This window comes from Coenobita brevimanus, chromosome 46, assembly GCF_032717465.1.
Source record: "Coenobita brevimanus isolate Jiangsu-jjx chromosome 46, ASM3271746v2, whole genome shotgun sequence".
NCBI lineage: Eukaryota > Metazoa > Arthropoda > Malacostraca > Decapoda > Coenobitidae > Coenobita > Coenobita brevimanus.
In genome coordinates this window covers 55,201,771-55,273,859 of record NC_136999.1, presented here as the reverse complement: position 1 = coordinate 55,273,859, position 72,089 = coordinate 55,201,771, and the positions used below count along the sequence as shown (strand labels likewise).

Sequence of the window (72,089 nt, the reverse complement as noted above, 5' to 3'; positions counted from 1 at the left end):
GTCGGCGTGTCAGCGGCACAGCCTCTACCTCCTCTAATAAGCTGCAACAAGTAAGAGCTATGGCAGAACTTCGTGAACATCATGAACTTTGGTGAGTTTTGGATATTTAACTATTTACATCTGATTAAATAGACACACCTTTAGTGTATTTTAAGAAATTTAGTCAGTGTCAAATGTCATGCCCAAATCCCCATGAGGCGGGTAACAGTGGAGGTGTAGCTCAGCAGTGCTATAGCCATACGTCACTATAAACGGCAGGACTAAGATGGGACCAAACCTTAGGGAGACTAACCCCATCAGGTGTGTTAACTTATTTTCATTTCAATTTCACAGCTGTGCTGACAGTACTACATGGTCTTAACGTGCTCAACACTCGGAATTGTACACAATTTTTAAAGTAGTGAATATATATATATATATATATATATATATATATATATATATATATATATATATATATATATATATATATATATATGTATACTAATAATTTACTAGAGCAGATTTACCGGTATATTGTATCCCCAACTAACCTGCATCCCTGCCTTGCCCTCTTGATATTGAATTTATTAGAAGCAGAATGCTCAGAATCAGACATAAGGTGTGTATTATCTTATACATGATAAGTTTCTACCAAATCCAAGGCATACTGCAACACTGTGCACCCAATTGTGTAAATTTGGGGGTTAAGGAGCTGATGAGCGGGGGGGGGGGGCATGCTGTACGCCACTCACTAGGCAGCCTCAGTGACTCACTGCTGCACACTTTTAAGCACAAGTTCCTGATAACAACCAGTGCTCCACCCTGCCACTACATACAGCCTCAAGATGGATTACTATATACAGTATATTCTGTATTCTGTTTACCAAAGGATGGCTTGGTACTCTAACCTACGTGGTGTATTGTTGATGTAGTCTTCTTTTGGTCTTTACTGGGGAATGGCATTGTTTTCTATCTACCTATTGCCAGACGTTCGGGTTGGCCACAAACGAATCTCCTCCACGTCACCCTGTCCTCTGACATATGGCTGCCCTCCCTCCAGCTCACACACACACACCCTCTCTCATCTCTCTCCGCTCCGTCCCTCCATCTCATCTTTGGTCTCAACCTCACTTTATACACTCTTCTCGTCAATCTCTCATTCTCCATCCTCTGCACATGGCTCAACCATCTCAAAGTATTTCTCAGTACTTTCAGTCACGTCCCTATCAACATCACAGCACTCCATACTTCTTCATTTGTCTGTCCGCTTCTCCATGTAACTCCACTGGCTCCTCCCAGATCATTCCTTTTCACTGGCCACACTTGATTTGTCCGTCCAGCAGGATCCAAGCTTCGCTGCCCTGTGCTAGTCATGGGGATCACAAGACTGTCTTTTGGCATTTTTTTTTTTTTTTTACTTCCATGCTAACTTCATTATTCATTATCGCTGCTTTTCGTTTATTTTCGTAAATCCCCTGAATCTCGGATATAGTGGGTAAACCATCAGTGGTGCAGCCAGAGGGGTGGCAGGGCTGGTCCTGGCACAGTACCATCCCTGCCATGGTACTTTCCCCCCTGATATATGCCCAACCTTTCCAGTGGCCAACCCAAATATCCCGAGAAATACCCCCCCCCCCCGCCTCTCCCGAAGGTCTGCTTGGGCCACCCCGCACTTAGCCCAGGCTAGAAATCGTTAGACCTTGTCTTTTAACATATGCGTAGTAGTTTTCATGACTGTTTGTAGACTATTTTTTTGTGCTGAATCCATATATGATGAGTGCCAGACATAAAACTTTGAGCGTTTTTTTTTTTTTTTAACAAAAATCCAAAATTACTGTCAAGAATCCTATGAAACGCTGAGAATGAACCTTAATGGTTATTAAAGGTGGAAATTGTTATATTTTATATTTCTGTTGACAAAACAATCAGATAATATTAGTAGATATATGGCAGTAATGATTTATCCATACATGAAAAAAGTACACAAAGACTTTATATCGTAATGGTATCATATGATGGGTTATGAGTGTTCAGTTCTATAAATCAATTCAAAGAATTAATTCTGACAAATTATAATGTTTATAATAATATATTCATACAATATATAAGCAGACTCATCGCCACTGTCATCACTCATGTTCAGTTTGAACAGGTTTTGACAGCTTGCGAAGTCTGAGCACAGAAGTGTAATTTTTGTGCATGGATAGTGTGTCAGTTTGCAGCCGCAGTTGACGAGATTAAGCACTTCCTCTGGTGCAGCTAACTGTCCAGACAGAGCATACTGTACTTTGGTCGCAGTTCTTGTCCATTCTTTTCTCAGCCATGCCTGCCGATTTCCACAGAGCTGTTTGGAAATGGGCTCGCTCACAGCGTAGCTTAATTGCACCTTGAGTAGGTGGGAGGCTGCTCAACTTTGGTGGTACATGTTGTTTACCAGCAAGTTTTCTTTAGAAAATATTAGCACTCATGTGGCCTAGTCATATCTCTGGCTTCTGCCCATATAACATGGCTACAAATTTCAAACAAAAGCTAGTGACGTCATCTGGTGATGCTGCAACATCACCTAGATGAAGCAAACCAGTGAACTTTTCAAGTGTTTTGAACACAGTTGCCTCGCCAATACCGGCAAATGAAGAGACTACATCACATCCAGTTAGGGCATGAGCACCAAGAAGGTTACGGATGACTGCAGTATGCTTATTGACCGCCTCGTTGACACTGATGACAGTGTGCTTTCAGAGCATGACTCCATGGTTACCTCAACGGTAGTTGGCAAGTCGTTGGTTCGTGCATGCACGTGATGGGCAAGGATAAGAAACACATCAGTGTCATCAGATACAACCCGAATTGGTGAAAATCCTGCAGAAGCTTCGTGAATCATGTGATATGCCATGATAACATCTGCCTCCTCATGTGTTATTGCTGTCTGCTGTGGACCAACCCCAACTTCTATTGGATGTGGATCAGGGCCAGTCACAATAAGACATTTTCCTTGTGGGACGTGGATGGAGCACAACTTTTTTACAATCATATGGATGACCTGTTCTTTGTTTGCACGTATATTCAACACGATGGCCTGTTAAGGGAAAGGTGATTCTTCTGTCAGCTTGAACACGCGACTCAATCCTTTTTGTCGTGAGGTTCGACAGGATGACTTTGTACCCAGCTTATAGTATCTGTCAAACACCACATGAAGGACTTAATCTGTCTCAGTATATTGCATGGTTCTGGACACTGCAGTGCTGATGAACGCTGAAAGCTTTGCAGGTAATGCTGACCAAAGAATTGCCCATAACAAAGCACGGCCATGTAGGATTATCGCCATTGGATGTTGACAGTGCCGTATTCCACATACCATCTGAAGTTTATTCTTGAGTACAGACTTGCTGCTTGTCCTCATTTCACCATTCTCCTTAAAGAGAGACGTTGGGTGTGGAGCCAGTTCATGAGAGAATAGTCTTTCTATGGAAATGGTCTCTGTTGATGATGCCATTACTGCAATGACGCGTGCATAGATAAATTCAGTATCAACAATGATGGGACTTTGGCCAGCCTTAGCAGTACGTGTCGTTGCAGCTGCTATGGTCTTGGCATTTCTTTTCAGCTTGTTGTGGAAGCCTGGTGGCCATTGGCTCTCATCTTCTAACCACTGGGCAGTTCCGATTTCGAGGCAACAGTGAACATTAACTGTAGGATCATCAACAACTCGCCCAGAAAATATATCAACAAGACCAGAGACTGGATGCTTATCACTGCCAAATATGTCAGTGCATGTTGAAAGAGCATCATGTATGTTCATTCTATCAGTCACATCTGCCGTGATGCGTGTCGGTTGCTCCTCCTTGTGGGAGGTGACAACGTGTTGAGCTTCATCTTTCATTGCTTCCAGGTTATTCATCAGCTGTGCACATGTGCTGTGAGAAGCTTCGGCATCTTGCTACCACATATTATGCAATCCATCACTGCAAGAAAGACAGACAAATATTTACCAACCTTATAATCAGAATTCAATTTGAATGCAACTATCAATTATAGCGTCTTCAGTTTTTTAAATAATATACAATAATGATTTATTTTGTAATAATAAGTAATAATGAAGTGTAAAATTAAATTAACTTTACAGAACTCCATACGGATTTGTCAGTCTTGGCAGAGTTCTTGCTCTAGACAGGTATACAAGGAGAAATAGCCAATGCCTTTTACCATTATTTTATATACCTACTTTAAAGAAATGTCTACAAAAACGCTCAACTTTTATCGTCTGGTACTCATCACACTTGAAATCAGCAGGTCGAAATTGTCAAAAACCAGTGTAAATAAATAAATAAGTATATATATATATATATATATATATATATATATATATATATATATATATCCAAGTGCAAGGTTCATTCAAAAATCGTACTTTCTAGCCGGGACTAACTTGGCCATCTCATTTTTTTATAATCGTAGCTATGCACCTGTATACAGACGATATATTTAATCATTTTGAGAAAATTCATACATCGCAAATGTATAACATTATTTTAACCCTGGAGAGTTAACCATTTCCTGAGGTCTCTAACCCGGTGAGGGAAAAAAAAATGAAAGAATTCATACTGTACTTCAGTTTCATTTACCGAAAACAATTTCCAACACAAGTTTTCGTCCATGTTCATTAGTTAAAAAAAAAGAAGAAAGCATATAAAAATGGTAAAACACACACACACACACACACACACACACACACACACACACACACACACACAACTGGTACCTTTTTCTATATTGCTTTAGTTCGACCATTCGCCAGGAAAACGAAGTAATATTCTTTGAATTTTGTCATATCTTTGACAACCACTGTACCCACTTTTTGTAAACAAAAGGGGGAACACAGGAAATAAAAGTACACAACTTGCAGGAGGATGAAAAATGATTTTTTTTTTTTTTTTTTTTCATGCAGGCCACATGGCCGACCTGGCCTAGTTCCACACTGCCAGTGGGTTTGGTTTAATTCTTGGGAGGTATAGCTGAGACATTTTCACACCTTTTTTTTAGTGTTACCTGAATAGAGAATTGATATTTGTTTACATTTTGTTTTCAGCAAAGACATAGAGAGGGATGATGTGAAGCAAGGGTGCAAACTACCCTCACGTGGATTAATTCAAAAGCAGCCACGAGGACGGAGGATTACGGTGTGGTCGTATTATTACTTGGCCAATGTGGAGAAAGCTGAGGTGTGTGTGGAGGCTTTGGATGAGGCGTGCCCTATGGAGAAGACCGGCTGTCCCAGACTTCACGCCACCGTCCCTTGGCACTGGCAGGTGAAGAACCACGCTGGCAACTGGTGCAACATTCTTGTCATTCAGGCAAAGGAACTGGAGAGAGCTTACCAAGACCCTGCCATTGACAAGATTAAAGTCAGTCCAATGCAGAGGAAACATGTAACAAATTATGGATGTGAAATTATTAAGCTGTTAGGAAAAGGATGGTGTGAGGCCAACTTCACGGCAATGACCATGAAAAGTTCTGATGGCTCCCAAACCTTTGAACTCAGACGTTTGTCCACTCCATCATCATCTGTCTCTGACTCAGAACATGCAACGCCTTATGAATGGTTTTTCCAAGATAGAAAGAAATGGATTCCAATGGAAAATTCTCAAGATATTGAGACATTCTATCAGGTAGAGTCCAGTGTTTTCATGACCTTTAAGCAGAACAAATACGAGTACACACTTGACTTTGAGTCCATGACTCGCCAGAATCTTGACACTGAGAAACAAACTGCTATTCGCCGCAGACCCAAGAAAAGACCAGAACTACAGCCCAGAGAACTGAAAATGCGGTCATCTCGCAAAGCTAAACTGCCGCCATCGTGGGAGGCAACCGACAACACACAAGTATCTCTTCTTGCGCCTCTTTCTTCAGGGTGCACAGAGTTTTTGGAAATAGGGAAACGCATGGCAGACTTTTTCCACAAAGTTAAAGATGTGGAGATCGTTCGGGTGCAGAATCCAACACTGTTCTTGCCCTTAAAGAACAAAGTAACTGAGATAACCAAAAGACGAAAAAGGAAGCCATTGGTGCTGCGACTGTTCCACTGGCCGCGACAGGACCAGGTGGACACCATATGCCGAGACAACTTCAGTCCTCGCCTCCAGCATCCTGCCATTACATATGAGTATGGAAGGGGAACCTACTTTGTCAGAAGGTCAGTTGCAAGTCTCGCAGATTTAACTCTGATATCGATGACACACTTTTTTACCTATTCCTGCAATCACCAGACCCTTTCATTTACATTGTAGGACAAGGGTGATCAAACTGGAAAGGTTAGATATGGCCTTCATTAACTTCATCATCTATTGGTGGCTTTGAATATCGTTTGGTAATTTTAGGAATGAAGTAAAAAAAAAAAAATTGTCGGAAAGAAGGGATCAACGTATCGAGCCTGGGTGGTGTAGTTGTTAGAATGTCCCAGTCGAAGTAACGGCCTTCCATTGATTCGTTCCCCAGAGGTGACTAAAGGCTTCTTAGTGATGCTGTTGTTGTTTCTTAACCCCCAGTCTGTCTGACCGAACAGACCCCACCGACCGCAGGTAAGCAGTTGCACCTATGGGGTTGTCTCATAGGTTCCCCATACTCTTGATGCGTCTTTATCTTAGTGTGGCATGTGCTGTGCAGTATTCGGTTATGATGCGTGGGTCTGTGATACAAGCCGGGCACGAGTCATCTGTAATTCCACTCAGCCCAAATCGAAGCTGGTAGATGAGGAGGGCTGGGTGGTGTCCTGATGTAGGCCCAGCAAGATGAAGTCTGCCATATTTTCTTAAGGACACCTCCGGTGGGTGGATGTCAGCGAGGAGGGGGGGACTTGTAATATGGTGTTGTGATGGAGGTGTTGTGTGACCCTGCTCGTGAAGTATGTAGGTGATTTGTCATTGCTAGTGTGGTAATGTCTGGAGGTGGGGTGTTGTGGAACAGGGTGTGCTAATGTTTGTATGGGGATTGTTTTATGTGCCTATACCTTTTTATTCTAACTTGAACCAAACTTGCCATCTCTTCACCTTGAATGCCGAGTTGTAACAATAGATGAACACTAAAATACGAAGCTAGTCACGAAGAAATGCTGTGGAAAGGTTAGAGAGCCGTAGTATTGCCTTTTCCTGCCACTGAGCTATGTGAAAAAGCTGCAAAAGGACAAAAATTTGAGCCAAGTTAGAGTAAAACGGCTATATTTGTACTGTGTTTCTGTGTCATGTAATGACAAGTGTGCTTTGTGTTGGCACAAATTACCATGTAGAATTGTGTGCCTCGTATCAAGATTTTCTGCAGTAGGGAGGACTTTGATTTCAAAATGTACGTGAACTGTGGTAGCAGTGGTATTGGTGCAGCTTGTGTTGAGGCGTAGAGAACTGTTCGGTATGATATGCAGGGTGTTGTAGTGGATGTTAGATAGACTGGAAGCCCTTGCCGAGGAAGCATAGGGCTTAACTGATCTGATTACAGTGGTTTTGAAGTAGGGAGTATTTCTTTTTGTAACCTACGATCTGTTCATGTGTTGTCTGGAGGTGCATCGCCTCTTGATGCCTTGTATTTGGTGCAGGGTTGTGGCACATGTATGTGGTCAAGTGTACTGTTAGGGGTGTAACTGTGCTCATAATTGCTGCTGGTGATGAATGTGGTGATGGATTTGGCTGGGGTGATCATCAGCAGCCCGTTATCCTCGCCCCGTACCCGAAGTGTTGAATGCGAGTTTTGGGCTACAAGGAAAGTGAAGATAGACATTAAAAATTTACATTAGCAGAAGTCGTGCTTGAAATACAAAAAATTAACATAATATCGAGTGTTTGTTGAGTAATGTTATGGTTCAGTTTTGCTGTAAATAAGAAAGGTACAATATCGAAGACCGTCCATCTTTTCAGTGTTTGATAAATCGCTTATTATTGTCCTTGCTCGCGGCTACGTCAAATCATAACATTGTTCAGCAAGTACTTGATGCCATGTCGAAGCTATTTTCACACATATATTTATTATCAAGGGGATTTATGTTGATTGCGAAAATTATCAGTGATGCTATTTTCAGCTTCCTCGTAGGCCAAACTTGCAATGACGGTAGCCTAGCCATGGGCCCCTACACCTGGCAGGGGGTACAGCGGGATTGGATGTTAACATTTACTGGGCGTGGGGGCATCTCTTCAAATTTTTTTCTGGTTATCTCTTGACAGGTTTAATCGTTGCAAATCCAGATTCATCTGGATGTGAACCCAATGGAGTACAGTCTGGAAATGTCCTTCGTTTAGTCACTTACAGTCCACCATCCTCCTTGGGGGACAGGGAGGGAGATGAGGGGCGTCTGTACTGTATAAGCAGGCAACTTCGGCGCTCACTTATATCAAGTATCACCGCTGGACGGCGTCTCTCTTCAGCACCTGACAATTATTTTCAACTTAGGATTTACTTTTTGAAAAGGAAGGGTTAGGTATAGCCCTAATAAACCTCTTCAGTAGAAAGGTATTTCATGAATTTATTAAATCGTCAGGAAACAGCAAGGCTTTGCAAAAAATTAACACGGATTCAGTGGGTTAAGCCTGTCCAGGCAGTTCTCAGTAGCTCTGTGCCAGGGATGTCTTGCTATGATAGCTGCATCACATTGCCACACAACTGATGCTGCACTGTTGGCCTACATGGCGGAAAACACATGACATTTTTAGAAAGACGTTTGACTTTCTCACCTTGTTGCTGATTGTTATGTAAAAAGGAATGTAGCATTTTCTATTCTGTCTATCTATCTATTGCCAGACGCCTCAATCATGTTTGGGATGGCCACAAACAAATCGCCTCCACGTCGCCCTGTCCCCCGCCATTTCACTGCCCCGCTCCCAACTCACACCCCCCTCTCCCATATACCTCTCCACCCCATCCCTCCATCTCATCCTCGGCCTCCCCCTCCTTCCCCCCTCCACCTCACTCACATACACTCTCTTCGTCAGTCTTTCACCCTTCATCCTCTCCGCATGGCCAAACCACCTCAGTGTATTCCTCCTAACGCTTCCTAACACATCCACATCCACACCACAACGCTCCTTTATATCCTCATTCATCAGCCTGTCTCCATGTGACTCCACAGGCTCCTCTTAAATAACTTATTTCCACTGCTCTCACTCTTGACTTGTGTCCTTCCAGCAACGTCCAAGCTTCACTTCCATACGTTAGGGTTGGTATCACAATACTGTCATGCAGTAACTTTTTCACTTCCATGCTCACTTCCCTGCTTCTTATCACTGCTTTCAAGGAACCAGCAACCTTTCTTCCCTGCTGTACCCTTTCAAGCACTTCACCCTCCAAACCTCCATCCTTACTCATCACGCTACCCAAGTACTTAAACGTACTCACATTTTCCAATTCCTCACCATCCAACCTCGATGTACATTCACTGACTTCACCTCTCTCAAAGACCATCACTTTACTCTTCCCTACATTCACCTTTAGATTCCGTTTCTTACACACTCTCCCAAACTTATCCACCAAGCCTTGCAGCTCTCCTTCGTCTTCACTCAACAACACAGTATCATCTGCAAACAACAGTACAGGGGGTTTCCAAACACTACCCTCTCTCACCAGGGCCACTCCAACATCCACTACCCTACCTTGTACCTCTTTTATTACCCCATCCATGTACAAATTGAACAACCATGGAGACATGACACATCCCTGTTTCAACCCAACCTTCAAAGAGAAAAATTCACTCAGTTCACCATCCACACTCACTGCAGCCTTAGCACCATCATACATACTCTTCACAGCATTCAACAACTTCCCATCTACTCCATATATTCTTAATACTTTCCACAATCCTTGTCTATCCACTCTGTCATATGCTTTCTCCAAATCCATGAAAGCCACATACAACTTCTTTCCCTTCTCTAGAAACTTTTCCACTAAAGATCTAAGAATGAATATCTGATCTACACAACCTCTTCCCTTCCTAAAGCCTCCCTGTTCTTCTCCAACTAATTCTTCTGTTCTTTCTCTAACTCTGTCAATAAGTATCCTACCATACACTTTTCCTATTATACTAAGAAGACAAATGCCCCTATGATTACCACACACTTCTTTTTCCCCTTTTCCTTTGTACAAGGGAATAGTTAAACCTGACTTCCAATCCTCCGGGACTCTACCTTCCTCCCAGGCCAATCTGCACATCTTCCACATCCATTCTACTACTATCTCACCCCCATACTTCAGCATTTCACCACACACTCCATCAATTCCTTGGGGCTTTCCCCAATTTAACTTTCTTCATTGCTTCCACAACTTCTGTCCTACTGATTTCTTCCTGTCTTCTCACCTCCCTCCTTCTCCCAGCCATTCCCCAGCCACTTATACTCGCATTACTTCCATCCTCTATGTTCAACAATTCCCTAAAGTGTTCTCTTCATCTGCTCACTTTTTCTCCCTGCTCCACTAGTAATCTACCATTTTTATCTTTCACTCCCCTGCTAACTTAACTTCCACCCTGTCTTACTCTTTTCACCTCTTTCCAGAACATTTTCTTACAGTCCCTCCACTTTACACTCAAGTTCCTTCCAAATTCCTTATCCGCCCTCTTCTCTCTCTTAATAATCTTTTCACCTCTCTCTTTCTTTTTACATATAACTCTCTCTTCCGCCTCTCAACTTCTTCCACGCCCCTATTTCTCATCCATTCATTGTATGCTTTCTTCTTTTGTGCCAGAGCCTGTCTCACCTCTTCATTCCACCACGCTGTTCCTTGCACACCCCTCCGTCTTCTCTTCATCCCACACACCACACCACATGCTGCACATATTTCTTCTGTAAATATCCTGCACACACCCTCCACGTCCCCCATCTGCTCCAATTCATAATTGCCCAATCGTTCCTCCACTTCTCTCTTATACTCTGCCTTTTTCTCATCCTCTTGTAACCTTTCCACTCTCCTTATAAATACTCCTTCTTCCCGTCCTTCCCTTCTTCTATTTCTCCTTCCTAATTGGATCTTGATTCTGGCCACCACCAAGTAGTGGTCAGAAAGTCCACTCCCCCAACCTCTATAAGCTCTTGCATCCATTACACATTTTCGCATCCTTTCATCCACACATACATAATCAATCATTGCCTTCCTTTCATTCAGTTCACCACCCACCCTTCTCATCACTCGCCATGTATACCTGTGGATCATTTTATGCCTGAAGAGGGTATTGGCTATCACCAACCCCCTCCCAGCACAAATGTCCACTAACGCACTCCCATTCTCATCTATCTCAGCAGGCACACCCCACTCACCAACAATTCCATCCACCTTCACATTCCCTACTTTACCATTCATATGACTGATCAAAAACACTCTCTCATTCCTTCCAAACTTTTCCATGCACACTTCCACATTTGTCCAGAACTCTTCTCTCACTCTGCTTGCACGATCTTGCGTTGGCGCATACACACACAATCGCCCACATTTGCATTTCAACTTTCAATCTTACCCACACAATCCTTGACCCAACTGATCCATACTCTCTTATGCTCTTCTTCCATCTGTTACTCACAACTATACATACTCCTTCTTTTACCCTCTCATTCTCACCTACTCCTGCACATATACCCCATCCATACTCCCATTCTCTCACACTCTCACCTCTCCATTTCGTTTCAGTTATTCCGCATACATCAACTTTCTCACCCTCAAGCACCTGGACAATCTCTCTCTCTTTCACCTCATCATTCGCTCCCCTTACATTCCATGTTCCGATTACCATGTCCTTTGTCCGGTCCTTGGTCGTCATCGTTTGGTCAGTCCTTGTCCGAGGCTTATTGTTTGTTTTTTTAGTTAGTTGTTTTCCGGGAAGGGGCACCAACCCTCCGCCAACCCTTTTAGTCGCCTTTTACGACAAGCAGGGATACTGGGGGAGTATTCTTGAACAAAACCCCCTTACCCCCAGGGGGATTTTTTGGTGTAAAAAAGCATATCTATCGCCAGACGCGGTAATTCGAAAGGGGTGGCTGCAAACGAGTCGCCTTCATGTCACCCTGTCCTTTGCCTTCTGGCTGCCATTTTTCCGGCTCATTCCCCTTCTATATTTCTCCACTCCATTCCTCCATCTCATCCTCTGTTTCCCCTTTCCACCCCACTCTAATACTGTACTGTCCTAGTTAACCTCAGCAGCGCCATTGGAGGGGGGAGTGGGGCTTGGGTACGTATCCTCCCGCACTCATTAGTCTTGGGGTGGTGAGAGGCAATTTTTAAAACCAGATATATAAAAACGTGTACTTTTTTTTTTTTTTTACGCTATATTTCAGGAACACAGTATTATTATTATTATTATTATTATTATTATTATTATTATTATTATTATTAGTGATTTCATTAACCGGCATTGAGTGATTAATATTGTCAACAGTTATTTTGACATGGATAGGGCGTATGTAATTATACAGCACTTTGACAAGATCAGCAAAGCTCTTACAGCAGGATTTAAAGAGTTTTAATTTTTACTTGAAGCTGTCAGGAAGACATTTATTTATTTTTTTTTACGAAATACTAGTGACCTTGCATAATTCGTAGGTAACTGTGTCACTGTAAAAAGTATGTAGTGTACGTATAATAATAATAAAAAAATAAGATTACGGGTGAAAAGTATAGTTTCAGTATATCTGTCTGGACGCTTTAATCGTTGACTGAGGAAGGGAGGGATCTTTATATCATACAGGAAATTACCCGCCTCCAGCTGATCAGCCTCTCACTCTTCATCCATTCCACATGGCCAAAGCGTATCACAGTAATTCTTATAATGTTTTGTAGCACATCATCATCAACACCACAGCACTCCTTTATTTCCTTTGGGGTCTGTCTATCCACGTAACTCAGTATGCTTCTCTCAGATAGGTCATTGCCACTGCCTTTTGATTCAGATTATAATTATTGGATTGCCAGCACCCAGCCCTCTCAGTCGTTTCTTAGTCTGTGCTGGGGTTAGTGCTGGCAAAATACTACCGGTACTTAACTCGAGGACTGCCAGGACTTCTTTCTTTTAATGTGCCACCACCAAGCGATTTTATTTATCTCCGGAGAGACTTTCCTTGTTGGGGGGGTTTTCCTTCATTGCACGAGGCCTCAAGGATATTCGTGAGTCCGCCATCGTGGAAGAGGGGTTAACTAAAACATTTGAGTGAAGCATACTTCTGGTTCATTACTGAGGGAATAATTGCATGAAAAAAAAAAAAAATCGGCAGTGACTCTAGGAAAAATTTATAATGAATCATGAGCATCTGTGGTGAGTGTCAAGGTTGAAATGAGATGAACGAATACAGTAGGAGAAAGGAAGGACAGGAGGAAGTAATTCTTACAAAGATGGTGGTAAGGTTACAAGAGAATGGAAAAGAGGCAGAAAATAAGAGAGAAGTGGAGGAGCGATTGGATAAATATGATTTGGAAAAGATGGGGGACGTGGAAGGTGTGTGCAAGATATTCACAGAAGAAATCTGTGCAGCATATGGGGTGGTGTGTGAGGTGAAGAGAAGACGAAAGTGGGTGCAAGGAACAGCATGGTGGAATGAAGAGGTGAGACAGGCTCTGGCACAAAAGAGGAAAGCATGTAGTGAGTGGATGAGAAACAGGTGTGGAGGAAGCTGAGAGACAGAAGAGAGAGTTATATGTAGAATGGAAGAGAGAGGTAAAAAGATTAGTAAGAGAGTAAGAAGAGGGTGGATGAGGAATTTGAAAGGAATTTGAGTGTAAAGTGGAGGGAATGTAAGAAAATGTTCTGGAAAGAGGTAAAGAAAGATAGACAGGATGTTAAAGAAGTTAGTTGGGGAGTGAAAGATAAAAATGGTACATTGCCAGTAGAGAAGGGAGAAAAGTGAGCAGATGGAGAGAACACTTTAAAGAATTGTTGAACATAGAGAATGAAAGTAGTGCGAGTATAAGTGACTGGGAATGGCTGAGAGACGGAGGAATATGAAATGAGAGGAAGAAGTCAGTAGGGTGGAAGTTGTGGAAGCAATGAAGAAAGTCAAAATGGGGAAAGCCCCAGGAATTGATTGTGTGGTGAAATGCTGAAGCATGGGGGAGAGATAGTAGTAGAATGGATGTGGAAGATGTACAGATTGGCCTGGGAGGAAGGTAGAGTCCCGGAGGATTGGAAGTCAGGTGTAATTATTCCCTTGTACAAAGGGAAAGGTGAATATGAAGTGTGTGTTAATTATAGGGGAATTTGTCTCTTTAGTGTAATAGAAAAGGTATACGGTAGGAGACTTACTGACAGAATTAAGGAAATAACAGAGGAATTAGTTGGAGAAGAACAGCGAGGTTTTAGGAAGGGAAGAGGTTGTGTAGATCAGATATTCATTCTTAGATCTTTAGTGGAAAAGCTTCTAGAGAAGGGAAAGAAATTGTATACAGCCTTCATGGATTTGGAGAAAGCATATGACACGGTGTATAGACAAGGATTGTGGAAAGTATTAAGAATATTATAGAGTAAATGGGAAGTTGCTGAATGAAATGAAGAGTGTGTATGAGGGGGCTAAGGCTGCAGTGCGTGTGGACAGTGAACTAAGTGAATTTTTCAATTTGAAGGTTGGATTGAAACAGGGATGTCATGTCTCTATGGTTATACAGTCTATATGGATGGGGTTATAAAAGAGATACAAGGTAGGGCAGTGGATGTTGAAGTGGCCCTAATGGGAGAGGGCAGTGTGTGAAAACTCCCTGTACTGTTGTTGGCGGATGATACCGTGTTGTTAAATGAAGACAATGGGGAGCTGCAAGATGAGTTTGGGAGAGTATGTAAGAAACGGAATCTAAAGGTGAATGTAGGGAAGAGTAAAGTGATGGTCTTCGAGAGGTGAGGTCGCTGAATGTTCAGTAAGGCTGGATGAGGAGGAAGTGGGAAATGTGAGGGCATTTAAGTACTTGGGTAGTGTGATAAAAAGTAAGGATGGAAGTTTAGAGGGTGAAGTGCTTGAAAGAGTACAAGGAAGAAAGGTAGCTGCTTCTTTGAAAGCAGTGATAAAAAAACAGGGAAGCGAGCATGCAAGTGAAAAAGTTACTGCGTGATAGTATTATGATACCAACTTTAACGTATGGAAGTGAAGCTTGGACCTTGTTGGAGGGACAGAAGTCAAGAGTGAGAGCAGTGGAAATGAGTTATTTGAGGACCATGTGGAGTTACAGGGTGAGACCGACTGACAAATGAGGAAGTGAAGGAGCGTTGTGGTGTGGATGTGGCTGTGATAGGAAGCGTTAGGAGAAACACATTCAGGTGGTTTGGCCATGTGCAGAGGATGGAGAGCGAGAGACTGACGAAGAGAGTGTATGTGAGAAGTGGAGGTGGGGGGAGAGGGAGGGGGAGACCTAGGATGATGTGGAGGGATGGAGTGGAGAGGTATATGAGAGAGGGGGGGTGTGAGATGAGAATGGCAGTGAAATGGCTGGGGACTGCGACATGGAGGCGATTTGGTTGTGGCCATCCCTTACGGGACTAAGGTATCTGGTAATAGATAGATATATAGATAATTCCACAGAAATCTGCAGGTTTTAATAACAAATTGGTTTTTAATGCCTGAGCAACTTAGTCATGAAGTAATTTTACGTGAAGCAACTTTAAACGAGGACTAGCTGTACACAGTAAAAAAAAAGAAGAAGAAGAAGAAGAAGAGGATAGAAAAAAGGAAAGAAAGCGGGGAGTTCGTACATTATGCCATCATGGACAAAACGTGTATTGGCCGTGTACCCTGGCGGAGGCTGCTTGAAATGTTAATAAAGGCATCGTTCCCCCCCCCCCCATTTTTTTTTTTTTTTTTTTTTTTTTTTTTTTTTTTTGAGGGGGTGGGCGGATGACTGATAGACCGAGGCTATGTAGGGATGGGATGGAGTGGTATGAGAGTGAATGAAGTTGGATGGAGAGCAGCCTGATAGTGGAGGCGATTTGTTTGTGGCCACTCATCCCGGGTGTAAGGCATATGGCTAAAGATAGATAGATAGACAGGTAGGTAGAGGGATAGGTAGGCAGATCGTGGGCATTACAGCACCACCTCCAAAGCGATTTATTTTTCATATTGTAAAAACTCGTTGTACGTTATTTATATATTTTAAATGTTTACATAGTTTGAACCAGTAACATACAAGAGGATACTGAGAAAAAAAAAATGCAGAATAAATCGCTAAGGAAGAGGTGTTGCGAAGAACCCAGACTCAGAGACACAGCTGGGCCGGTGAAGGAGCCGTGGGTCAACCATTGTGCCATAGCGTTATTGGTAGTGTAGATCTGTGTATCACTTTGTTGCAGCGTGTCCAGGTACAGCGATACATGCGGACCTGGGAAGGGCGAGAGGGGTGTGGTGTTTGTGGCAGACGTGCTTCTTGATGGGTACGTGGAAGGGGACAACACCATGAACTCACCACCCAAGATACCAGGCTCCACCAACACCTATGGCACCACTGTAGACTCCCAGCACATGCCTACCGTCTATGTCAAGTTTTCCAAGCGTGATTACTGCCCTAGATATGTTGTGCACTTCACCGCCTAATAGCTCTTGGATTTGAGACTGCAGCCTACAGAGAGAGGGGGGAGGGGAAGGACCCAACTGTCGTGGATATCCATTCAATCGATTATTGTCATGCGAGGAGGGGGGGATCGGGGGGACCCAACCGTCTTATTATTATTACAAGACGGACTATTGTCTTGTGGATAGAGAGAGATGGACGGATCTTGGATATGTTCACTAAGAAGGATTATTGTCTTTTGGAGAGAGAGAGAGAGGGGGGGGGACCAAACCGTCTCAGTTCTGTTCACCAAGCAGGTTTGTCTTGTGGAGTTTACAGCATTACTCCTGCGGTTCTGTTCTGATTAGTTCTTTCCTGTTAAATAGTCTGAATATTTACTGGATACAGTGAAGAAGAGCCAGTACAGGCACGGATTTAAAGAGGAGGATGTGGGGGTGTACGCCCCGCAATTTTTGCTGACCTGTGATTACGTAGGTAAGAGATGGGTGAGAGCTAGGAGAGTTAGGTGTGGCAGGGAGTTATTGAAAGTGAGTGAGTTGGATATATGAGAAAATGATAGAGTATCAGGAGAAATTGAAAGATGAGTGGAACGCAGTGAAAGATCAGGAGAATGGCAGTGTGGAGGAGGAATGGCAGTTGTTTAAGATTGCTGTGGTGGGGTATGCGGAAGAGGTGTGTGGTGTGAGACGAGTGGGTGGTGGTGCAAGAATGGGAAGTGAATGGTGGTGCGAGGAAGTAAGTATGGCTGTGCCTGAGAAGAGATGTACATATGAAGTGTGGCTGCAGAGGAGGGATGAGATGTCATATGAGAGGTATAAGGAAAAGAGGAATAGGGCGAGAAGGGCTGTGCGTGATACTAAAGTGGCAGCAGATGAGAGGTGGGGTAGGCGGTTGACTGAGAATTTTCAACAGAATAAGAAAATGTTTTGGAGGAGGTGAAAAGGGTGCGAAAGGGAGAGTCTGGGAAGGAAGAGTGAGTAAAAGCAGAGGATGGAAGGATGTTAACTGAGATGAATGCAGTAAGGAAGAGATGGGCGGAGTATTATGAAAGATTGTTAAATGTAGAGGAGGAAAGAGAGACTGAGATTGTAGCAGATGGAAGGGTGCAAGGAATAAATGTGTTGGGAGAGTTGAATGATTCTTTGATCACGATGGAGGAAGTGCACGAGGCAGTAAAGGAGATGAAAACAGGGAAAGCTGCAGGTATGGATGGTTGTGCTGTGGAATGACTGAAAGGTGATGGAGCGACTATTGTTGACTGGTTAGTAAGTTTGTTGAATGTGTGTTTTGTGAGAGGTATGGTGCCAGTTGACTGGGCAAGTGCTTGTGTGGTCCCGTTGTATAAAGGTAAGGGTGATAAGTATGAATGTACTAGCTTTAGGGGTATAAGTCTGTTGAGTGTTGTAGGTAATGTGTATGGTAGAGTGTTCATCAGGAGAGAGAGGGTACAGAGGGAGTGATTGGTGATGAGCAGTGTGGCTTTAGGAGAGGGAGGGGATGCGTGGATCAGGTGTTTGAAAAGTATTTAGCGAAGGGTAACGATGTGTTTTGGGCATTCATGGATTTGGAGAAAGCGTATGATAGCATTGATAGGGAGGCTTTGTGGACTGTTTTAAGATTGTATGGACTTGATGGTAGGTTACTAAAAGGAGTGAAAAGTTTTTATGTAAATAGTAGAGCGTGTGTAAGAGTGGGAAATGTTGTGAGTGATTGGTTTCCTGTGAGAGTGGGGCTGCGACAGGGATGTGTGATGTCCCCTTGGTTGTTTAATATTTACATGGATGGTGTTGTAAGGGAGGTGAATGCAAGAGTTTTAGGTGGAGGTCTGAGTCTGGTGAATGTTGATGGTGGAGAGTGGAATCTTAAGCAGCTGCTGTTTGCAGATGATACTGCAGTGGTGGCTGATTCAGAGGACAGATTGAGACAGTTGGTAGAGGAGTTTGGAAGGGTGTGTGAAAGGAGGAAATTGAAAGTAAATGAGAATAAGAGTAAAGTGATGAAGTATACGAGGTTGGTAGATGGTAGGGGGATGAATATAGTTTTGAATGGCGAGTTGCTTGAGGAGGTAGAGTGTTTTAAATATCTAGGGTCACATGTTGCTGTGGATGAAAGAATAGATGCAGAGGTGAAGTTTAGAATAAATGAAGTAGGAAAGGTGCTGGGAGGAATGAAAAAAGTGTTTAGATGTCGTTCGCTTAGAATGGATGTAAAGAGAAGGCTGTATGAGGGTGTTGTGGTACCGACTGCATTATATGGGGCTGAAACATGGAGTATGGGTGTAGCAGAGAGGAAAAGTTTGAATGTAATGGAGATGAGGTGTCTGAGGAGTATGTGTGGAGTGACGCGTATGGATTGAGTGTGAAATGATGAAGTGCGAAGGAGAACTGGAGTTGTTCGGGAGATGGCTGGTAGAGTTGAGCAGAGGGTGTTGCGATGGTTTGGGCATATGGAGAGAGTGGATAATGAGCAAATGGTGAAAAAAGATAACTAGATCAGATGTGGGAGGTGTAAGGCTGTGAGGAAGACCACAAATAGGATGGTTGGACAATGTGAAGAGAGCGCTGGATGCGAGAGGGATGTCAATTGAGCAAGGAAGAGTGGCTGTGCGTGATAGAAATGATTGGAGAGAAATTGTGAATGAATAAATGATGACACAGCCCTGAGGGGATATTCTCCCGATTTTGGTCTGATCAGCTGATCAGGTCAGGTGCGAGTAAGGGGATGGGTCCATTGTGGTAAACCAGCTCTGCTGTCGGGCCCAGCAGCGGATGTCACCGATTACACTGTGCAGTTGACCCTCGTGCTGTGAGGATGTCCTTTCTCCCCTTGGGGTAGGGGCTAAGATGTGAATGAATGTGTTTAAGTGGATGAGTAAATTGGGAGTGTGTCGTCCTGTCTCGGTTACCTCCCTTTCCTTGGGGGAAGCAGCCTAGGTGTTAAAGATAGAGTGATCCAAGTAAGATGGAGAAATAGAAGAAGGGAAAGGCGAGAGGAGGGAGTAGTTGCAAGCAGAGTGGAAAGGTTACAAGAGGATGGGAAATGGCAGAGTATAAGAGAGAAGTGGAGGAACGATTGGGCAAATATGAACTGGAGCAGATGGGGGACGTGGAAGGTGTGTGCAGGTTATTTACAGAAGAAATATGTGCAGCATGTGATGTGCTGTGTGGAAGGAAGAGAAGACGGAGGGGGGTGCAAGGAACAGCGTGGTGGAATGAAGAGACAGGCTGTGGCACAAAAGAAGAAAGCATACAATGAATGGATGAGAAATAGGGGCGTGGAAGAAGTTGAGAGACGGAAGAGAGAGTTATATGTAAAAAGAAAGAGAGAGGTGAAAAGATTAGTAAGAGAGAGTAAGAAGAGACTGGATGAGGAATTTGGAAGGAATTTGAGTGTAAAGTGGAGGGACTGTAAGAAAATGTTCTGGAAAGAGGTGAAGAGAGTAAGACAGGGTGGAAGTGAGGTTAGCAGGGGAGTGAAAGATAAAAATGATAGATTACTAGTGGAGAAGGGAGAAAAAGTGAGCAGATGGAGAGAACACTTTAAGGAATTGTTGAACATAGAGGATGGAAGTAATGCGAGTATAAGTGGCTGGGGAATGGCTGGGAGAAGGAGGGAGGTAGGAAGACAGGAAGAAATCAGTGGGATAGAAGTTGTGGAAGCAATGAAGAAAGTTAAATTGGGGAAAGCCCCAGGAATTGATGGAGTGTGTGGTGAAATGCTGAAGCATGGGGGAGGTTGTAGTAGAATGGATGTGGAAGATGTGCAGATTGGTCTGGGAGGAAGGTAGAGTCCCGGAGGATTGGAAGTCAGGTATAATTATTCCCTTGTACAAAGGGAAAGGGGAAAAAGACGTGTGTGGTAATCATAGGGGCATTTGTCTTCTTAGTAAAATAGGAAAAGTGTATGGTAGGATACTTATTGACAGAGTTAGAGAAAGAACAGAGAAATTAGCTGGAGAAGAACAGGGAGGCTTTAGGAAGGGAAGAGGTTGTGTTAATCAGATATTCATTCTTAGATCTTTAGTGGAAAAGTTTCTAGAGAAGGGAAAGAAGTTGTATGCGGCTTTCATGGATTTGGAGAAAGCATATGACAGGGTGGATAGACAAGATTGTGGAAAGTATTAAGAATATATGGAGTAGATGGGAAGTTGTTGAATGCTGTGAAGAGTATGTATGATGGTGCTAAGGCTGCAGTGCGTGTGGATGGTGAACTAAGTGAATTTTTCTCTTTGAAGGTTGGGTTGAAACAGGGATGTGTCATGTCTCCATGGTTGTTCAATCTGTACATGGATGGGGTAATAAAAGAGGTACAAGGTAGGGTAGTGGATGTTGGCGTGGCCCTGGTGAGAGAGGATAGTGTTTGGAAACTCCCTGTACTGTTGGTTTTAGATGATACTGTGTTGTTGAGTGAAGACGAAAGAAAGCTGCAAGGCTTGGTGGATGAGTTTGGGAGAGTGTGTAAGAAACGGAATCTAAAGGTGAATGTAGGAATGAGTAAAGTGATGGTCTTTGAGAGAGGTGAAGTCAGTGACTGTACAGCGAGGTTGGATGGTGAGGAATTGGAAAATGTGAGTACGTTTAAGTACTTGGGTAGTGTGATGAGTAAGGACGGAGGTTTGGAAGGTGAAGTGCTTGAAAGGGTACAGTAGGGAAGAAAGGTTGCTGGTTCTTTGAAAGCAGTGATAAGAAACAGGGAAGTGAGCATGGAAGTGAAAAAGTTGCTACATGACAGTATTGTGATACCAACTTTAACGTATGGAAGTGAAGCTTGGACGTTGTTGGAAAGACACAAGTCAAGAGTGAGAGCAGTGGAAATGAGTTATTTAAGAGGAGCCTGTGAAGTCACATGGAGAGACAGGCTGACGAATGAGGATATAAAGGAGCGTTGTGGTGTTGATGTGGATGTGATAGGAAGCGTTATGAGGAACACACTGAGGTGGTTCGGCCATGTGGAGAGGATGGAGGATGAAAGACTGACGAAGAGAGTGTATGTGAGGTGGAGGGGGGAAGAGGGAGAGGGAGGCCGAGGATGAGATGGAGGGATGGGGTGGAGAGGTATATGAGAGAGGGGTGTGTGAGTTGGGAGCAGGGCAGTGAAATGGCGGGGGACAGGGCGACGTGGCGTTTTGTTTGTGGTCACCCCAAACGGGATTGAGGCATCTGGCAATAGATAGATATAGATTACGTTTAAAAGAACAGTAATATTTATCAAAGTATATACATTAACTTCACTCTCATCTTAAATGTCGGGACCAACTGCCTTGCCCCGGGCTCTATACGCTCCTCATGGGGCAATGTAGGATTGGATTATGGATGGATGGATATACATTAACTGATGTCCTTGCATTTGTCTGTATTAATTGTACTCCCATGATTAAAAGAAGTACAGTGACAGTGTATTTAGTTTTTTTTTTTTTTTTTTTTTTTTTTTAATGCGTGAACTTATGATTGCCAAGAATCACGTCCACCCCCCCTCCCTCCTCACTTGTCGTTTTCCAAAGTGCTGGATCCGGTTTGCTGTATGATACACCAACTTAAGTTTGGCGCTCTTGGCTGTTCACTCTGCTGTTCTAATTGATGGAGTAAGTTAAAGGTAGAGGTAAAGGCGGGGTTCATACATTAGACGCTCAGTCGCGGTGTTCATAATTACCCATAACTTAAGGCTTTGATCTTGTGGCGGGTTATTCACCCACTATCCTGAGGTTCAGAATCGCTGCATAATCCAGTTAACACAGCTACCCACCTCTGTGTTTTACCCATATCGACGGCTGCCTTTGTACATTACTCATGATTCCAGGGAACCTTATGTATAACTGTATTGTTGCCTTTTGTTCTAGGGTAGTGGAATTGAATTGAATTGAAATATATATTGTTGTAAAAGGTTCAGAGTGCTAATACAACAAAACAAGGTGGTGGGTCTTGCCACACACCTGTTCAGCCAATACAGATAGGCTATAATACACTTTCGTGGGTGTGGTTCTTTAGCCTTTTCCGCCCCGATACCCCCAGGTTCAGCTTTAAAAGTCAATCGGATACTGCCTCTAATATCATTACTCCTTTTACTTTCAATTTCCTATAGGTGGTTTTCAACAAAACTCAAATTATTATGTGTGTGAATGTATTACCGTACACGATTTTTTTTCACAATGACTCTGGATAACTCCAAGACCCTATGCCGATACCCGCTGGGAGTATCGAGGCACTACTTTTAGAACACCTGTCCTAGATGATTTGAAAAAAAAAAAAAAAAGTACCATTATTACAGTTTGTAGCCACATTTGTCATATTTGTCCAGTGAGCTGTGTACTATCTGGCACAAACCCAAAGTACATGTTAATGTAGGTATATATATGTCAGTAGCATAAATATTCGTATATCAGAGTATTTATGTATAATGAATTGTTTATATTTTCTTGAGGCGTTTATATAGGAAAGAATTTCTAGTTAATGTTTAGTCAACTTTGACAATGTAAGACGTTTAGCATAATCTTGACCTCTGTACTGTAAAGTATTTTATAATTTTTTCACTTCATAATTATACTTAAAGCTGTATTGTTTAAACATTAAAGCAATGCCTAAATGCTATTTTGGACTTTGATATCCATATTTTAGAAACAATAAACAGTACAGAATACGAGATAGTTTATTGGCACTGATCGAAACAGACGACGATGACGCCGAAGATGCCTCCCCGGATTTAATACAAATTATAGTAAGTAGTGCCTCTCTTGCCAGTGTTGTTTGTGGTGTCACCTCAATGTTAGGTTGGCATCACACTGACAAGGGGCATAAGCATGGTGGTATATGTACAATGACGTGGTTGTACATCAGTGGCCCAAGCACAGCTAAATTTACCAACAACACAACAGGAAATAGAACAAGTTGTACTAATTCAGGCTGTTGCTGAGAACAGCAGATATCTAACTTGTACCTTGTGAGTCGTGTGATTCATATTTGCCTCTAGAGCCATGTCGGAGAGATGGCACAGTGACGGCACGCTCACTGGTTACTTTTTTAATTGAACCTTCTTCCTCCTGGTGATGTACAGCTGATTGTGAGGGGCGTTGTGATACAAGAATATCATTAAGTATGTTTATTGATGTAAAAAATATAATTCTTTCTGTCTAATGGCCATAATGATATATATATATTCTATCTGTCTATAGCCCAATGCCCTAATCCCGCAAAGGGTGGCCGCAGACAAAACGCCGCCAAGTCACTCTATCACCCACCATTTGACTACCCTCCCCTCAACTCACTCCCCTCTCCCTCATATACCTCATATATAGGCCTATATATGTATGTGTATACAGTATATACTGTATATACAATATATATATATATATATATATACCAGTATATATAGGTAATCGTTAACGAGACGGGACCACTTCTTAAAGATTAGAAAAAAGAAAAAAAAACTGCCTTTGAATTGATTCAGTGAGTAAAGGTGTACAGATGTGCATTGTTGAGTATGAACAGGATCCAGCAGTAAACAAGGAAGAAATGGTTACTCTGACTTGGTTAGCATAAAATGGGCAAGGACAGGATACCAAGTAGTATAAACAAGGTTAAGTTATGAAAATTTAGGTTAGGTTTTGAGATATAAGCATTGATTAGGGTAATTTTGTTCAAAAATGGCATTCTAAGATGGCGTGCCTCCACCTTCAGGGCTGTTAGGAATTGTAAACAAACACTGCTTTTTAAATGCTTTTCATTACATTTAAGAGAGAGAGAAAAAAATCAACAATTGAAAACAATTACAAAATACTCAAAGAATCCCACTAAGAACAAAAGTAAAGGAAAAAAACAAATGCAAAATATGGTGCTCCCTTGCCTGCTTAATTTAAGGATTACATATAACTACATGTGGAGAGGATGGAGGGTGAAAGACTGACGAAGAGAGTGTATGTGAGTGAGGTGGAGGGGGGAAGAGGGAGGGGGAGGCCGAGGATGAGATGGAGGGATGGGGTGGAGAGGTATATGAGAGAGGGGGGTGTGAGTTGGGAGCAGGGCAGTGAAATGGCGGGGGACAGGGCAACTTGGAGGCGATTTGTTTGTGGCCACCCCAAACGGGATTGAGGCGTCTGGCAATAGATAGATAGATAGATAGATATACTGTATGTACAGTTACCATAGGGGTATTGGCCTACTTAGTGTGACGGGTAAAATATATGGTAGAATACTCATTGATAGGGTTAGGCATATGACAGAGGAGCTAGTTGGAGAAGAACAAGGGGGATTTAGGAAGGGAAAAGGGTGTGTAGATCAGATATTTGTTCTAAGATGTTTAGTGGAGAAGTATCTAGAGAAGGGAAGGAAAGTGTATGCTGCCTTCATGGACTTGGAGAAAGCTTATGACAGAATAGATAGGCAAGGTATGTGGAAGGTATTAAGAATATATGGAGTGGAGGGGAAATTGTTGAGTGCTGTGAAGAGTATGTACGAGAGAGCTAGGGCTACGGTGCGAGTGGATGGTGAGCTGAGTGAGTTCTTTGATCTCAATGTGGGACTGAAACAGGGTTGTGTGATGTCTCCATGGCTGTTTAATATATACATGGATGGGGTTGTAAAGGAGGTGCAAGGTAGGGCAGTGGATGTGGGGGTGGCTCTAATGAATGACGGTGAGATTTGGAAGCTTCCGGTGTTGCTGTTTGCTGATGATACAGTACTGTTGAGTGAAGATGAATGGGAGTTGCAAGGTTTGGTGAATGAATTTGGGACAGTGTGTAGGAGGAGGAATCTGAAAGTTAATGTAAACAAAAGTAAAGTTATGGTGTTTGAGAGGAATGAAGTCATAGAGTGTGCAGTGAGGCTGGATGGTGAGGATATGGAGAATGTGAGTGCATTCAAGTGGTACTTGGGTAGTGTGATGAGTAAGGATGGAACTTTGGGGGATGAAGTGCGTGAAAGGGTACAGCAGGGAAGGAAGGTTGTTGGTACACTGAAAGCAGTGATGAGAAATAGGGAGGTGAGTATGGAAGTTAAGAAGTCACTGCATGATAGTATTGTAATCCCTACCCTGACGTATGGAAGCGAGGCATGGACCTTGCAAGAGGGGAACAAGTCAAGAGTGAGAGCAGTGGAAATGAGTTACTTGAGAGGAGCATGTGGAGTGACGTGGAGGGACAGGTTGACGAATGAAGAAGTGAGGAACACTGTGGGGTGGATGTGGATGTGGTTGAGAAGATTAGGAGAAATACACTGAGGTGGTTTGGACACGTGAAGAGAATGGAGAATGAAAGACTGACTAAGAGGGTGTATGTAGGTGAGGTGGAGGGAGGGAGAGGGAGAGGTAGACCGAGGATGAGGTGGAAGGATGGAGTTGAGAGGTATATGAGGGAGAGGGGGGTGAGTTGGGGGGAGGGTAGTCAAGTGGTGGGTGACAGAGCGACTTGGAGGCGTTTTGTCTGCGGCCACCCTTTGCGGGATTAGGGCGTCGGGCTATAGATAGAGATAGTATGTGTATACCATAAATATATGTAGGGTATAATTATATGGTTAGGTCTGAGGTGGTGCCAGGATTCTGGGGTCCTGTACGGTGTGTGACTGAATGTCTCCCATCCACTGGGCTTCACCCCCCCCCTCCCCCAACTGGGCATAGGCTTGTTATCCCATTGCCAAGGCCCCGGGAGTTCTGCGTACTACACACCACTACATGTCTCCACATCAGTGCCAGTACCCACCATCCATCTTGAGTATATACATGCAAGGGCTGTCTCCTACAGGACTGGTCTATTGGTCTTGGTGGGGGTGTTTTTACTACATGTTAGTGAGTCTTGTGGCAGACCAGTAAAGTCTGCTTTAATGAAATTCTGTCTCTCTCTGTCTATTGCCAGACGCCTCAATCCCATTCGGGGTGGCCACAAACAAATCGCCTCCACATCGCCCTGTCCCCCACCATTTCACTGCCCTGCTCCCAACTCACACCCCCTTTTCTCATATACTTCTCCACCCCATCCCTCCATCTCATCCTTGGCCTCCCCCTCCCCCCCTCCACCTCGCTCACATACACTCTCTTTGTCAGTCTTTCACCCTCCATCCTCTCCACATGGTCAAACCACCTCAGTGTACTCCTCCTAATGCTTCCTATCACATCCACACCACAACGCTTCCTTATATCCTCATTCGTCAGCCTGTCTCTCCATGTGACTCCACAGGCTCCTCTTAAATAACTCATTTCCACTGCTATCACTCTTGACATGTGCCCTTCCAACAACGTCCAAGCTTCACTTCCATACGTTAGAGTTGGTATCACAATACTGTCATGTAGTAATTTTTTCACTTCCATGCTCACTTCCCTGTTTCTTATCACTGCTTTCAAAGAACCAGCAACCTTTCTTCCCTGCTGTACCCTTTCAAGCACTTCACCCTCCAAACCTCCATCCTTACTCATCACACTACCCAAGTACTTAAACGTACTCACATTTTCCAATTCCTCACCATCCTGCCTCACTGTACATTCACTGACTTCACCTCTCTCAAAGACCATCACTTTACTCTTCCCTACATTCACCTTTAGATTCTGTTTCTTACACACTCTCCCAAACTCATCCACCAAGCCTTGCAGCTCCCCTTCGTCTTCACACAAAAACACAGTATCATCTGGAAACAACAGTACAGGGAGTATCCAAACACTATCCTTTCTCACCAGGGCCACTCCAACATCCACTACCCTATCTTGTACCTCTTTTATTACCCCATCCATGTACAGATTGAACAACCATGGAGACATGACACATCCCTGTTTCAACCCAACCTTCAAAGAAAAAAAATTCACTCAGTTCACTATCCACATGCACTGCAGCCTTAGCACCATCATACATACTCTTCACAGCATTCAACAACTTCCCATCTACTCTATATATTTTTAATACTTTCCACAATCTTTGTCTATCCACCCTGTCATATGCTTTCTCCAAATCCATGAAGCTGCATACAACTTCTTTCCCTTCTCTAGAAACTTTTCCACTAAAGATTTAAGAATGAATATTTGATCTACAGAGATGAATTTCAAATCCATATAGTGTAATGTTCCCAGCCCAGTCAGGATGCCAACCTGGGTCCTTGAGGACTGCAGGCCACCCTCTTTATTTATTCAGCCGCTACTTCTCCTTATTTTAGCATTTTATGTTTGCTTGTTTACTGGATCCTGTCTCGTTGCACTCTTTAGTTTGCCCAACTTATTATATACCGTTACCGTAATGTTTACGTTATGCTATTTATTTCCATATACCGTACCTTTGCAGAATCACGTAAGGAATTTACCTGCATAACTTACCATACAGATATATTCAAAATATAGTAATTGATTCCTGTTACTGTGTATTGCTTGTAGCAGTTGTTCATGCAAGAACCTGTTTTGGACTTGTAACTTGCGGTAACTATCAGCACTGTTCAGTCAGCTTTAAAGAACTTTGCCTGACATCTAAGGGAAATATCTAGTCATCAAATCCTCTTCTGTCTTGTAACCCCTTTCGTTTTGTTTTGTTTGTAAAGACTACAACTTCCTTACATGCGTTGGCCTTGGTCTCCTAACGGCGGCTCTCCATGCTGCTCGATCACTGGCAGCTTCACTGTTCAGTCCCTTATCCCTGAGGTCACACTCTATGACCATATCCAAGGTCTGTTTTGGTCTACCGTACCTGTCACATCCCTACCCCTAACGTTAACACTTCTAACATTATGCACCCAGTTGTTATCCCCCATCCTCTCCACATGTCCAAACCATCTGTCTACCTCTCTTCTTCACAACACCAGTACACTCCAGTCCCAGCATATCAGACTACAGCTACTCACACAACATAATACCCAACATTTGGAAGTGTGGTACTATCATCACCATACCCAGACAGCCAGACCCAACAAAGACCCCACGTTACCTTCCTCACACCGCCCCATCAGACTCTTTTGCACCCTCTCCAAAGGCATTAAAAGACTGGTGTTACAATTAGTTACACCTTATCCCCCACCCCATCACAACATGGTTTTAGGCCGCTACACTTCACAAACACTCTTCCTACAGACCTTACACAAAGAGTTTTTGATGGCATCATTTCAGCTAGGCCACCACACAGAACACTCTTAGTCACACTAGACATTAGCAAAGCTTTTGATGCCATCCTCTGCCACAACCTCACAAACAAAATACTGTACTCAGTACAAACATGCACAATAACACAAAAAGATGGTTGGTTGGCAAACTACTTAGCAGGCAGATGTGCACACGTAACATTTGCTGGTCATTCATCAAACATCAGAAACCTCACAAATGGGGTCCCCCAAGGATCTGTTTTGTTCCCTACACTCTTTAGCCCCTAAAAGATGGGTGTCTGCATATGCTGTCTAAGGGTACTAGGGCCTAAAAAGACAGGTGTGCTCATATGCTGTCCTGCTCCCCTCTGCCCTCCCACACCCACCCCAACCACCCCACCCCCTTACCATCACATCCACACACCATCCCCAACCTCCCTACCCCACTATCCCCCCCATCCCTCAACCACCCTTCACTCCCCAACAATCCCTACCATCACTCCCTGCTCCCCACAACCTACCCCCACCACCCCAGCCCCCTACCCAGTAGCCCCACCTCCTACCCCTCATACTCTAACCCCCCAAACCACCCCCATCCCCAAAACCACCCCACCCCTCCAACCCCCACTGCCTATCCCCCACCCCCTACCCCCACCACCCCAATCCCCTACCCACTAGCCCCACCTCCTGCCCCCCATACCCTAACCCCCCAAACCACCCCCACCCCCAAAACCACCCCACCTCTCCAACCCCCATTGCCACCCCCACCTCCCCACCCATCACCTCCTACCCCCCACACCCACCACCCAGCCCATCTCCTTGCACCACCCCTTCCACCCCCATCTCCACTACCCACAAACCCCCCACCATATCGCACCTGCTGATTATGCACGTCCTGAGCATGTCAAAACATTCCAATGCCCGTCTTTTAGGGGTTAACCTATACATGCACGACATACCCACACCCCACACCCCACGCACCACAAATACACATAGCTTCCTATGCAGACAACATAACACTTACATGTAGCCTACACACGAAAATGCAAACACAGCTGCACACATCATCCAACCTTACCTCAGCACACTACATGAATGGTTCACCACAAATGGACTCAAAATAGCCCCAGCCAAATTTAAAGTGACCATTCTCACAAACTGAACAGCAGAACACAGTCACATTCCACACCTCACCATAAACATCCCCTACCACACACACACACACACACACACACACACACACACACACACACACACACACACACACACACACACAATCCTTGGTGTAACATACATCAGTGTCATTTAAACAACACATCACACGCATTAAAACAAATTAACACCAAGACTCAACACACACACACACACACACACACACACACACACACACCGCTCGCTGGCTCAGTGGTAACGTTCTCGTTCGCCATCTGGTGGACGGGAGTTCGCGCCTCGCTCAGGTTGCGAAAGTTTCACTGATGAAGTGGGTGGTTACTATCCCCCTTGAGCAAGGGGACAGATGTGTGCGTGTGTGAAGGTCACAGCCTTGCCCTTAGATCAGACTATATGAGCTCTCAGCTCCCTTCCGGGAGGGTAAAAGCTGATGATCACGACCATCAAGTGATCATGACTGACCCGGTGAATTACACACACACACACACACACACACACACACACACACACACACACACACACACACACACACACGCACAATCCTTGGTGTAACATACATCAGTGTCATTTAAACAACACATCACACGCATTAAAACAAATTAACACCAAGACTCAATGCCCTATGGTCACTTGCCCAGACAACATTCAGACTCAACAAAGAAACCATCATCACAGTACTGTATACAAACAATACTGGATATGAATTATGCAAGCCCTGCTTGAGTGTCTAACCTCATTTAAACACACTACAACAGTTTACACACCATACAGAACAAGGCCCAAAAAATAATCACAAGTTGCACAGCTACTACACCTACACACCACCTACACCAAGAAACCAAAGTCCTCAAAGTTAAGGGTCACCTAGACATGAGAGGCACACAAATGCTTGCTGCAGCCTCCACAAACCCACACCATCCACTATACTACATGGCAGCACATCCACACACACCAAGGAATATCAAAACAATACCCCAGCACACTATATCATACACAAATATTGTCATCTTTCCTCCCACACCCTCCTCAAACCAGCATCCAGAAGCATATCCATGCTCAAATCACTTGCCGTTCCATTCAGTCACTCAGACAAAACACAGCTGTATGCACAGCCTCCTGATATCCACCTCTCTGAATCCTACCTCCCTTGTGAGGACAGAGTCCACCTGGCCAGGCTGAGATGTGGGCATCATCCAGCCCTCTTGAGTTATCAGATGAGGCTGATGACTCTGTTGCTGGTGCCTGTCCAGAATGCAACACAGCACCTCATACTATTAAGCACATTATGGAAGACTGCATTGCACACAATTGCCTACACCAGCAACACAACATACCAGTACACTCCTCGAGAGCTCTGTGGGAAAGCCTGGTCTCGGCTGTGGCCTTCCTTAGGGACTCGGGGCTGTTCGGCCAGACTGCCTAGGGAACACCTACTACCACTACTACTTCAGTCCCATCCTACCTCTTAACTCGTCCATCATAAACATAGCTCCCCCCAGGCCTCGCACTCAAGGATGCACTGTGCATCCACCTAATCATTGTCATTTCTGTACATTTGAGCCAGCGAATATCCACTTCCTGTACTGCTCAGGTCGCATTACCATACAGTATTACATTCCTAACACATGCCACATACAGCGATCCCATAGCATGGAGAAAGTGCTCTCTCAGTGTCGGAAGTGGCAACAGCTCCCTGAACTTCTTCCAACCACTCCTCACTCGAGCCACAGAGCTAGCTCCTGTCTCACCCCCAGCACATATCATGTTTCCTAAATAACAAAACTTCCACACACTCAAGAGACTCACCAGCAAGATTAATTCTTCCGCACCTGACAAGCTCCACACGCTGTCCCTGACACCGCACACATGAAATCAGCGTTATCTCGCAGTCTACCACTAATACCACAGCATCTCATATGCACCCACTTATCACAAAAGCAGCACAAGGTGGAATTTATTCCTGTGCCCTTGTGGCAAATTGCTTATGGCCACTCACCCTCTTCTTTGGCAGTACCTCCCCCAGCCCTAGATACCATCACTTGTTTTATCTGCATTTACTCTTAAGCCCATGTGCCCCATACCATCTCTCCACATCCTTAATCTTTCCTTCACCTCCCTTTCATTCTCTGCAGTCAACACCAAATCATCGGCATACGACATTTCCCACAGGAGTCCATTTCTGAAGTCATGTGAGAGGACCTCAGATACCATGATAAACAACAAGATGCCCAAAACTGACCCCTGGTGCACACCAACATTCATGGAAAACTCATCACTCAAATCTCCATTCACCCTGACCTGGGTATGAACACACACATGGCCATAACCATCCTAACCAGCCACTCCTCCATTTCAAGCTTTCTCATTGCCCACTTCACTACCTCTCTAGGGACTCTGTCAAAGGCCCTATCCAAATCAACAAAAACAGTTCCCCTTTCTCTGTTATATTTTTGCCAGAAGCTGTCGAACAATGAATATGGCATCAGTGGTCTCTTTGCCTGGCATAAACCTAAACTGCATCTCATCAGTGTTCACTCTTTCACAAATCATACCATCTAGAACTCTCTCCAGTACTGGTATTTTCATTATCTGGTCTAAAAGCATTTTGCCTCAATAATTTCCTCTTTCCAGGGCATCAACTTTCCACTTGTACACATTTATAATTACAGTACACTCTTCAGCCAATCATCTGGGGCAGCACACTCGTATGTAATCGTGTTTATGAAGTCAGTGACAAACATAGGTGTACGGGCCAGGGGGGCTGGGGGGGCTGCAGCCCCCCCAAGATTTGGGCAGACACAATTTTTTCGGGCAGAGTAGCCAATGTAGCAGGGCTATTCAACTGGCAGATCGTGAGCTAAATCCTGTCCTTGAGTGTTTTTTCTTTTCTTATATGAAATTTTACTTTTCCCTTAAAAAACGAAATGCCATAACGGTCCTTTTCTGTACTTTCTTTAAAATATTTCTTAGTTCTTACTGTTTATAAATAAACTATCAGCCAGTGTTGACAGGCTGAGCTGGATGCTCGTGTCCGTACCGTCCGTTCGTAAATTATGTAATAGTGGACAGGCTCATAAGTCATAAACTGTACGTGTCTAGGACGGGAGAACAAGTTCACACTATGCGTCGGCAGTACCCAAGTCCCGCCCGCAAGTTTGCTCAGGGCTTGAGTGGAAGCTGCACAGTGACACATATCCGGACTTATTCTTTTTTGACATTGAGCAGTTTTTGGTAAGTACTGGGAGGAGGAATCGATAGTGCTCTCAAATTTCACTTCTCATTCATATTGAGAGCGATTCATCTGCCTTTTTTCTTCTTAAATCTTGTGATTATTACTATTATTCCTCTTTCTAATCATGAGCCTATGTATAATATTTTGTAGAAAATCGTTACCCAATATGACCAAAGTCTTTATTTTTTTTTATTTTATGCTGAGCGTTAGCGAAGCATAATAGTATGGAATTTCCATGGTGTCTGTCTGTTTGTCTGTCTGTCGGTCTGTGTGTCTGACACTCTGTCATGTATAATGAGGGACATAAGACACACACACTCGATCAGCATAATCGTATGGTGGGGTGCATGCACGGAGGTAAAGTAGATGTGCTCCCCAGCATGTCTACTTTATGTATTTATTTATTTATTTATTTATTTATTTTATCTCATCAAGCTGGATCTGACCAATCTGGCTTTTCACTTGCATCAAACTCTTGTAGAGTCCTCGTGTAATATGCTATTTGTATAGCTATGGATGATTTTTTTCTGTTTAACATTTTATGTAATGTGTGGACAGTGTGACTGATAATGCTATACACAGGGTTCCCACTCTCTGGTCAGCAAAAATTTCCCTGACTTTTCCCTGATATTTCCAGGAATTTTGACAAAATTCCAGGTATATAATATTTTCATACTTTGCTAAGCAAATTTTCATCCCTGCTACTTCATGTTCAGCAGAGAGGTCTTTCAGTGGACTTCGTAAGCTGAAATCCTACCTTCGCAGCACCATGGGTCAAGCAAGAGTTAGCTGCCTAGCACTTATCAACATAGAGAATATGCTGCTACAGTGATTGAAGAAGATATGGACAAAATTATAGATGTTTTTGGAAAAAGAAAGGGACGTGAAAAATATTTGTTCTAACTTGATTTTTTCTGTAAGTCTTAACTTTATTATGGATAGGAAGAGAAGCACTTTATTTTTCTAATCATGCTTTAATATAGTATGAAGGTGAACTATAATTTAATGCAATTTTTAATAATTACTATATTTATACCATTCAACCATTGCAATTTATTTCAGTAACAGCTATTATTTATTTAGTATATTACATTAAAAAGTATAACCCATACTAATTACTCAGTTCAATTTTATACTGTAGGCTTTATGTAATACTTGTAAATGTGGGTGAAATTTAGCAGTTCAGTTAACCTTCATTTTTACATGGTGTGTAGAATGTGCAATGTCTTCATGAAGTGTGATTTCTTCCTTCACACACACACACACACACACACACACACACACACACACACATATATATATATATATATATATATATATATATATATATATATATATGTGCTTGGATTTACAGGCAAAATATATTTCGGGCAGAGAGAGTTCAGCCCCCCCAGATGAGAAGGGTCCCGTACGCCTATGGTGACAAACTCCACTCCTGTATCACCTTAGGCTTTCAGCTTTTCAGCAGTCAGCCCAGACACCAGCTGTCTTTTCCCCTTGCATCCTGCTTATTGCCTCGATCGCAGTAGCAGCATCAATCAAAGGCCAAGGGCCAGATACTGGATCTGCTGGCTCCAAACCTTCCCTATTCCAGTCAAACTCCTCATTCAACATTCATTTGTAATGTATCTTTGTCTTTAATATTCTCATTGTTCACCAATACTTCTTCATCATTCTTCATACAGTGCTAACCAGTGATATCCTTGTTTGCCCTCTTCCTCTGATTTGCCACCTTAAATATCATATTCATCCTTTTCACACTGTTTAGGCTATCAAGTAAAAGTCTCTGAGACTCAGACTTTGCCCAGTAAATCTCTTTTCAAACCTGACACTTGGCAGCTAAGTATTCCTCTTTTTTACCACCCCATTTCCATTCCCACAAAAGCCTTCTTTTCTCCTTAATTGCAGCTTCTATACCCTCCTCCCACCACCAAGTTACCTTATGTCTTGTTGGGGGGAGGAGGGCTTGTCCATCCACACACTGAATAAGTAGATCTCAATAGACTGTTTTTGAGTGCTCTTTGCTGTTCATTACCACTTCTGCCGACACCTACCTGTTCAGCCACCACTCTACTCATCTCACTATAGAAGGCATCGCTTTCTGCTTGATTTTTCAACTTTCATATTTTCCTTCCAGGTACAAAGGTCCTCTTTTTTGTCGCCCCTTTATTCTTTATAATACTGTACATTATTAACCACACACTGTCCTCATATACTCTCTCCATGAATTTCCTACTGTGAACTGTTTCCTTCAACTCCTGTTGTTTAACTCTTTACCAGTATGATATATTTTTTACTCTGTTTTCCTGCTTCCATCGGACAGTTACATTCAGATTAGGGAAAACTTTGGTGGTGGAAGGGTAAGACACAGTCTTCACTGACTAAACCACTCATTATATGAAATATCCTCCATGCTGTTTAGGATGATGTGATGTTACATAAAATACCAATTAAACAAAAAAAAAAAAAAAAAAAAAAAAGAACACCATCAGTGGTTGAGGATGTAGGTGCATAATGAGTTTGGTGTATGGTAAAGGTATTGCTTATTGTTTTCAGGTGGATGTGGGAAGCATAAAGTGGTCTGGTGGTGGGAACATGATGCGTTGGCATAAGAAGTTCAAAGTTCTCCGTTGCTACATCCTCATCCTAGGCTGGTTGGGAATTATATTATTGTTTCGTAAGTCACCATTTTGTATAGGGTACAAGTATTGTGATTAATTCACACCCCTGAAGAACAACTGGGATATGTTAATAATGTTTTTTATTCTGCATTTGCCAGATTATTTAATTTAACTGAGAGAAAAACCCTGCCTTTGAGAATTGTAAACCTATTTCAGCTAAGCTGTGAAGGATTTTTTTTTTTTTTTTTTTTTTTTTTTTCCCAGTTGAAGGAAGCATCTTGTTCATTAAGGGTTACCAGTAATTAGAGCTGCATGCCGGGAGATCAAGGGTGGGCTCTTATGATGTGTTCTGATGTAGTGCATTAGTCCCTTTACCCACATACAATTTTTAGATATATACCTGGTGGTATGGTGGGGTAAGGTGCTCCAATTGGATGTGGACATTAAGGGTCTAATCACAAGGGATGATTGGGGTTTATTGTTCCATGTACTGCCACTCTGGGGCAAGCAAATGGTTTCTCCTGCCTTAAAAGTCTGGAGTGGGTATCCTAGCCCTGGGCCTGTACAGTACACTCTTGGTGTGGCAGTGCTGGATTGGATAGTGGATGAATGGATGCTGCCAGGTAAGCCCTTCCTTGATAAATCAGATCATGGTGGTAGAGATAATTATGTAATTTAGAGTTGTTTTGGTAACTGTGGTGATGGTGGTGGTGGTGATGATCATGATGATGATGATAGTACTATTGAGCACGGTGTTTGTTGTGGTGGAACTGGTGGCAGTGACACTGATAGTTTGGTTATACTTTTATATGTGACGGCATTGTGATATCATTGGTATTGAAGTGAATTATGATGGAGACAGTGACAGCATTGAAGATGGTGGTGGATGAAACAGGGTGGTGAGAAAGAGAGAGAGAGGGAATGGTCCTCAATTCCATATCCTCTGAAAGAAAATGGCAAATTGCAGGAAAAAGGGCAGCTTCAACCTGAAGCACACTGGCTGCACATCCAGATGTGCCTGGGGTTGCAACTTTTTATTTATTTATTAATTTTTTGATATGCTAGGAAAAAGGAACCAAAGGCCACGAGCCCGCAATAACTGTTCCTTCCAAGAGAAAAACAAAATACAAGAGAGAGCCAAATTCAAGATCCAATCATTTCAAGATTCCTGGACACACTGCATTTGAAAGACTGGAGATCATAGCTAGCAGGAAATACTGACAGAGGGAGACAGTTCCAGAGTTGACTTGTTACATAAATGAAGGACTGGGAGTAATGGTCAACTCTTGCATTAGAGAGTTGGACAGAAAAGGGATGAGAGTTTGCTGCTAGATGGATACTACTACCATGCAACTGCCACCACTGGCATAGATTAATCCTGATTGCAAATGGGGCTGACTTTTAAGACAAATTAAAGAGTACAGCACAGTGAGGCCTTGGTTACAGCAGTTTTCGTTACCATGTCACTGCAAGGTGAAAATCTGCATTCCAGTTATTACAGCACATTTTTTGGCTCAGACTTTATAACTCACCTGAGCTAGTTGCTGCCAACAGTGATGGTGCAGTATCTGTGCTTTCTGATGACTTTGAGGGACTCAAAGATGAGGCTGGATCCAAGCCTTATTGTAGCATTTGGACCATAGAACTGGTGGCATTAGCTGTAGATATGGAGGCAGCAAGAATGCAATAAACATCGGCAGATTGAAAGGCTTCAATGAAGTGTACAGTGTACAATTACATACAGTCCAGGGTAAAAGTTGGCCAACTGCTCCACTTTGTCTTCTTCATATTCCCACCACTCTCCTCCCTGAAGCATCATATTGCAGGGTGGCATCTGAGGGTAGAGAAATATACCAAGCCTCTCTCAGCTTAGAAATAATAGCCAGTGGAGGGAAGTGAGAAGTAGAAAAGGTGAAACATTGTGCAGACTTTTGTCTCCAGTTGCACATAAACCTTTAGGGTAGAAGTGAGAATATTGAAAGCTAAGCTGTGAACAGGGAGGATGCTGTAGCACCATCCAATCAGGGCGGTACTTCTGAGGGGAATGGGAATGCTGGCGATAGGGAGGGCTGGAGCTCCTGTTTCATTAGCTACCTAACTGTTCCCCTTTTGCTGACCTTTCATTGTGACACTAACTTGGAGAGTAGACCAACATACTCTCCCAAATACTTCCTCTGTCTCATACACTACACCACGTGCACTTTACATATCACGCATTGTACCCCATTACATCACAGGGGTTGACGCCAGGAAGGGCATGTGGCTAGAAAACTTTGCTCCTGCTACCTAGTGGCGGACCTTTTGAGGGGAAGTGTGACGAGGGCTCCGCCAGCATGCCAGCATAGATCATGGGGCTGGGGTGAGATGGGGCTCAAACAAATGCTAGAGGGTACAGGACATTGCAGTTTCCAGGCTACCGCTTCCACCCAGTAGAGAGGGGCCCAAACCTGGGAGTAGCGCCCCAGGAGGCAGCCATATCAATAGGTATATAATGGTGGGGCAGGTACAGTCCCAAGGTGTGCTTAGAGGGTGTCCCTGTAGCTGTCCTGGCAGGGTGCCCTGAGCCAACTACCATAGCCACTGGTCAAGGCTGGTGGGCTAGGGGTCCCAGATCCAATGCCTGTACCTGGGGCTGTGCGGTGGGTAGGGCCTGTGTTATGTTTCTCACCTTTATTATTTTTAATGATTATGACCAAGTTCATCATCATCATCATCATCATCATCATCATCATCATCATCATCATCATCCAGACCTCCTTTCCCACCCTAGGGCAGGGTGAGGAGTACCGTAAAACGCCTTAACTTCGGACATTTTTTATGTGTTTTAATGAATAACTCCTTGTAGAATGGTGCAATTTTATTCCTGTTGGTGTCATGTGGTAGCCAGGGAGAGTACCTACTAACTCCATATATTTAAAAAAATTAGCCAAGCTAAACTTGTGCTTTTTTTTTTTCATTTTCAACTGTCCGAAGTTAGGAACAAATTTTCTAACTTCGGACAGCTCTTCCAAACTTCGGACAGCTCTTCCAAACTTCGGACAGCTCTTCCAAACTTCGGACATCCATGTATTTTCCCTTTAAACATGAGAATGGTTAATGGGATCTATCTCTGGACACACTGGCCCAACTTCGGACACTTGAGAAGTTTTTAAAAAATTTTAAAAAAAAATATTGGGCACTCGTGACCAGAGTTATACATATATATAGAGAAGTATCCCAAAATATCTTCTTTTTGGAGCTCGTAATTTCATATCACATTAAATTGCATCATATCACATTGTAGTGAGGTATTCTGGCCGTAAATAGAACTAAGAACTATTCACGAACTTTTTGAGATGAAAAAATAAAATAAAAATGCACTGCATATACCCAAAACTGTAAGAGGAACTGTCCTCATTTTCCTAAACAAAACTTCACTTGATTATCAAGTATCTACCTCATTGACTCAACAAATGCATACCGAAATAACATAATATGATGTTGAACATTTCTTACAGTTTCTAAAGACACACACACACACACACACACACACACACACACACACACACACACACACACACTGTCACTGCTGTCATCAACCATTGGGTATACAAATGTGTGAGGTGTACCCTGAACATGTTTGAGAAACCTGACATGTATTTCTGGTTTTACCTTCACAATGATAGCAATATAATGCCTATATCTGTCTTTGGTATCAAAGGGAACCCTCACAACTACCCAATCTGAGGGAACAACTTTATCCCCAATAATCTGGGTAGAGGTGACTGTCAGGGGAGATGCTTGTGCTTCATGGTTGGGTGCAGATGTGGAAGTGGAAGGCTGTGCTGCTATCTCTGCTGTATCCTCTTGTGGCTGCAGTGGCTGGGGTTGTGGATCATCAACTTCACACTCTTCATGCTGGCTCTCTGTTTCATTTTGTAGTGCCCTTGTAGTAATACTCATGCCCGGTGACACATTCAACCTTTTCTTTCGCCTTGGTTTCGCTATAGCTGGACTTGAGCTTGACTGACTGGTTCCATGCCTCATGTCCTTCAACAATTCCAACACTGAGCTGTCTAAGGCAGTACTGGTAGATGGTCCTGGTGTACCAGTATCAGCTGTATCTTGGATTGAATCTTGTGGAAGTCTTGAGATGGATTTCTGTGGATCAAGAGGATAAATGCCGCACTTCCTAAACCCACTACGTAGGTTGTCAGCAATGGTCCCTTTAACTTTATCCACCAGTTCGGTCAGTAGTGCTGGGAAGCAGTCTTTAGGTAATGAAGCACTCAGCCTACCAACAGTAATTTTCTTGAAGTTCTCGAGGATCTTACGCCAGTGCACTTTTAGAGGCCGGAACACGGCAACATCGAGAGGTTGTGTCAAGTGCGTGGAGTTAGGTGGTGAGAGAAGAAAGGAGATATTATGTTTCTCACATGACTCAATAACACTGGGTGATACATGGCTTGCCAAGTTGTCTCCTATAATGACAAATCTACCTGTCTTGCGTTTAGCATAGGGGAGGATAATTTTGTGGAACCAGTCATCGAATGAACACGAGTCAAACCATCCACTGGGGGACCTATTGTATAGTGTTCGAGGAGGGCCCCCTTCAGTCCATGTATCGTAAAGATGGATAGCTTTATACACCACATATTGAGGGAGTAACACACCAAATGCAGTTCCAGAGAACATAATAGATATTGAGGATTTTGTTGAGTTCATGATTCTCTCTGGATATTTAGTGCCCCGCCTCACTATGACTTTCTTTTTACCTGGATCATCAGTAAGATTGGTCTCATCAAAATTTATTATGTTCTCTGGAGGCACACCTTCTAGGGATTTTTTCAGGTTACTGTAGAAATCGGCTAGCATGGCTCTTGTCACTCTGGCTCTGTCAGTCTTTATATTCTGGGACAATCGTCTACTAAGGGTTTGTTTGTGGCGCTTGAAGAAGGAATGGGCCCATTTAACACCAGGTACATTGTTACTGAATCGTGACACAACAACCCCTCGTTTGTCTAAATATGCTTTCACTAACATCCTCAAGTCCAAATTGTCGAGTGGGAATCCCCATTCTGCCAATGTGAGGATTCTCTGACACACCAGTAACTCTTCATCATGTCTTAATGAAGTATTACGTCCCACTTGTTTGCAATGTTTTTGTATCAGGTAATCATGTAATGTGCTCTTTTTTAATTTATATTTTTCAGCTGCTTTGCACACACTCATGTTCTTGTTATTTATGTCATCTTTAGCCTTTTCCAGGGCACTTTTGGACACTTTACTTGTGTAGGCTCTTTTCTTCTTTATAGGAGATTTCGCTGTTTTAGCCATGTTTTTCTGTTTATATAATTAGCATCACTTTACCATTAATATTATTGTCTGTCCGAAGTTTGGACTTTATTTGACACAAATAATTTGTCTGTCCAAAGTTAGGAATTTTTTCTGCAAAATAAAGAAGTATTCATTAAAGCAGGCATAGCAAGATTATCCATGCATATATTTTGAAACAGTTTACTTCCCAGTACTTACAGCACTTTTCTACATATAATCGTACTGTTCACTTTTTTACCATTGAAACTGTTTGTTCTGTGTGAACAAAGTTTTGCAGGGTAAGAAAATTCAGTTATTTTTTCCAATGGATTCACGAATTTTTTTCACCCACACATATTCAAGCTAGTTTAATAGGATTAATACATAATAGTCTTAGAGGATTACCCTACCTACCCACATCATTATTTTTTGCAAATATCGCACTCTCTTCCAATAAACTTGAATTATTACATTTTTTTACGAAATGTCCGAAGTTTGGACGCCGTCCGAAGTTATGGCGTTTTACGGTAGCAATGTCCAGACAGCCCAATTTTGCCCAGTCCAATGGGCCATGCTTCCATTCACTCATCATTCAAGTCCCTGGAATCCTGGCTCCATTGGATATGCCAAAAACATTCACCATGTTCTGTAGCTTCACATAAACGTATCCAATTGAGTCAATCCGGATGCTGCCACGTTAAAAAGGGGTGCCAAATCCTTGATCATGCACTTCTCCTCACAACATTCATCCAGCCAGCTCAATCTCTTTTCGGTTCCTGTAGCCTCACCGACTTCCAAACCTCTCTTCCACACACACTCATCCACCATATCTCTCCACCTTCTCCTTGGCCTACCTCGCCTACTCCCTCCTCCAAATTCTTTCAGGTATACCTTTTTCACCACTGTTTTTAGTCATTCTCTGCACTGACCATACCATCTCGGTACACTCACTTCGATTCTGGTGTCCACCAACTTCCTCACTGCACATCTTTCATGAATCACATTATTTTATATCCTATCCACCCTCTGTTCTCCACATACATTCCTCAGCTGTTCCATCTCCACTGCTTTTACTCTTGACTTTTCATTTTCATGCCATACCATAGTCTCACATCCATATGTTAAAGTTGGCATTAACACTCCTTCATGTAAGCCTCTTTCAGCTGTAGCGCTCAAGCCACTGTTTCTTATCAAGGCTTTCGTTGCACCAGCTACAGTATGTCTCTTCCTTGTGTCACTCCAGTTTCAACTTCTTTTGCACATTTTCCTGTCTTTTCTGTCACTGTATCCAGGTACTTGAACTCTCTCACCATTTCCAGTCTCTCTCCATTCACTGTTACGTCACACTGGGAGTCACCTTCTCTCTCAACCATCACTTTACTCTTTTCTACATTTGCTTTCAAGGCACAACGCTCACAGGCATCAGCAAAATTATGCACTAGCCTACCAAGTTCTTGTCCGGTATTAGCAAGCAGTACTGCATCATCGGCATACAACAAATTTGAGATATTCCATCCATCACTATTTATTGCCAGCGCCATCCCTCTCTCCATTACTTGTGTCTTTACATCTCTCATCACCCCATCCATATGTATAGTGAACCAACATGGGGACATCCCACAATCTTGTTGCTCACCCACACCGATCGTGAACCATTCACTTAGATGCCCATTAACCCTACACATGCCTCACTACCATCATAAAAACTCTTGACGGCACCTAGCAGCTTACCATCTACGCCGGACATACGCAGAACTTTCCACAATCCTTCTCTGTCCACTTTATCATATGCTTTTTCCGGATCCATGAATGCCATAAACACCTTATGGTCCTTCTCTTATGGTCTCTCTCTGCTATCTGTCTCACTGCAAATATTTGATCCACACATCCTCTGTCACTCCTAAAGCCACCCTGTTTATCACTTACTAGGTCTTCTGAGATCTTTCTTACTTTCTCTATAATAATTCTTCCATATACCTTCTCTACCACACACAGTAAGCTTATGCCATAATAATTCTTGCACCCACTTTGCTCATCTTTATTTTTGTACAGGGGTACAATCACAGTCTTTTTCTACTCTGCAGGCACAGTTTCACTCATCCATGCCTTCTTACATAGCTCCAACAAGCACTTCATTCCACTCTTTCCACTACACTTAAGCATCTCTGCATGCATCTCATCAACCCCAGCTGCTTTTCCATTTTTCAGCCGCTTCACAGCACTCTTCACCTGTGCAAGTGTCACATCTCCTGGCACTGCACTCCTTCTCTGCACACCCCCAAAACCAATCATGTTTACAGCCGCTCTGCTCTTTCTATTCCCATTCATCAGGCTTTCAAAATATTCTTTCCATCTGGCCCTTACTTCATTCCCATGGGTTAATAATCTACCACCTACATCCTTCACACCATCACATTTCTTTCCTCTTTCACTTCTACATTTCTACACCATTTTCCAGAATGAGTTACTTGAGAGGAGCATGTGGAGTGACGTGGAGGGACAGGTTGACGAATGAAGAAGTGAAGGAACGCTGTGGGGTGGATGTGGATGTGGTTGAGAAGATTAGGAGAAATACATTGAGGTGGTTTGGACATGTGGAGAGAATGGAGAATGAAAGACTGACTAAGAGGGTGTATGTGGGTGAGGTGGGAGGAGGGAGAGGGAGAGGTAGACCAAGGATGAGGTGGAGGGATGGAGTTGAGAGGTATATGAGGGAGGGGGGGGTGAGTTGGGGGGAGGGTAGTCAAATGGTGGGTGACAGAGCGACTTGGAGGCGTTTTGTCTGCGGCCACCCTTTGCGGGATTAGGGCGTCGGGCTATAGATAGATAGATAGACTTATTTTCAGAGTGGTTCGCATTCTTTTTTCTTCCTAGATCTTCATTTACCTCCTTTTTCCTCTTTACTAATCTCTTTAATTGCTTCTTGCTTTCAGTATATTCACTTCTTATTTTAACTGAACCCCTGTCCTGTAACCACCTTAGCCACCTCTTCCTCTTTTCCTCCACTGCTCTCTTAACTTCCTCATCCCACCATGCTGTACCTTTCTTCTTTGTTGTTACTCTTGCCTCACCACACACCGCTTTAGCATTCGTAACTAAACAATCCCTATATGCATTCCACAGGCTGTTCAGATCCATTTCATTCCAATTCATTGATTCCAACTCCTCCTCTACTTTGGTCCTGTAATCATCTGCCATTTCTTTGGTCCTCAGCTTCTCAACTTTTAGTCTTTCTCCCTGACTGCTCCTCTCTCTCCTGATCCACCTCACTCCTCTCAGCTTGATCTTGCATACCACAATCATATGATTTGACAGACCTCCACATCGTCCTCTCACGGCCCTCGTATCAGCAACCATTCCCATCATCAACCTCTGTACGAGCACATAGTCAATCAGGCTTCTTTCAGCACGATCCCCGTTCCCTCTATACCATGTATGTTTATGTGCAACTCTGTGTTTGAAATACGAGTTACAAATGCACAACTTCCTCTCCTGACACATATCCTTTAGTCACTTCCCATTATTATTTTCTCCTGGTACTCCATAACAACCCATTATGTCATCCTCAGGACCAGTGCCTACTCCTCCATTCATATCCCCCATTATGATCACTCTATAGCTCCTGGGCATTTCTCCCACTACTTCACTCAGCTCATCCCCAAACCTGTCTTTCTCACTCCTGTCCTCACACGGTGCATACGCTACAATCACCGCCACTTTTACCTTCTCAAACTTTAACTTGACATACATACACCTCGAGTTGACACATTTGTAGTCTCTCATTCCACTCTCCCACACCTCGTTCATCAACAATGCAACTCCTTCCTTGCATCTTCCACGCCCATGCCCGATCTTACACATTTCACACCCTTTCATCTTTGTTTCACACAATGCGATCACGGCATATCTCGCACTCTTGAACACATTTACCACTTCCACCCTCTTGCTGTCCTCATTCACACCTCTCACATTCCACATGGCCATGCGAATCTGCCGATTTGGTTGGGGCCCTGGACATGTATTGGGTCCTCCGAGGCTCTCAGAAACGACTGCCATGATTAAGTGACCAAGTTCAAGAATGAGATTCAAAGTAAACCTGAGGACACTAAATCATCCAGGGGAATCAGAGTGGCACTGTGGAATGTGGGCAGTTTGAGGGGTAGAGCAGGGGAAGTGGTTGAAATGTCGAGTAGGAGGTGGGTGGATGTGGGATGTGTGCAAGAAGTCCAGTATGGGAGTGGATCAGCCAGAAAGATTGTTGGGGGGCATTATTATTGTAAGTTGTTTTGGCAGGATAGGGAAGATGGATATGGTGGTGTGTATGTGTTGGTTGAGGGGAAATTGGTGGAATCTGTCATGAATGTTATGAGAGTAAGTGATAGGATAATAGTAGTGAAAATTTTGTTTTGGGCAAAAATGCTTGCATTTACATCAGCATTTGTTCCACAGTCGAGTGAATGTACAGCGAGATTGGATGGTGAGGAATTGGAAAATGTGAGTACGTTTAAGTACTTGGGTAGTGTGATGAGTAAGGATGAAGGTTTGGAGGGTGAAATGCTTGAAAGGGTACAGCAGGGAAGAAGGGTTGCTGATTCCTTGAAAGCAGTGATAAGAAGCAGGGAAGTGAGCATGGAAGTGAAAAAGTTACTACATGACAGTATTGTGATATCAATTCTAACGTATGAAAGTGAAGCTTGGACGATGCTGGAAGGACACAAGTCAAGAGTGAGAGCAGTGGAAATGAGTTATTTAAGAGGAGCCTGTGGAGTCACATGGAGAGACAGGCTGACGAATGAGGATATAAAGGAGCATTGTGGTGTGTATGTGGATGTGATAGGAAGCATTAGGAGGAATACACTGAGGTGGTTTGGCCATGTGGAGAGGATGGAGGGAGAAAGACTGACGAAGAGAGTGTATGTGAGTGAGGTGGAGGGGGGAAGAGGGAGGAGGAGGCCGAGGATGAGATGGAGGGATGAGGTGGAGAGGTATATGAGAGAGAGGGGTGTGAGTTAGGAGCGGGGCAGTGAAATGGCGGGGGACAGTGCGACGTGGAGGTGATTTGTTTGTGGCCACCCCGAACGGGATTGAGGCTTCTGGCAATACAGTAGATAGATAGATAGATAGATAGATTTGTTCCACAGGCAGGCTTGGATGAAGTAGAGAAGGATAGATTTTGGGATGACATAATACTTGTAGTAAGTGGTATGGGAGATGATGTGATTGTGGTTTTGGGAGAGGACTTAAATGGTCATGTAGGTGAGGCAGCTCAAGGATACGAAGGAATACTTGGGGGATATCTATCTATCTATCTATTGCCAGACGCCTCAATCCCGTTTGGGGTGGCCACAAACAAATCGCCTCCAAGTCGCCCTGTCCCCCGCCATTTCACTGCCCTGCTCCCAACTCACACACCCCTCTCTCATATACCTCTCCACCCCATCCCTCCATCTCATCCTCAGCCTCCCCCTCCCTCTTCCCCCCTCCATCTCACTCACATACACTCTCTTCGTCAGTCTTTCACCCTCCATTCTCTCCACATGGCCAAACCACCTTAGTGTGTTCCTCATAACGCTTCCTATCACATCCACATCAACACCACAACGCTCCTTTATATCCTCATCTGTCAGCCTGTCTCTCCATGTGACTCCACAGGCTCCTCTTAAATAACTCATTTCCACTGCTCTCACTCTTGACTTGTGTCCTTCCAACAACGTCCAAGCTTCACTTCCGTATGTTAGAGTTGGTATCACAATACTGTCATATAGTACCTTTTTCACTTCCATGCTCACTTCCTTGTTTCTTATCACTGCTTTCAAAGAACCAGCAACCTTTCTTCCCTGCTGTACCCTTTCAAGCACTTCACCCTCCAAACCTCCATCCTTACTCATCACACTACCCAAGTACTTAAACGTACTCCCATTTTCCAATTCCTCACCATCCAACCTCGCTGTACATTCACTGACTTCACCTCTCTCAAAGACCATCACTTTACTCTTCCCCACATTCACCTTTAGATTCCGTTTCCTACACACTCTCTCAAACTCATCCACCAAGCCTTGCAGCTCCCCTTCGTCTTCACTCAACAACACAGTATCATCTGTAAACAACAGTACAGGGAGTTTCCAAACACTATCCTCTCTCACGAGGGCCACTCCAACATCCACTACCCTTCCTTGTACCTCATTTATTACCCCATCCATGTACAGATTGAACAACCATGGAGACATGACACATCCCTGCTTCAAACCAACTTTCAAAGAGAAGAATTCACTTAGTTCACCATCCACACACACTGCAGCCTTAGCACCATCGTACATACTCTTCACAGCATTCAACAACTTCCCATCTACTCCATATATTCTTAACACTTTCCACAATCCTTGTCTATCCACCCTGTCATATGCTTTCTCCAAATCCATGAAAGCCGCATACAACTTCTTTCCCTTCTCTAGAAACTTTTCCACTAAAGATCTAAGAATGAATATCTGATCTGCACAACCTCTTCCCTTCCTAAAGCCTCCCTGTTCTTCTCCAACTAATTTCTCTGTTCTTTCTCTAACTCTGTCAATAAGTATCCTACCATACACTTTTCCTATTATACTAAGAAGACAAATGCCCCTATGATTACCACACACTTCTTTTTCCCCTTTTCCTTTGTACAAGGGAATAATTATACCTGACTTCCAATCCTCCGGGACTCTACCTTCCTCCCAGACCAATCTGCACATCTTCCACATCCATTCTACTACTATCTCTCCCCCATGCTTCAGCATTTCACCACACACTCCATCAATTCCTGGGGCTTTCCCCGATTTAACTTTCTTCATTGCTTCCACAACTTCTACTGATTTCTTCCTGTCTTCCTACCTCCCTCCTTCTCCTAGCCATTCCCCAGCCACTTATACTCGCATTACTTCCATCCTCTACGTTCAACAATTCCTTAAAGTGTTCTCTCCATCTGCTCACTTTTTCTCCCTTCTCCACTAGTAATCTACCATTTTTATCTTTCACTCCCCTGCTAACTTCACTTCCACCCTGTCTTACTCTTTTCACCTCTTTCCAGGACATTTTCTTACAGTCCCTCCACTTTACACTCAAATTCCTCATCCACTCTCTTCTTACTCTCTCTTACTAATCTTTTCACCTCTCTCTTTCTTTCTACATATAACTCTCTCTTCCGGATGTGCTTATGGTAAAAGAAATGAGGAAGGGGAAAGGATACTCGAGTTTGAAGAGGCAATGAACATGATGGTGGGTAACACACATTTTAGGAAGAGAGAGAGTAGGTTGATTACATTTAGTCTTGGGGAAATAGCAGCTAGATAGACTGTTTGATGGTCAGGAGGGCTGGCAAAAGATTAGTGAGAGATGTTAAAAGTTATATGGAGTGAAGGGTGTGTGCAGCAACACAAGTTATTGGTATGTGACGTGGTGCTTAAGGAGCAGGTGATGAAAAAGACGACCTATGCACTCAGGAGAAAAATATGAAAGCTGAAAACCAAGCAGTTAGGGATGCCTTCTATGCCGAGATGAGGAGAGTGGGTGCTGAACAGGGGAATGTTGACAGAAGTGTTAATGAACAGTACAGAGCCCTCAAGAACAATCTCTTGAGAGTTTCTGATTCAGTATGCGGTTGGACAAGGGGCCCACCAAGACATAAAGTAACGTGATGGTGGGATGAGAGTGTAGAAGCTGCAGTTAAGGAGAAAAGAAAGCTTTTCTGGGAATGGAAGATGGATGGTAACAAAGAGGAATACTTGGCTGCCAAGCATAGGGCTAGAAAAGAGGTTTACAGGATAAAGTCTGAGTCACACAGACTTTTACTTGATAACCTGAATCGTATGGAAAGAAAGAATATGATATTTAAAGTTACAAATCAGATGCAGAAGGAGAATAGGGATATCGTAGGCGAGCAGTGTGTGAAGAATGATGAAGGAAGTGTAGTGGTGAGCAGTGTGGATATTAAAGACGCATGGAGAGAGCATTACAGCCAGTTGTTGAATGAGGAGTTTGACTGGGACAGGGAAGGTTTGGAGCCAGCAGATCCAGTATTTGGCCCTTGGCCTTTGATTGACGCTGCTGCTGTGAGCGGGGCAATAAGCAGGATGCAGGTGGGGAAGGCAGCAGGTGTGTCTAGATTGAATGCTGAAATGTTGAAAGCCTCAGTAGATATAGGAGTGAGGTTAGTCACTGACCTTATAAATACAATTATATATGAGTTTTGTCCCAGACTTGGTAGGTGGGGGTGCTCACCATCCACTCAGTCGATGTAGTGCTGCTTTGGGTGTCTGCCCTTTCTTCTCTTCCTTCCTCTTCTGTCTTTCTTTCCTTCATTCTTTCCTCTTCCTTCTTCCTATGGGTGACTTCACACTCTCTATTCTGTATTTATTTCCTTTATTCTTTCCCCTCCATCTACCTATGGGTGACTATACTGAGTGACAAGCCAAATGGTTTCCTGTATACCAGGAAACCACATACTACACTGAGTGGTAACCATACAACCAAAGTATGGCGCCTGGTGGTTTAGTGGGTAATTAAGACGCTGCAATCGGATTGAGCCTGCGTAGGTTTATATCCAAGGGGTGGCTAGGGTTTATTGTCCACATATTGCCACTCAGGGATGAGTGAGGCTGGTCACTCATTTTGAATGTGTGGACCAACTTGCCTAGCCCCGGGTTCCTACGCTTCTCATGTAGCACCATAGGATTGGATGATGGATGGATGGATGTGTTGTCCCAGATGATTGGCTGAAAAGTGTAATTGTAAATGTGTACAAGGGGATGGATGATGCCCTGGAAGGAGGAAATTATAGAGGCATAAAGTTTTTAGACCAGGTAGTGAAGGTCATGGAGTGAATTCTTGAAGGTATGATTAGAGAAAGAGTGAATATTGATGAGATACAGTTTGGGATTATGCTAGGCAAAGAGACCACTGATAACAATATTCATTGTTCAACAGCTTCAGGAAAAATATATTGGAGAGAAAAGGGAACTGTACTTTGTTTTTGTTGATATGGTCCTTGACAGAGTGCCTAGAGAGGTGGTGAAGTGAGCAATGAGAAAGCTTGAGATCGAAGAGTGGCTGGTTAGGGTGGTTATGGCCATGTACGTGGGTGTTTGCACCCAGGTAAGGATAAATGGAGATTTGAGTGATGAGTTTTCCACGAATATTGGTGTGCACCAAGGGTCAGTTTTGAGCCCCTTGTTGTTTATCATGGTACTGGAAGCCCCCTCACATGACTTCAGAAATGGACTCCCATGGGAGAGGTTGTATGCTGATGATTTGGTGTTGATTGCAGAGAATGAACGGGAGGCTAAGGAAGGATTTAGGAAGTGGAGAGATGGTATGGGGCTCAAGGGCATAAGAGTAAATCCAGATAAAACAAAAGTAAGAACTGACTGTATAATAAGTGAATTGTGTTTGATTACATGTATAAAATATGGTGGGTTGCGTTACTAGATCATAAAACACTAGTATGTCACTTTGTGCACAAAAATCCCAATAATCATCAGAAATACCTGTAATACAAAGATATGTAGGCTGTTGCTGAAATTTGGGTCAGATTTATAGTGATTCCGGTAGATACGTGTAAGTACTGTAGCCTGCCCTCTGTATTAGGTGTCAGAAGCACTTAGTGGCATTCTTGGTAATGGGTGAGATGGTGGCATGTGAAGTACAGGCAGTCCTCATTACATGTCTGGGATGTGCTCCAAAATACAACAAATTTTTTCTACAATTATATTTCTTTCACCTTTACTTGGCCTAGATTTTTATCCTTTTGCTGCTTATTTCATGTAACTGAGTTGCAGAAAAATACAGTTCCACAGCTCTGTATCCTTTCCATAGCACTTCCTTATTATTAGCACGGTATTGTAGTGTTAATCTGTCATAACAACTTAGAATTCAAAATGGAGAGCTGATAGTTTTAGGCCAAGTTAGAGTAAAATAGGTATAGTGCTTTTAATTGGTGAATCTGGTGAATGAGCAATGTAGGTACTAGTGAAACTTAAATAGCAGTTTGTTATGTAACTTACAGTGGACTTATTAGGCAAAATGGCTGTCAGAAAGGTAACATACAGGAAGGACTTACTGTTATGTGTGTAATTGTACAGTGTCATACTGGCGAGTGGAGACCAACCCAGGGCCTCCCCCAGCCCCAATGAGGGTCAACATGGGGGCAGGTGGGGGTGGGACAGGAGGACACGAGCGGCCACGAACAAAGAAGCTCCGCCACTTGTGCAATCCACCTGACCGCATCCAGCGACACCAGGAAGGTTAGTGTGGGATTTTCAGTGGATAGGATGGGTAACACAACCTGAGAACATGCAGAGGAGGGGAGTGGGTGGGGGTTAGGGTGATCACCATTATAACATAGGATCAGCATAATAACATGGTTAGGATGATCAGCTTAATAACATGGTGGTTAGTAGGGGAGGGTCTGGGTAGGGGTTAGGATGGTGAACATAATTGCTTGGTAAGAATAGTCAGTGTAACATGATTATGATGGTCAGCATAATATGGGGGTGGACGGGGGCAAAGCAGGAAGTCACGAGCAGTCAAGCACAAGAATGCTGAATATGTAACCCGCTCAGCCACATCCAGTGACAACTGGAATGTTAGTGTGGGGTTATGCTTAACACCAGCAAACTTGTTTGTAGAGCTGCATCCTCTCAATCACTGTCCAGGACTTATGGAAGGTCATTGTGAAATTTATGAATGAATGTGGACATATTCTACAACACATCACTATTTCATCAATAGCAAGAATATAATCCAGTTAGAGTTGACTGTTAAGAGATGTGAATCTTTGGATAATTGGCTGGCATGGATTTGTAATGATGATTAGGATGTGGGGTGGTTAACATAATAACCGATTCCAGGGATAGAGGAGAAAAAAACATTGTCCCAATATTCCTTTCATACTTAATAGGGGATGAGGGAAGGATGGTGTGGATTAGGAATCTTCCACACATCAATCCAGGAGACCTTGTATCAGGGTCCTGTTTCTGCCCACGGCCCAGTGTAACTTGGCAGGCTATTATGGTTAAGTGGAATGTGAGAGTTGTGAGTGAAGAATGTACAAGAGTAGAAAGAGTGAATGTGTTTAAGGAAACTACTTGGACCAGACCTTGGGCAACAAAAAGAAACACTCTCCTTACTCCACAAATGCTAAAGTAGATAATTAATGTCCTTTGCCTTAATGGGTTGGACTCCTATAGAACAATGCCTTATGCATCACCTCTGGCTGCACCAAAACCATTCCCACAGCTCACATACGCTCTGAAACTAAAGTCTTCCCTGTCAGAAACTACCCTGATATGAGGGGCACACAGTTCTATGCAGCAGCCAGTGCCAGTACAGAACACCCCTGTCATTACATGACAGGCACACAGCACACCTAGGCACGTAAAACAGTCACCACAAACATTATCAAACCCTTTACACCAATATCCCACCTCCAGACATTTCATCACTAGTAATAAAGAAACATCTACATACATGTACTCACTCCACATGCAGGGCAATATAATGTCTCGATCACATCATACTACAGTCTCCCTTCCTGACATCCACTCATCAGAGGTGTCTTTAAATATAGTTGATTGAATCCACTTAGTTAGGTTTAGCACAGGACATCACCCAACTCTCCTCAGCTACCACCTTAGATTTGAGTTGGTTGGAATCACAAATGACACATGCCTAGCTTGTAGAGTAGGCCCACACAGTATTATATATATAGAGGAGTGCTACACAGCACAGGGGAGGTGGTGGCCAAATCAGTAGAGGGTTGGCCCTCAGCCCTAATGGACCCGGGTTCGAATCCCCGTTGGGGCAGGGAACAGTTTAAGGATTTGAATTTCGTTAAAGCAAATTTTACTGATCTACCAGATGACCCGCCAGCGTCATAAAAATACCCCTATTAATACCAATGTACCAGTGCTGTATGAGACAGCCCTAGCATGTATTCAGTGTGGACAGTGGATGTTAGTACTGACGTGGTGACATGTATTTACCTATTTGTATTTACCTATTTGTATTTACCTATTTGTAGTACAGTATACAGGAATTGAGCAATGCTCGTGTTGTCCTGTCTCCATATCCACATTTATCAAGTCTACCTTTACACACATGAATGTTTTTCTCATGCACCACCTCGTCGTCTGAGTCGTTCTAAATATTTAAGAATATACCTAATTGTGATATACACGGAATGTACTATGCTAGTGGGTTTCCGTCGCTGTTTCTCAATAAGTCGAATTTAACTTTAAACTCGTTTAAGTTTTTAGACTGGACGATCTCTTTGTCCAGGCTATTCCATAAGTCTATACTTCTGTAAGGAAAGCTATATTTCTTGATATCCTTCAAGCAGCTTGACTTTTTCAATTTCATTCCATGTCCTCTTGTTGCTCTCTTATCCCATACAAACAGATCTTCTTTGTCAATTTTATCTACTCCCACCATGGTCCTGAACACCGCAATCATGTCTCCCCTCTTTCTCCTTTCCTCTAACGAAGGCAAATCCAGTTTTTCCAGCCTCTCTCTGTATGACAGGTCTGACAGACTGGGGACCATCTTGGTTGCTGTTCTTTGTATTCTCTCAATCTTGTTTATATCTTTCTTTTTGTGTGGGGACCACACTACCGCTGCATATTCTAACCTGGGGCGGATCATGGCCACTATCAATTTTTTCATCATTTCCTCATCCATATAATGAAATGCTACTCTTATGTTAGTCAAGAGCTTATAAGTCTCTCCAACTATCTTGTTAATGTGCTTTTCTGGTGACAAACTATCTTGGACCAGCACTCCCAAATCTTTCTCTTCTCTCCTTTTTGTGATTAATTCATTACCCAAAAAATAATTCAGTGATGGTCTCCTGGTACTTTTACCCATTTCCAATATTTTACATTTCTTTACATTAAATTTCATTTCCCACGTCCGGCTCCAATTGTGTATCCTATCCAAATCCTCCTGCAGTATTTTACAATCCTCCTCAACCTCTATCTTCCTCAAGATCTTTACATCATCAGCAAACAGACTCGCATAACTGTTCACTCCATCTACCATATCATTTACGTAAATCAGGAACATTACTGGCGCCAACACTGAGCCTTGAGGGACTCCACTTGTTACTTCCCTCCATCCAGACATCTTTTCCTTTATTACTGTCCTCATTTGTCTGTCTCTCAAAAGTCTCTCATCCATTCCAGAAGTTTCCCCTTTAGTCCTCCTATATATTCTAGTTTCCACATTAGTCTCTTATGAGGTACCTTGTCAAAGGCCTTCTCTAAGTCTAAGTACACACAATCCACCCAACCATCTCTCTCCTGTACCACATCAATCGCTCTTGAGTAATAGCTCAACAAGTTTGAAACACATGACCTTCCACTTCTGAATCCAAACTGACATTCAGCCAAAATATTCATCTCTTCCAGATATTTTATCCATCTGTCTTTCAGGATTCTCTCACACAATTTTGCGACCATGCTGGTTAGAGACACTGGTCTATAATTCAGGGGTTCTTCCCTGTTTCCTCCCTTGTAAATTGGTACCACATTTGCCCTCTTCCATTCTTTTGGCACTTTCCCCTCTTCCAGTGAGCATACAATTAAGCTGTGAATTTTATCCACCAGTTGTTCTCTGCATTCCTTCAGTACCCAATTAGAAATTCCATCAGGTCCTGGGGCTTTCCTTACATCTTGAGTTTCCAGTAATTTATACACTTCCTGCACCTCCACTTTTATATCTTTCATCACCGGAACATTTCTAATCACTCCTTCTCCTTCCACAAACTCCTTTTCTTTAGTGAAAACTGACTGGAAACGTTTGTTCATTATTTCTGCTTGCATTGCCGCATCCTTAAAGACCTCTCCATCTACTTTCAGCTTGGTGATTCCTTCCTTTTGTTTCAGTTTGCCATTAACAAATCTATAAAACAGTTTGGGTTCATCCTTGCATTTGTCAATTATACCTTTTTCAAAATTCCTTTCTTCTTCCCTACGTATTCTTGTGTATTCGTTTCTTGTTCTTTTATATTCTTCCTTTGTTCTGTCGTTACCTCTCTTTCTCCAATTGTTCCACGCCTTATCTCTCATTTTTTTGGCTATCATACACCTTCTATTAAACCACTCCTTTTTCCTGTTTTCTTTCCCTCTTACTCTTGGTACAAATTTTTCCACTCCCAAATTATAGAGATCTAGAAAGATATCCCACTTCCTCTGTATCTCTCTTGTTTCTCTGAATTTTCTCCAATCCGCATTTTCAAAAAAGTTTCTCAATCCTGTAAAATTTGCTTTGCCAAAGTTGTATCTTCCCTGTCTATGAAGCTCGTCTCTTGGCTCGACGTTTCCTATTAACATCTGGAACTCAATGACCACGTGATCACTTTTTCCCAAAGGACAGAGATATTCCAATGATTCTATTACATCGGGTTCTTTGGTGAATAGTAAATCTAACCTTGCTGGTGTGTCCTGTGGGTGTGTATGGATGTAGGAGGACTACTGGGCCATGGTAACGGGCTGTGAAGCTTATGCCCAGAGTCAGACACATTATTAAACACACACACACACACACACACACACACTTACTTACTTACTTACTTACTTTTGGGAGCCTATGGGACAACCCCTTTGTGGTCAAAGTGTCTGCTGAGGCAGACAGACAGACCAGGGTTGAGCAACAACAACTTTGATGGGTATCGTGATAACTCAATGCTGCTAATTCTTGATGTGAAGTAATTATATTCACATGAAATGTTGTTGAAGTGAAAGAGTTATATTCACATGGAAATGTTTATTGAACATTAACCCCTCCATACCAGGCTATTTATAGTACCCTTGTTCACTCACAATGGGAATTTTCCCCCAAAATAGCATGTTTTCAAACCTTAATGTCTCGCAGACCATAGAAGGGACAGGGCGGCATGATGATTTGTTTGTGGCCACCCCTTACTGGATTAAGGCATCTGGCAATGGATAGATAGAAAGGAGGATGATTTTGTAATAGTACCACAAAATTTTACTTTCAGTGTTGCCTGAGAACTCCTTTGAAGAACCATTGTTATTATGTAGATTATGGTATGAACAGGGGTTACGGTAACCCCTAAAGACCACACTTTTCTGCAGCTGTTCCACCCCAGCCACAATTCATGGTCAATTTTTCAGCTGTTACTGAAGTAAAATTTTTCCTTACAGATTTGAAGAGCTTGAAATTACACCCCTGAAAATGCCAATCTCAGTCCCGTAGGCCAAATAGTTACCGCAAAACCACCCATCAGAGATTATAAAAGTCCCCCCTGGCAGTAAGAGAAAAACGAAAAAATTGGCGGAAACCTAATTTTTGCTAGAGAACCTTACCAAAATCAAGGAAATCAGTGTAAAATGTGTTTATATGAATGAAACTAAGTGTAGGGGTCAGCATGAGTTAAAAAAAAAAAAAAAATGAAAATAATTTGTCCTAACTTAAAAAACCTACAGTGCTTGTCAGAAGTATCGAGCGCCCTGCGTCCCTCCTACGAAACAAACCTTTCAACATTGAAAAAACATATAAATAATGCATTTTATTTACCTTTAGTGCTTCGTAGGGTATCCTTTACGCTTCTTCACGGACCTGAGACGTCTTGGAAGTGAAAGGGCGAGGTTCCTGAGGTGCTGGAGGGGTATTTTGTCCCAGGAGTCATGAATGGCAGCTTCCAGCTTAGACAGAGAGCTCACGTCCTTCCCTTGGAGATTCTTCTTTACGAGGTACCAGAGGTTTTCAAGCGGGTTGAGGTCTGGGCTATTTCCTGGCCAGTCTTTCATGTATGATACCTCGCAGTCACGAAGCCAATTGGTGACCGATTTGGCCTTGTGAGCAGGTGCACCGTCCTGCTGAAACACTCGTGCACCTGTTAGCTCAAAGGAGTCTGGTAAATGATCACACAGAAGCTCCAGGTAAACATCCTGATTCACTATAATGTTCTTGGGAAGCACAACAAGCTTCCCCAAACCTTGACCAGAAAAACAACCCCATACCATGAGTGAATCAGGATGTTTAACTGTGCTTTCAACATACTGTGGGTCAAGTGGGTCACTACCTTTGCGCCGGTACACACGTGCTCCTCTGTTACAGGTGACACTAAACGTTGCCTCATCAGACCACAACATTGACAACCATTGCTCCTCACCCCGATTAAGGTATTTGTTAGCAAAGGCAAGCCTACGAAGTCGCTGGCTGCTAGAGAGAAGAGGCTTTCTCACAGGCTTGTGACATGTGTAACCAAGTTCATGGACCCTATGAGACACTGAGCACACAGACACCTCACCAAACACTTCCGGGTTGCTCTTCTTTATTTTCCTTGCATTTACACGAGGATTAAACTCCACTGCACGTTTTGCAACATTAACAGACCTTGGGGAAGTTTTCCTAGGCCTACCAGACCGTGGTTTCTTTGTGGGAACCTTACCACTGTTTTCCACTCGAAACCGCTCACCACCTACGCACTGTCGTTCGAGCCACACCAACCAATTCACTAATTTCCTTTGTTTAGTGGCCCGCCTCTTTTAGAGCAATGATCTGGGATATGATTTCACTCGATAGTTCACGGGTAGGTGCCATAACAAAGTGGCGAAAGCCAAAACACTGCGGGACACTTGGTAAAAAAGGGCGCAAAAAGAGAGGGAGACGCGGCGGATTTCCTCTCTCTCAGGCAGCCCATGGGCAACTGAGGCGGGAACCAACCAGTGTGTCGGAAGGCCTCAGGCTACCGTGACATCGTGCTAGTGCTGCAAACTTGTGGCTCAATTTAAACTACCAAAAATGGGTGATTCTTTTTTGGCCATAAGTATTGCGCGCCCGGCAGTAGGTGTTCGATAATTTTGATGAGCACTGTAACTTTTGCTAGAGAACTTTACCAGAATCAATGAAACCAATTTAAAATGTTTCTTTTTATGAACCTAGGTGTAGGGGTCAGCATGAGAGTATCATTCATTCATTCATTCATCATCCAATCCTATGTTGCCCCATGAGGAGCGTAGGAGCCCAGGGCTAGGCAAGTTGGCCCTGACATTTAAGATAAGAGTGACCAGCCACACTGATCCCTGAGTGGCATTACATGAGCAATAAAGAGAAAAAAAAAAAAAAGAGAGAGAGAGAGAAATTTGGCAGAAGCCGATTTTTGCCACGGAACCTTACCAGAATCAATGATATCATCCATCCATCCATCCATCCATCATCTAATCCTATGTTGCCCTATGAGGAACGTAGAAGACCGGGGCTAGGCAAGTTGGTCCTAACATTTAAGATGAGAGTGACCAGCCTCACTCATCCCTGAGTGGCATTTCGTGAGCAATAAACCCCAACCATCCCTTGGATATAAACCTTCACCGGCTCAATCAGATTGGAGCGCAATAATTACCCACGAAACCACCAGGCACCAAAATTTGGTTATATAGTTACCACCCAGTGTAGTAAATGGTTTCCTGGTGTACAGGAAACCATTTGGCTTGTCACTTAGTGTAGACTCACCCACAGGCAGAAGGAAGAGGAAAGAATGAAGGAAAGAAAGACAGAAGAGGGAGCATAAAGTCACCCGGAGGAAGAAGGAAGAGGAAAGAAAGAAAAACAGAAGAGGATGGATGTAAAATATATTCTGTTGATGAAACTAGGTTCAGGAGTCAGCTTGAGAGGGGGAAAAAAAAAAATGGTGACAGTAGACAGACACAGGCCGATATGGCAGGGAAACTACCGTGTCATATGTGTTACAAAGGATAGGGAGGGAGGAAGGTAGAGGTGGGGTGCAGGGTCTCTTGTGGGGGTGAGGGGGGATGAGACACATCCCCAGTGTGAGGGAGGTGGTGTGGGGTATATTATGCAGGGAGGAAACACACACAAAGCGATCATAGCAAGGAAATTGCCACGTCATTCTATATGAAAAGGGGGCAGAGGGAGGTGGAGGAGGGGTAGGTGAGGGGGCATGGGACATCCGCCATATGATGTAGATGTGGTATTGGTGAGTAGTTTAGGTGGGAGGGGAAGGAGAAGGCTGTATCCAATCTGCCAGAGGGAGGTGGAGAAGTGGCTTGGGGGGTTCCCCCCCCCCCCAGGCCCAGTGAGGGGGTGAGATCTTCCTTCCCACCACCTCATCCCCTTGCTCTGATTGGTTAGGAATCATTTACATCATAAAAGGGGCTGGCATAGTGCTTGGCAGTTTTTGGCAGACCTTCTACAGTCGTCAGTCATAGGACTTTACGTGGCAAACTTGCAAAATGACGATTGTCAGTCATAGTACTTTAGGGGTTAATATAGAATGAATATGAATCATTCTACCAGTCGTGCCAAGCTTTATCTAGCCCAGAATGCAATCATAGTATTTAGGACAAATACTTCCCAAGCATTCTTTCTTTAGTGTTTCAGAAAACAATCTGAACCATAAAGGAGCAGCCTTGCCTTGATTCAGACCACATAATCAGTAGAATTTTTTTTTTTTTTTTTTTTTTTTTTTTTTTTTGTAATAACAGAATGGAGGAAGGAAAAACAAATGAATAATAAAAAAAAAAAAAAATCCATACACCAGATTACTGGTGTCCTCTGTTCATAAAATATCTGTAACAGTTAGACTTGAACAGCTGTGGGTTGAAATTTGGAGGGAAACAACTCTGGGGAAGCGAGTTCCAGAGAGATGCAGTTCGGGGAATGAAAGAATTCTGATAGGCAGAAGATCTGCAATATGGCTGAGTGACATTCCAGTCATGAGTGCTACCAGATGCCCGAGTAGCACAAGGGAAGGCATGAAGAGGTGGCACCATGGACATAACTTCGTCTGAGCATTTGCCAAAAAAACTTTAGTAAAATAATGCAAGGGAGGCAACATTCCTTCTTCCTTGCGGGGAAGGTAGTTTATTTGTAATGGCAGGGTTGTTAATAATTCTAACAGCTTCGTTCTGAATTTTATCTAGTTGTTTTAATGAAACCTCTCCACATCCATTCCACAAGGGTGAGCAATATTCAAGCTGAGAGCTCACATGACTCTTATAAATTATAGCTAACTGCTCATCAGCGAAGAAGTTACGGACTCTGTACAATAATCCAAGTTTCTTTGAGGCGGTTTTAGCAAGTGCTCTAACATGAGAGGTCCAGCTGAGGGCATTGTTAAGTGAGACACCAAGAATTTCAATACTTTTGGAGATGGGAATATTAGTAGCACTGAAGGTAATGTACGAATCTGGCAATATCTGTCTATTAGTAAATTGTATATATTTAGTTACTAGCATTAAAAGAGACAAGGTTGTTTTGTCCCCATTCACTGATCGTAGATAGGTCTTGATTTATGGAGATGGCTGTACCGAGTTGAGAGGTAGAGGTATTAGACTTTGTAAATGGATGTCTGAGTGTGAATGAACTATGTAGTGTTGAGTCATCTGCGTATGATTGGATGGGATTGTGGGTGACAGATAAGAGATCATTAATATGAACCAGGAATAGGGTTGGCACCAGAACTGACCCCTGCGGCACGCCGGCGTTAATTGAGTGGAAATTGGAATATACATCATATACTTTTCTCTTATTTTCCTGTCACTAAGATATGAGGAAATCAAAGGAACAAAAGATGTTAGTCCATAGCAAGGGAGTTTGGACAGCAGGGAACGGTGCCATACTCTGTCGAAAGCTTTAGAAATATCCAGAGCTACTGCATGAGTATCTCCATGTAGATCAGTTGATTGATGGATGGTATGAGTTAGGGGATTGAGTATGGCTTTAGTGGCGAAAACCGTATTGTCTATCACTAATTAAGTTGTTGGATTCAAGATGTTTAGCAATGTGCTTATTAATTAAAGTTTCAAATACCTTACCAAGAGAAGATGTGACAGCTATTGGTCTGGAATCAGAGGAGTCAGAGGAACTTCCTTTCTTCGGAATTGGGTATTGGCTTCTTTCCATGAATTTGGAAATAAAGAAGTACGTATGCATAGTCTGAATAATTTAGCTAGAACAGAGGCAAGTTCAGGGGAACACTTTTTCAAAACAATTGGCGGAATTCCATCTGGGCCTGGAGCTTTGTTGGTAGGTAAATTGTCTAGAATGGATTTTATGTATCTTGTCTGTATTTTAAGTGGGGCAATTTTGGGAGATTGTGGTAGGTGGTGGCGACCATCATCCACTCACTTGATGTAGTGCTGCCTACTCCTTTATCATTCCTATTCTATGCTTGCCCTCCTCTCTTCCTATTTCTCCCATCTTTCCTGTCACTTCTTATTGCTTTTCTTTCCTTTACAGGTGGCTTTACATTGAGTGACAAGCCTAATGGTTTCCTGTAAGCTAAGAAACCATTTACAACGCTGGGTGGTAACCATATAACCAAATCATACGTGCTCCCTACGTGTCAGTAAGTGGGTTGGTGGAGGGTTAGTGCCCCTCCCAGTAAAACAAATAACTCAAAGTCAAATGGCCACCCCTTACGGGATTATGGCGTCTGGCAATAGATAGATAGATAGAATAGAATTTTGGGAGAGTCATGTTCTAGTACTGGGACATTCTGGCTGGTATCATCTATGGTAGAGTTTCTGGCAAATGTACTGGCAAAAATATCTGTTTTCCCACGCAGGTCATTTGTAATGATGCCATTTGAAGATTTTAGTGGGGGAATGGAAGATGACTTGTTAAAGTTATTACTGAAAGAATTAAGAGTTGACCAGAGTATTCTATTGTCATTAGGATTGTTAAGTAGTTTTGATGCATGCTTTTGAAGAAAGTTAGATTTAGCTAGATTTAATACAGCTTTTGCATGATTTCTAACAATTTTAAATTGAGATAGTCATTCAGATGTTTTTGATTTTAAGTAAGAGTTATCAGCTAATGACTTTTGGGTTGTTGCTCTGGCACAGTTGCCATCAAACCATTTTGGAGAGTTTGATCTTTTAGTGAACTGTTGACCTGGTATGACTAAATCCATACCAGTTAGTATTAAGTTGCAAATGTGGGACTGGGTGGAATTGGGATCACTAGAGAAGAAAGACTGCCATGGAATGTCAGCAAGATAATTTCTAAATCCATCCCAGTCTGCCCTATCGAAGTGCCATCGGGTCACCCTGACAGGTTCAGAACGGGGAGGTGTGGGAGGGTTAACTAATGAAATTTTATGAGATTGTGGTCAGAGGATCCAAGTGGTGACAGTACCTCTATCCTGTATTGATCTGGATTATTTTTCAAGAATAAATCCAAGATATATGGATTATGGTCAGGATTATCAGGTATTTTGGTTGGTTGCTTACCAACTGGGTGAGATTAAACGATTCTGCAAACAGCCCGCACTGTAGACCAGCGTTGTCAGTCCTGGCAGAATGCAATAACCATTCAACATTATGTATGTTAAAATCACCCAAAATGGTTATTTCGGTGCTTTGGTGGGTATGCTGTATGGCACTTCATATTTAATTGCTTTGTTTTTTCAGACCATATGCAATTCTTTTGACACACGTAGAAACCGTTCAGGTATCCGAATCCTCGTGATGAACCTGCTGAACATCCACATCTGTGGTGAGCAGGGCTACCAACATGCTGTTCAGGCCAAGGCCACTCTCCTGTATTGGTTCATTCCCTCCCATTTCATCATGTTACACTCACCTAATATAAAGATTATTCTTTTACTGAGTGTACTTGCACACCGCAAGTGAACACTTTATCATCCAAAAACTTATCAAGGCCAGGGCTATGTAATAAGGTAAGCCTGAGTCTGCTGTGTGTTAGTAGCAAAGGAAATAGTGGACTTTTTTATGGCACTTTCAGCATTTTGGAGTTAGGTAGTTTATATTATGTGGTGTGGAAGAAGAGTCAAATAGTATATTGAAGAGAGAGAGGGAGGGAATGGTACTAATAACTGGAAGAATATGAGAAGCACACAAGGACAGAGTAACCTAAAGGTGGTTTTGTTACATTCATCCTTGTAGAGTCAGGTAGAGTCAGGAATCCAAAGGCTTGAATGGTGAGTGAATAAGTGTGTGGCTCAGTGCAGTGGACATACTGCTGATTAGTTCTTCCTGTGTCATTACCTTCTTTTTCTGTGTTTTGGGACTAAAGAGTGTGATGATGATGATGATGACAGCCTGCAAGCCCAGTCCTTCAGTTCTATGAGAATTGATTGTTCAAATTTAGGTGACTTTTTTTTTTTTTTTTTTTTTAAGCTTATTGGTGGAAGAGGATGCAGTATAGCTTTTTACATATTTGTTTTATGCAAGTCTGATCCTTCATTTATATAGGAAAAGTTTTACATTAATAATTTATGCAGTAGACCTGTTAGATATTTGCACACCGTGAGGGTTACCTTCATGAAGCATTTTGCACAGTTTAGCATTATAATCAGGTGGTATTGTAGTCTTCTTGAGTTATATATATATATATATATATATATATATATATATATATAATCCCATTGGATCCCAGGGGTGCTGGGTGAGGCATGGCACTGGGTGGGTACTAAGCGTACCGCCTTCCGCCTATCGGCTCATAGTCGCGAAGCTCATAGGTCCCTACCTGGGGGTTCCCTGCTTTATAAAGACTTGAAAAATCCCAGTTCTGTCCAGTATTCTGGACACTGGGCTCCAATGGGATATATATATATATATATATATATTCGTTTTCTTTTTCATTTTTAAAGGCTTCAACATACTTGCATGTGTCGGCCTTGCTCACCTAATGGCGGCTCTCCACTCTGCACGATCCATTGCAGCCTCCCTGTTCAGTCCCTTAACCCTGAGGTCACACTTAATAACCTCGTCCCATGTCTTTCTCGGTCTACCCCTCATAACCCCACCCCCAGTATTAACACTTCTCACCATCCTCACCCAATTATCATCCCCCATCCTCTCCACATGTCCAAACCACCTCAATCTACCTCTCCTCATCACAACACCAATACACTCCAGTCCCATCCTACCTCTCAACTCTTCCATCGTAAACCCAGCCCCTCCAGGCCGTGGATGCAGGGACGCACTGCACATCCACCTAATCATTGTCATTTCTATACCGCAGGTCTCACTACCATACACATTACACTCCTAACACATGCTGCATACAAAGACCCCTTAGCACGTAGGAAGAGTCCTCTCAATGTCAGGAGAGGCAAGAGCTCCCTAATCTTCTTCCAACCACTTCTCACCAGCCCCACCTCCAGCACACAACGTCTCCCAAATAACAAAACTCTTCCACACACTCAAGAGATTCACCAGCAAGTTCAATCCTTTCACGTCTGACAATCTCCACTTGCTCACCCCGACACGCCATACACATAAAATCAGCATTATCTCGCAGTCTACCTCTGATACCACTACATCTCTTATGCACCCATTTATCACAAACACCGCACAAGATGGAATTACTTCCCACGCCCTTGTGGCAAACTGCACATGGCCACTCTCCCTCGTCTTTGACAGTACCGCCACAAACCCTAGATATCATCACTTTTGTTTTATCTGCATTTACCCTTAAACCCTTTTGCCCCATACCATCTCTCCACTTCCTAAACCTTTCCTCCACCTCCCTTTTGTTCTCTGCAATCAACACCAAATCATCAGCATACAACAACTCCCATGGGAGTCCGTTTCTAAAGTCACATGAAAGGGCTTCAAGTACCATGATAAACAACATGGGAGTCAAGACTGACCCCTGATGCACACCAGCATTCACGGAAAACTCATCACTCAAATCTCCATTCACTCTTACCTGGGTGTGAGCACCCACATACATGGCCATAACCACCCTAACCATATATATATATATATATATATATATATATATATACAGTATATATATATATATATATCTATATCTATATATCTATTTATCTATCTATTGCCAGACGCCTCAATCCCGTTTGGGGTGGCCACAAACAAATCGCCTCCAAGTCGCCCTGTCCCCCGCCATTTCACTGCCCTGCTCCCAACTCACCCCCCCCCCCTCTCTCATATACCTCTCCACCCCATCCCTTCATCTCATCCTCATATATATGTACAGTATATACAGTATATATATATATATATATATATATATATATATATACACACAGTGGGGCCACCAGTTTGGTGAGCACAGTAGTCTGAAAAAAACTCACCAAACTGAAACCTGCCAAACTGAAGGCAAACTTCTTATGGGAACAATTCTTAGGAGTCTTTGGTCACCCAAAAATAAACTTTTTGAGCCATTTTTGTGCTTCTAACCCATTATTTTTCAACGCTAACTATACTTAATAACACTGTAAATGTGTAGAGGAAATAAACTCACTAATAACATGTTTATGAGTCTTTTATTGGGCCAAAGTAGTAAGTGTTATGGGTTGACAGTCTAACTTGATGACTGCTGCATTGCTGATATCCTCATTTTCCTCTCCACTGTCATCAGTGTCCTCTTCACTCTTTTCACCATGAACCACTTTCTGGGTCCTAAGGGCCTCCCTTGTCTCTCTCCTGAGGGCCTCCGTCCTAAGTGTCGCTCAAGGCCAAGATCACGAAATGCTCACAATGGTGGGGACCAGTAACAAAGATGGCCACCAAAATGGCTGCCAAGCTGGATGTGCATGGGATTTGGAGACAAAACTAATACTGTCAAGAAGTGAAAAGAATTGCCTACTGTATGAATTTGGGATAAAAAGAAAAAGACAAAAGCAAATTCAGCATAACTAAACATTAATAGGGGAGGCCGTTGCAAAGGCAAACTTCCCAATCAGAACCAGATCCAGGACCAGATTAGCTGCCAAAGTGAATGCTTTTGCACCAAACTGCCTATATGCATTCTGGCAAAAGCTGCATCACTGATGGGTCATTTTGTTTGAAGTTCTTAGTGTGCATTTCAGAGTTCTAGCTCTCCTTTGACCAACTCTGCCAAAGCAGTGACCAACAAGTAGTTATGACAAGGGGATGTTTCCTAAGTCAGACATCCACCGGTGTTAAGTAATCCCTTCCCTATTAGAAATTCTTTCCCTGTAAAATGAAATTGTATGGTTGTAGCACGAATAAATAAAAGATCTCTTCATAATGAGAGGGTAGAGGTTAATGTGTGGTATGATGACAGAAGAGTTAGAGGTAAAGGAAATGACTGTGTGGTGGTATAATGACAAGAGTTGCAGGTTATGCTAGTGATTCTGTGTTGTGTTGCAGGTGTGCTGCCATCATTGCACTAGATGAGGGTGTTATGGTAGTGACTGTGTGTTGTGTTACAGGTGTGCTGCCATCATTGCATTGGCAGGAGGGTGTTATGTTATGGTAGTGACTGTGTGTTGTGTTACAGGTGTGCTGCCATCATTGCATTGGCAGGAGGGTGTTATGTTATGGTAGTGACTGTGTGTTGTGTTACAGGTGTGCTGCCATCATTGCATTGGCAGGAGGGTGTTATGGTGGTGACCATGTGTTGTGTTACAGGTGTGCTGCCATCATTGCACTGGATGAAGGTGTTATGTTTTGGTAGTGACTGTGTGTTGTGTAACAGGTGTGCTGCCATCATTGCATTGGATGAAGGTGTTATGTTATGGTAGTGACTGTGTGTTGTGTAACAGGTGTGCTGCCATCATTGCATTGGCAGGAGGGTGTTATGTTATGGTAGTGACCGTGTGTTGTATTACAGGTGTCCTGCCATCAATGTACCGGCTGGAGGGTGTGATATTGCTGCTGCGCCATGGTGACCGTGGGCCTCTGCTCTCAGTAAGGAATATGTCCAGCATTAACTGTGGTCATCGCAGCACTGGGACACCCATATACAAAAAGTATGTAGCTGACATTCTGAATGCTTCACGTACCAGCCACTATGTTAACATGGTGGGTGTATTTGTGAGGTACCCACTTCTGCCCAGTCCTGCCCGCTGTGGAGTGGGTCACCTCACACCTCAAGGAGTCCTGCAGCATCTCCAGCTGGGCTCTGTTCTAAAGCAGGTCTACCTCACACAATTCAACCTGGTAGGGCCACGACCTAAACCTGACGACATTGTAGTGTACTGCACCAAGTACCGCCGCACTTTCCAGAGCCTCTTAGCCTTTCTTTATTCCTTCCTGCCAGACTTCACGTCCTCCAAGGTGCAGGTGCAAGGGGCAAAAGGCATCAGCTTCTGTGGAAATGAATGCCGCTGTGAGAGGACTTTTTACTTTGACCAGAAATTTGAACAAGAGCGGCGGGACTACCGTCGATCTCATCCTGGCATTGTGGAGTTGGTGCATCAGCTTGATCCGTTGGTCAGGGCTGGACCATATGACAATGAAATTGTCAACCCTCTTTCAATGAGAGATGCACTTTTGTCATATGTATGTCATGGGGCACCCTTGCCTTGTGCCTCAGGTCGTTGTGTTAAGCCCGAGGATGTAACCAGTCTGGTATCCTACGAGGAGTGGGAAGGCCGGCAGAAACGTACTTCAGCCCAGCGCAAGGCAGCAAAGTTGCGGTCATATGGGTTGTTGAAAGCTATAGTGGCAGCTGTGGAGGGTATGATGGGTGCTGGCAGACCTAAGATGGTCATCTACTCAGGCCATGACAAAACTATCAAATATTTGTTGGATGCCATGTCTGTGCCAAACTACCAACTTCCTCTTTATGCCTCACGTCTGGTACTGGAGCTTTATCAGAATACCTCTGCCTCTTCCCAACAACTTCCCCGACCATACTTCTTTCGTCTGGTATACAATGGAAAGGATATAACAAAGTCTATAGGGTTCTGCGAAAGTATAACTGTGCGTCAACTTCGATCTGGTAGTGTAAAACGCGGCAGCATCAGTCTGTGCCCTGTTTCCAGCCTCACCCATTACCTCACCCCAGAGCTGTACTTTCAAGAGTTCAGTGCTGCCTCTTTTCAAGATGCTTGTCGTAAGTGACCTGATGGTTGGTCGTCTGTAACTGTCACAAGTGACCTGATATCAGACATTTTGTATACTTAAGTTGAATACTGACTTCAGTCATATCTCAAGTGACCTGTTGGCACTTGTGGGTCTTTCTAGGGAATTAATGACTTACTACACATGAAAGACCTTATGAAACCTGATTAGCAAGTAACTAAGTGTGACTTTTCTCCTCTTACCCATGTCAAGTGGCTTGATTATGACTTGGGATGAAGTGAGCAGGTTACATTCTGAATGACTGTTCAGTAACTTGGTATAATCTTTGTCAGACACTAGAGTTAATCTGAATCATTGTCACAAAATGTGGTGTGGTGTGGTTTGATCCATCCCGTGTTGTGCCGTGTCACCTGACTGTTATTTAATTTGTTGGTTAGACTCATTTACGTGGCAGTGGGTAAGTGGTCCAGATATTTCTGATGATGCAGCGTGAACTGGCTGTAATGACTTATTTTCAATGACTGAACCACTGCAGGGGCGCACCCAGGAATTTTCTAAGGGGGGGGGGTTGCCTGTAGTGAGTTGAGGTCAGGTAATCCGATACTTACCAGGAGGCCACATGCAGGTTTAGAGTCAGGGAGCTGCTGGCTCATGTGTTACTCTTTCTTTTGCCAATTTTTCATGTTATGCTGTTATCGAAATAAATATATATAAATTTTTAAAGAACTCAGAGAGCTAAGGGGGGGGCCCCCCCCCCCCCCGGTGCGCCCCTGAACCACTGTATTGGTAATGTGATGATATGATCATCAGTGTAATGTTGGTTGACATGTTTCAGTACTGTGATGTGACCTAACCAAAGTTACCTGATACAACCTCACTCACTGACTTGTACAGTATTCTCATGGATCAGTCTCCTCAGTCTGGTGTTGTATATTTTTTTTTAGCTTACTAGTACTGTGCATATTTACTGTATTCAGCCTTGGAATGGTCTCTCATATTCAAGGGGATAATGAAGATTTGATCTAGACCCTCCTGTTTGAAAGGTCTCACTGAAACTGAATATAATCAAATAGCAAGTACAGTAATAAAAAATATATCACCAGAGTTAAGGGGCTAAGGAGGCTTGCCAGCATCGTTTTTCATTAGTTTATTTTTACACTGATTATAGTAACATTTCCCTGGTTTTCATCATTCAAAACTTTATTGATATATTTAACTGTTAGGCATTCAAGATTGGGGAGTGCCTCTTTCCACCAGTGCAAGCATTCTCATAAAAAAACTGCTCATCTCTTGTTCACAGTTACACTGTGAAAGAAAGGGTTATTTTGAAAACTATGGTGTCCATAAGGAAATACTGTACCTGTACAGTCTGCTGTACAAATATCGAGAACATACTTGTTGCCAGTTTGGTTATGGTAAACCATAGAGAAAAGACAATATTTTTATTTATTTTGTGTATTTATATTCAGTAAATAGGACTCTACAGAGTTTCCCAGAATAAAAATGGATGTATTGTAAGGGAAATAAGTGTTACGTTCCTCATAGTAACTGAAGCGGGCTCGTTTAGCTCTGTGAGGTGTGGGGGAAGGTTGTGATTGATGATTGGGCCACTAGATGTCATATTCTTACAGGGAAAATGCCATCCTTCATATGATATCCCCCACAGGACCAGGATGCTCCTGTTTACATCATGTGACATATTCAAGAATCCAACGGTGAAAGGATATGATAATATCCAAGAGAATATTAATAGTATAGTAAACAAAGTACAGTATAGTAAATAAGGGTGAGGTGGTAGAAAACCTCCCAAGATGACAAGGAAATGCTCACTGTGTTATAAGTGGCTTGGTGTGACTTGCCACAGTCTAGTCTTGTGTTGCTGCCATTGTCGTCCACTCTTTGTTCAGAAAGTTCTCAGTATGTCACTTTTTTTTCTATTCCTCAGTAAATAACATAAATATTCCCAGTTATAGTTTAATTGATACTGTACAGCTGATTTCCTTATTCCCTCCCATTTGCAGCACCAGTTGTGTGGAAAAATTAATGATATTTTCGTGCACATGCCTAACATGTAATGAGGACTTGCTGTATTGTAGTTATTGACAGGGTAGGTGATGTATTTCTCTGACTTTCCCTGTGGGAGTGGAGATATGCACATTTTAGCACTGATGCGTAATAATATGGCTGTCATTACTTACCTTTAAGGTGTAAAAAATTGGTAGTAGAGTAAGGACAGTACATCACCAGTGTTTACCTTGAAAGAAATATGGGAAAGATGCAGCAGTTTCAGCCCAACTTGGACCCTGCAGGCCAGGAGTGAAATAGGAGGTTCTTGCTTAACACTTTTAACCAGCTGCCATATTTTGTGTTATTTTTCTTGCCATTGCCAGACAGTTTTATTCAACGTGGAGGTGACATTTTGTACTGGTGGGGTTAGATACAGTTTTCATTACTCTTTCAGTACAAATGGTATTCCCCAAGATTAATGAAAGTTTCCGTAGGTAGCTATAGTAAAACATTAGGATACATCAAGTGACTCAAGGGGTTAACTCAAGCAGCTGTGGGAGAATGATGATGGTGCATGCCAGTTGATGGAACATAATACGTCACACTCTCATAAACTCCAGAAGTACAGTCCCAAGCCATAGTTTGCATCATCTTCTCACCCCTCTGCAGGGTGAAAGGAAGTTGTTGTTATAGTTTCACATTGAAGACCTGTAATCCAGTGTTAAGGTGGTAGTGTGCAGCTGTAATAGAGTACACAGGGAACATACGGTAATGAACATGTACTATTCATACTGAAATTTCAGCCTAAATTTGCCATCTCTTCATCTTGAATGCTGAGTTGTAACAGTAGATTAACACTGGAAGATGATGCTAGTCATGAAGAAGTGCCATGAGTAGGATGTGGAGCTGTAGTAATGTCTTTTCCTGTCATTGAGCTGCATGAAATAAGCAGCATAAAGACAAAAATTTGGGTCAAGTTAAGGTGAAGAGAGTATAGTGTAGTGTGTTCAGACTACCAGCAACAACAGCAGGTGTTCATGTACCGTGAAACCCCGACTATAGCTTCTTTTCAGCCAGGGGTGTGGGGCAAGGGGTAAGCAGAAACTATGGCTCATGACTCCATTCCACTGCAACTCCCCTCTCCAGAGAGGCATGCAGTTCATTTACCTGTATTACCCTTCTCTGCAGCAATACCAGCACAAAATAACCTCACCCACAAACCAATCCATCACATCATGATGCCGCCTCTCACTCATGGTACAGTAATCCTCGTTATAAGTGGGCATGTAATATTGTTTTATGCTGTTAATTCTTCAGTTTTTTACATAAATATTGCCAGTTAAAGTTTCATTGACACCTATAAAGCTGATTTGCCAGTTCCTTCAATATACAGCACTAAATGGGTGGAAGAAGTTATGATATTTTGGAACATGCCAGACTTATAATGAGGACTACTCATACTGCACATTCATATACAGTGGCCCCCAAGTTGCACAGTTAATAGGCCAACCTGAGATCTATCTATCTAAAGCCAGATGCCATACTCCCATGAGGGGTGGCTGTTTATCTTTAAGGTAGTTGTTTTATGGGCAAGGGCACTAACCTTCCGCCAACCCGCTTGTTGACGTGTTGGGAACACAGATAGGTTGGTAATGGTTACCACCTAGTGTTGTAAATGGTTTCCTGCTTACAGGAAATCAGTAGACTTGGTACTCAGTGTAAAGCCACCTGGAAAGGAAAAGAGATAATAAATGACAGGAAAGATGGGAGAAATAGGAAGAAAGGAGGGCAGACAGAGAAAAAGAATGATAAAGGTAAAGGAAGAAGTAGGCGGCACAGCATCAGTGTACAGTGCTTAATTATCACAATGTACTCTTAATAATGGAAATATACAGAAAGTTCTCATAATATGCCACTTTTTTGGCTATTAAATCTCTACAGTATTTAAGTTGTATAAAATTTGCTTAAGTTGCATTTCAGTCTATGAAGTTAATTTGCCAGATTCTTCAGCTTGCAGGACCAGTATTATGGGTGAAGCTGTGGTATTTTGGAACACATCATTGATATGTAATGAGGATATACTGTACATCAGAAAGGGAAAAAAATGTTTGCTCAAGTAACAGGGTTCCTTGCTATGAAGCGTCTGATTACTGTATCACGTTTACCTTCAACTAAATGTTAATAATGAAGTTATCATTGGTTTGCTGTATTGCAGTTTATGGGGTGATGTGGAGCCTGTTGTGGTGCCCCTGTTAACCGAGTGGAGAGAGAGAGAGATGCTGTATGCTCCCGGAACCAAACCTCCCCAAACTTTCCTGCCCCTTGTTATGGTGAGGTGCTGTCGTCCGCAAGGGAACGTCATTTCACTGCATGGGGTGCCCTACTGGAACAGTTGTATGCCTGAAGTTGATGGGTCTGCTTGGACAGACACAGCAGGGTTACTTAACAACAGCAATGGTTTCCAACA

The 72,089-nt window shown here is 43.0% G+C and overlaps 2 protein-coding genes across 2 annotated transcripts; both read left to right on the top strand.

The window, feature by feature from the left end:
• The first annotated feature begins 5,080 nt into the window (after nucleotides 1-5,080).
• LOC145398643 (protein mono-ADP-ribosyltransferase PARP11-like) lies at nucleotides 5,081-16,516 on the top strand. Its single transcript, XM_080271448.1, has 2 exons — nucleotides 5,081-6,175; nucleotides 16,265-16,516. Exons 1-2 carry the CDS (start codon nucleotides 5,235-5,237, stop codon nucleotides 16,503-16,505), a joined length of 1,182 nt encoding a protein of 393 aa, XP_080127574.1. The 5' UTR covers nucleotides 5,081-5,234; the 3' UTR covers nucleotides 16,506-16,516.
• Nucleotides 16,517-35,477: 18,961 nt separating this feature from the next.
• On the top strand, nucleotides 35,478-67,654 carry LOC145398642 (2-phosphoxylose phosphatase 1). Its single transcript, XM_080271446.1, has 3 exons — nucleotides 35,478-35,593; nucleotides 50,945-51,106; nucleotides 66,420-67,654. Exons 1-3 carry the CDS (start codon nucleotides 35,512-35,514, stop codon nucleotides 67,652-67,654), a joined length of 1,479 nt encoding a protein of 492 aa, XP_080127572.1. The 5' UTR covers nucleotides 35,478-35,511.
• The last annotated feature ends 4,435 nt before the right edge of the window (nucleotides 67,655-72,089 follow it).

Coding starts and splice junctions, on each gene's coding strand:
- LOC145398643 (XM_080271448.1), top strand. CDS start 5,235: ATGGAGAAGACCGGCTGTCCCAGACTTCACGCCACCGTCCCTTGGCAC. Junction 6,176..16,264: donor GGAACCTACTTTGTCAGAAG/GTCAGTTGCAAG, acceptor ACTTTGTTGCAG/CGTGTCCAGGTACAGCGATA.
- LOC145398642 (XM_080271446.1), top strand. CDS start 35,512: ATGATGCGTTGGCATAAGAAGTTCAAAGTTCTCCGTTGCTACATCCTC. Junction 35,594..50,944: donor GGGAATTATATTATTGTTTC/GTAAGTCACCAT, acceptor GTAATTGTACAG/TGTCATACTGGCGAGTGGAG. Junction 51,107..66,419: donor CATCCAGCGACACCAGGAAG/GTTAGTGTGGGA, acceptor GTTGTATTACAG/GTGTCCTGCCATCAATGTAC.